Source organism: Talpa occidentalis, unplaced genomic scaffold, assembly GCF_014898055.3.
Source record: "Talpa occidentalis isolate TD23 unplaced genomic scaffold, MPIMG_talOcc4v2.1 talOcc4.8, whole genome shotgun sequence".
NCBI lineage: Eukaryota > Metazoa > Chordata > Mammalia > Eulipotyphla > Talpidae > Talpa > Talpa occidentalis.
The window spans coordinates 72,155,825-72,227,592 of record NW_023605194.1 but is presented as its reverse complement, the minus strand read 5'-3'; the positions used below and the strand labels follow the sequence as shown (position 1 = coordinate 72,227,592).

Here is a 71,768-nt window from a genome sequence, read left to right as displayed (position 1 = left end):
GGAGGAAAAGCACTTTTCCAGAGGTCTTGCCTTCTGGGACACTGTCCTCCTGGGGAGGCACCCAGGGTTAGCCAGTCAGGGGACACGGCTGGGCAACAGTCTCAATAAATCCACCAAAAATGCTGTGAAATTCTTACCCAACAGGCCTCAGTCAGGGTACCAGATAACCACAGTCTCTCCGTCATCCTGGCCACACCAGCCCAAAATGTAGAAGCACTCAACTTCCTGTCAGAAAGCAACTGGGCCTGTTTTTAAGTCGTTACTTTCAGGTGGATCTTTACAGAGAAAACGCTCAGGGATCCATCTAAACCCACGCTCTGTGTTTGCAACAAGGCACCTGGGTGAGGAAGTCTTAAATTCCATGACAAAACAATCAACGGAACTTCACAATCGCTCTTAGAACTCTTGAAAATACGAAGGGGTGTCAATTGAAGGGACTCACCTGTGTCCAGGGCAGCATCCCCACTGAAGAGCATACCCACATGCCCATCACACCCGCACCACCAAGCGCCTGGGTACCTGAGACGAGCAAAATCAGTGATAAGCTTGTTAGGGGGAAAAGGATGTCCTAAAGGTAATTCCATACAGGCTTTGTGGACTCCACCCCCACCCTGGATCAAAGCCAAAGACACTGGGAACTCCATATCCCATCACCACCAAAGGGAAAGTGGCTGGGACCTGAGGGTGGGGTTAAGCAGCCAGGTTGGTATAAAGCCAGACATGTGGGCTTTGGAGGGTCCCTCCATTTTGGCTCTCCACCAGCTTGCAGCGTCAGGCCAGCTCTGAGAGTGCTTTTTGGGTTTCCAGGTCGGCGGATCGGGTAGGACGCATTAAAGACTTTATTTCCCTATTTTCTCCCTGAGTTGTACATTTTCCTTATTTCCTTTTCCCTTGTAAATAAACCTTTTATTAACCTTTTGTGTGTGCCTGTAGTGGCCTATCAGTAAGTCCCTTTTAAGCGCGCGGGTGAGGACCCACAGCCAGGCAACCCGTTCAATATCGGGGCTGCCCTATAACAGCTTGGCGCCCAAGGTGATTTCCAAGATTCACCCGTGGTTGACCAGCCCAAAGTAATTTTTCTTGCGTTGGTCACCATAAAGCGCATTAGTCTGCAGGACTCGCAGTTATCGGGGCTGTCCTATAACAAGCTGACAACAGTCAACAACTCCAGCAGACCCCCTCCGGCAGAAGAGACCCTCTCACGCACACCCAAAATTGCAGCAATCGCCTGACCCTATAAAGACCCGCGCGCGCTCCCATTTTGACGTGCGACTCTCAGCCTGCAGAGCTGTCACCTCACGGACTCTCAATAAAGCCCGTTTCAGTCAGATACTCTTGGCCTCCTCTTCTACCATTCTGTGCCGAAACCCGGGAGTGGTCTCCTCTCTAGTCCAACACCCACTCACTCCCGGGCCTCACCCACCTGCCCCACTCCCACTCCCAGTTCAGGCGCCACGTGGCTCCCTCCTCCCACTACCGCCCTCAGGGCCTTGCCCGACTCTCCTCTCTACTGTATCCGCAACGCCCGGGATCCCCCTTCATCCCACATTCGTACGCAGATCCTCAGGTGCTCAGCTTCACCCCAGCCCCAAGCTTCAGAGACAACGACCATTCACAAGCTGCCCGCCGCAGGAGCCAACATAGAGGTTCCGGGACTTCCGTGGACAGGAGGGCCACGGCTGCGCCTGTGCAGACGCCGGAAGCCCCTGCCCAGAGCGGTGGCGGGAACCACGTGTCCTCGGAGACTACATTCCCCACGATCCTGTGTGCGCCCGTCGGGAGCTTTCGGAGGGGGTCTTTCCGGGGTGGGAGAGGGAGGGGCCAGGTAGGGAGGGGCCAGGTAGGAGAGGGAGGGGGCAGGTAGGAGAGGGAGGGGGCAGGTGGGCGGGGCTTTGGAGAACGCGTTGGGGCGGCGAAGTAAAGGGGGGACCTTACTTCGCCCCCAGAGAAGAGAGTTCCTCCCTGTTCCTCTCCGGTCTGCCCCGAGCCAGCTCAGCTGACGCCTAGGGGGCTGGTGTCCGAGGCTACAGGTCATGGTATCAAGTCCAGAGACCTGGTCCCGCCCTGGCAGGATAGCTGAGCCTTCAGGCCCTGAAGCGAAGACTCTTGATTTTGTAGTTCAGCCTGTTTGGGGGACAGGCGATCATTGTGGGGTGACCTGGGCCTCCACCACAGGAACAGGATACTCCTTCTATAACTGAGTTAGCACCTGGCCAGGGACACTCTGAGCGAGGCCCCTGGAGAGAGGAAGCTGTGCTGGGAACCCCTTCGACAGCTGGAGGATGGGGGCGCTGGGACCAGACCTGATGTACTGCACGGAGGCTACCTTGTCGAGGAAGGCACTGTGGTCTGAGTCTCTGCCATCATACGACACCAAAAGTACCCCCCCCCACACACACACGTGAGGAATAAGTGCAATTACTGTCCAGGGAGGCAGATGGAGACAGGGAATGGTGGGAGCAAGGAGTCTGGACAAGCAGACCTCTCCCGTCTCTCCGGCTGCTCCTCTCAGCAGTGGATTTCAGTGGATCTGCCTGTTCTGCTCCCCACTCTGTCTCTGGTGAATCCTCTCGCCCCTGCACATCTGGCCTATACCCCAGTTCTTGTATGCATAAATAAACTTAAAAAAAAATTCTGCATCACATTAACATTTGCTCCTTACAAGATGATTCATCTGTACTCAGTACTTTCTCATTATGCAAAACACTGCATTTTACAGCAACACCAGGTTTTTGCACCTGCTATCATTGATGCAGTGATTGCCTTGCAATTTTTTTTAGTGGTCCTCATGCTACATTTATTTGCAATGTGGGCAAGCACACCTGCAGCCCTCAGCCTATGGTATATACGAAGCAATTAAACATGGTCTTACACTGTCATGGCATTTCCATGTCTTGAGAGCACGTCCAGTATGAGTGGCACTTTGTGCAGATCTCATGGTGCTAGCCAAGGCTTGCAGTGCTGCATGAAACAAAAATACACAAGAATCCTATCACTTTTTATGCAGTTTACGGGAGATGCACTGTTCACCTGATGATCACATTCACTCAGCATTTTAAGCTGATGCTTGGAAACTCAGTACTTGTGCTCACTGTAACAGCAACAAGAAAGAGTCAAGAACTTATCACAGCAATTAAGATTTTACCTGCATGTTTATATTTCTCTCAGCTGTGAATGGTGCAAGGTACATTGTGTGTGCATAATTTTAATATAACAGTAAATGGACTATCTTCTACATGATTTATGCTTACTTTTTTTGTTAATGTTTTTGATATTTCTAGACTACAAGGTTCATTTCATTTTAAAATTCACAATTCTTCAAAAAAATTTTCAATATATTTATTGGAAAGAATCTGTGTATAAGTGGACTTTTGCAGTTCAAACCCATGTTCAATGGTCCAAAGTGTTTAGTTAGAAAATCAGACACCATCTTGCAGAAAAGAGAGGATGGCGGAGCACAGTAGCTTAGAATCATTTGCAGAACCACCTCAGCCCACTCAAGGAACTGATGATGTGCCATGCGAGATTTCGGAGCTCTTAAGATCAGCAATGGCGAAGCGCCTCCAGCTGCCCTTCTCACTGGACTATGTGTTGGAATCCTGAGACTGTGCCGCTCTTAACCTGAAAATTCAGCCCATTGAAATGTAAACCAGGTTTATTTGGGATCAGAGACTGAAATCAGAGTATAGAGATTCAGGTAGAAACCTAAAATGTGCTTCAAGGAAGGATCAATTTGAGAGTTTTTTTATGAGAAGAAAATATGGAGATAATATAAGTGATTGAAGAGTTGATGATTCAACAAGCTTCAACTACTTTTGGTGCAGATAATTGGTTACTGATTTCCTAGAAATGTTGAAAGGGAAACTGACAGTTTCTAGCATTAAGCTAAAATTTGATAATTTTCACTTTTAGTGATTCTGGAGTCTTCTCAAATAATTGTTTGCTTGATAAGTTCCCATAACAATTGCATTTGATACAGTACAAAGGTCTTTGTTTCAGCTCAGTGGTCTTCAGCCCCGTTCAAATGAGACAGAAAATGAATTTTTTCTATATGGCTCCACAAACCCATTTAAAGAACAGTTCACAACTGTGACTTTTCACACCAAAATCACACATTAAGTGTATACAAATCAAGAAACTGGTCACTCCAGGTAAAATATCTTCAGATTAAGAGCGACCACACACAATGAGCTATGCTCAAAGCACTGTAAGTATCTAGAGTGAGTACAGATGACAAGACCCTAAATTTTGAGACCCCAGCTTTGAGAATATTTGGGAGGCCTGATTCAGCTGCATGTGGAAGTTACATGGAGTTTATGGTCAAGAAGTGGACAGTGCCATTCTGTATTTCCAGTAACAGCCACATTAATATGACCCATCCTATATTCCCGTGATGTGCCCATGACTAGGCAGAGTCTATTTCCCCACCCCTTGTAATCTTCATACAGACGCTACAACTGCAGTAAACAAAAAAGCAGAAACAATACAAAGAACAAAAACTATACTGGGCCTCCCCTGGTGGTGCAGCGGTTAAGCGCTGGGCCGCGAGGCTGCCTGCAGCCTCTGCAGCGCTGGTTTGATCCCTGGCTGCAGGCTGAGGGTCCCACATGGCACGCAGACCTCTCCTGCTGTGCCAGCTGCTCTCCTCGCAGTGTATTTCGTCAGTCTGCCTGTTCTGCTCCCCGCTCTGGCTCTGGTGAATTCTCTCACCCTCCTGCGCTTCTGACTGTACCCAGTGCTTGTAAATAAATAAATAAATCTTAAAAAAAATTATACTGTGCTAGGAGTATTGATGCAAAATGTTGACTTGCAGGTTAAGTCAAACCCTTTAGAGAACCACTGATCTGTGCTATTTTTTAAAACATTTAAGCACAATATTTAACATTTCTATCTGAAAATTTTCATCCAAATTACCTAAATTTCATTATAAATTCTGATACAGGGAGCCTCCCTGGTGGTGAAAGGGGTTAAGTCTCAGCATTATGAAGCTATCTGCAGCCACTGCAGCACAAGTTCAATCCCCACCAGGGAGCTGATCCACAAGGCGCAGCAGATCTCTCCTGTCTCCCCGCTGCTCCCCTCAGCAGTGGATTTCAGTGGATCTGTCTATTCTGTTCCTTACTCTGTCTCTGGTGAATCCTCTCATCCCCACACATCTGGCCTACACCCCAGTTTTGTATACATAAATAAATCTTTAAAAAAATAGAAATTCTGGTACACATAAGCTTGGAAATTTGGTTGAAAATACATTAAAAATACTTGTAAACTTTTCATTTAGTCTTACTGCTCAATGATTTGTCTCTGCATGAGGAAGACATTCAATACTTGTTGCATTTTTCTTTCTTCCTATGATTTGATTTTCTCATCCATTAACTTGAAAGATGACAACACAGATTCTTTCCTTTGTCAATTTCCTACACAAAGACTGGTAATTTTTTCCAGAGAGCTGGACTAAATTGAAAAGAAAAACTGGCTACAATGCACTGGTAGTGTTGCAGATAGCTCTCATACCCAAGTGCTCAACAAAGTAAGCATTTCTCAGACAAAGTTCAAATGGAGATTGTTAAGATAGTTCGGAAAACTGCTCACCCCAACCCCTTGTCTTAAATCATGGTGCCATCTTTGCCCTTTGGTTCCCAAGGCAAAGTGGCAGGTCATTTACCCTTCTGGAACACAGGGCCTGAAAACCTGGTAAACTACTTTGTGGCCCAGCATGAAGTAATAGTCATTGCTGGTGTTCATATTCTCCTGTCCAGACTTCAGTTACAGGGTCTCAACCATAGTAAAGGGAGGCTGTTCTCTCAACATAAAAATACTGTTTTGCTAACCACAAGGTCAGTCTCGGCCAAATAAGAGGACACACATGTGAGTTCTCCGGTGTTAAGGCTGCTTTCCAGTAGAAAGTTCTCCTACACTCTTGACATTCACAGGGTCTCTCTCATGTGAGTTTGATGAACACTAAGGTCTGACTTCTGGCAGAAACTTTTACTAGATTTTTTACATTCATAAGGTTTCTCTCCTGTGTGAGTTCTTTGATGTCTAGTAAGAGCTGACTTCCAGTGGAAAGTTTTGCTACAGTCTTGACATTCATAAGGTTTCACTCCCATGCGAATCCTTTGATGTACAGTGAGGGCTGACTTCCAGTAGAAAGCTTTCCTACATACTTTACATTCAAAGGGTTTCTCTCCTGTGTGAGTTCTCTGATGTTTAGTGAGGTCTGATTTACAATAGAAACTTTTCCTACATACTTTACACTCGTAGGGTTTCTCTCCTGTGTGAGTTCTCTGATATATTGTGAGACTTGACTTCCAATAGAATATTTTTCTACACTCTTGACATTGATAGGGTTTTTCTCCTGTGTGAGTTCTCTGGTGCACTGTGAGGGCTGGCTTCTGAGAGGAAGTTTTCCTACATTCCTGACATTGATAGGGTTTCTCTCCTGTGAGTTCTCTGATGGCATGGTGAGAGCTGACTTACAGTAGAAAGTTTTCCTCCATTCTTCAGATTTATAGTGTTTCTTACCTGTGAATTTTCTGATGTCCATTAAGAGCTGATTTCTGATTTCTGGAAGAAAGTTTTCCAGCATTCTTTACATTAATCCTATGAGAATTCGCTGATGTCTGAGTGTTGACTTCTCACAAGATTTCAAACATTCATGAGATTTCTCACTTGTTTGTCTATTCTTATTGTTACTGAGAATAGAACTTCTACAGACAGTTTTATCACATGTGTTATATTCATTTTTTCCCTCCTAATTGAGATCTGTGAAGCTGAGTAAGGTATAATTTCTTGCTGAAATAACTCCTACTTTGATTACATTTGTGTTTATCCTCAAAATCTCTCTATTGATTTCACCAAAAAGATTTCCCTCCATTCATTACATTTGTAGTGCGTCTTCCCCCATGTGACTTCTCTCTTGGGCAACAACAGCTAACTTATCCCAGTCTGTCCCATTATATTTACAGGCAGTCTCTCCTATCAGAGGTCTCCTATGTGCAAAGAATATTGTTTCTTTGTTGAAGGCTCTCACTTGTTCACTAAATTCAAAAGGCTGTTTCAAAGTTTTAATCATCTAATGGACAACAGGATGCTCAGGATAGCTGAGAGATTTCCTGGCTGTTTTAGGGCCCTCAGATTTCTCTCTAGCATGAATCTCATCATACTTTTCAGTGGAAAACATTTTCTTACACACATGAAACTCCTCAGGTATCATTTCTGAACATGTTTCATTATTTATAATTAGGTTTGAAATATGGATTGAGACCAAGTAAAACATTTTCTGTACGTAAGTTCTCTCCTTAATTGATGTTTTGCTGTTGGTAATTAGAGCTTGCCACAATGCCTGCCTTGATTCTCCTGATTGGCCTGGATCAGGTCATCCATGGTCTGGACATCTAAAATGAGATTAAAATAACCACATCTTATGAACAACATCTAACAGTTCTTAGGAATGCTAATGTAAAGATAAAGAAGTTTCTACTAACATAGTAGTATTGTAGAAATAAAGTCTAGCCTTTTAACCAGGCAGAGGAAGAACAAGCAATACTTCAGGAATGGTGAGGTCAGGAGAAGATTTATGACTCATGCATGAGGTCCCAGACCTGGGTAGCCCCATAAGGTCTGAACACTGGTTTGAAGACCAAGTGTTCCTCTTATACACAACTGTCTCCATATCTGTTACATTGATAGCATTGTTTTTCAGCAGGCACAACCATTTGTGGCAAAGTCCCCCAGACAAGGGGGGAAAGACAAGGGGGGAAAGATGCAGGCATTTGGGGATGGCCTTGGAGAGAGAGACCAGCCAGTTGGCTGCCCAACTTTGTAGATAAGAGTGCTGAGGCCCTGGCCATGAATCTTGAACAGGAAGGAGCTGTAAGAAAACAAACTTGTTGATTATGCCTGCATTGGAATGTTCATTGCACCTGGGCTAGAAGTTCTGCTGGAATCTTTATGATATTCCTTTGTTCAATAATATATTTTCTCATCAGTAGCACAAGTTTTTTTTAAATCAGTAATGAATTTTGATTTTAGGATCTTCTCCCTAATAAATTAGGTAGTAATTTGCATTAATAATTAATAATTTCCCTAGTAAATTGCATTAATAATTTTCTAATGTCAATTCATATTGACAAACCCAAAAATACTTCTAAGTTTGTCCTTTTTTAAATGTCTAAGGTAATACTTTCCCTACTCTGTAATGTTAAATTTCAGCTGAGAGTTTTCACCTACATTTGTTTACACCCTGTTCTTTTTCTCAACATTTTTCTTAAAATATTTGTGGCCATTATGTGCGGGCCTTTTGGTGATCACCCTGGTTAAAATTTTTCTGGATCAGCTATTTATTGAATTAAGAGGCAGGCCTATGTGTTTGTCATGGAGGCAGGAAAAATGCAAAGGGACAGGATTTTGCTCCTGCATTTGTTTCCTGGGGAATGACGACAGGCATCTGGGATTTTTTTCAAAGGCAGAAAGGCATCATGTTTTTTCCATGCAAGGTGAGCATTCTGTGAATTCCTGATTAAACACTGTATCATTAGCTCCTAAGAACTGAACAGAAACTCTGGCTCATGTCTTTGTGCGATGCTCCCCTACTGATCAAAAGACTCACATTTTGCAACCTGGGCTGTGCCCATCATATTTATTTATTTATTTATTTATTTATTTATTTATTTTATATATTTTTACATCATTTTTTCATGTTTTCACAATGTATGCATTTTCATCTTGGTTATATTCCCCATACAATTCCCACCCTCTTATTTTTAACCCAATCTCTCCTCCCCCCCCACCCGCCTGTAGTGTGTCTCTGGTTTATAGTTGCTTGTTGATTTGAATTTTTACTTTATTATAATTAGTCTTTTTTCTGGTCCGTTATTTAGGTTTTCTAAATTCCTGCTATGAGTGAGACCATCCGGTATTTTTCTTTTTCTTTCTGACTTATTTCGCTGAACATGATCCCTTACAGTTCCATCCATGTTGCTGCAAAATGGCATGAATTTATCTTTTATGATTGCTGAGTAATATTCCATGGTGTTTATGTACCACATCTTCTTGATCCAGTCATCTATTTTGGGCATTTGGGTTGTTTCCATAGCTTAGCTATTGTCAATAGTGCTGCTATAAACATAAGGGTGCAGGCGCCCTTTGGAATTGATGTTTCTGTGTCATTTGGTTAAATACCTAGGAGTGGATCATATGGAAGCTCCATCTTTAGCAGGTTGAGGAATCTCCACACAACTTTCCATAGTGGTTGGAGCAGTTTGCACTCCCACCAGCAGTGCAGGAGAGCTCCTTTTCTCCACATCCTCGCCAACATTTGTTGTAGCTAGTTTTTTTAATATGTGCCATTCTCACTGGTGTAAGATGGTATCTCATTGTAGTTTTTGATTTGTATTTCCCTGATTACAAGTGATGCTGAACATTTTTTTCATATGCCTGTTGGCCATTTGCATTTCCTCTTTGGAGAATTTCCTTTTTAGCTCTTCTGCCCATTTTTTGACTGGATTGTTTTCTTTGCTTTTGTTGAGTCTCTTAGCTCTTTGTAGATTTTTGTGATCAGTCCTTTATCATTAGTGTTGTGTGCAAAAATTTTCTCCCATTCAGTGGGGTGTCTCTTTGTTTTGGTTACTGCTTCTTTTGCTGTGCAGAAGCTCTTTAATTTGATGTAGTTCCAGCTGTTTATCTTTGCCTTCATTATCACTGCTTTGGGTGATGAGACTTTAAAGATGTTGCTGAGGTGTATGTCATGTAGTGTTTTGCCTATATTTTCTTCTATATATTTTATGATTTCAGGTCTTAGTCTAGTTCTTTAATCCATTTTAAATTGGTTTTTGTGCATGGTATGAGGTAGTAGTCAAGCTTCATTCCTTTGCAAGTAGCAACCAGTTTTTCTAGCACCACTTATTGAACAAACACTCTTTGCTCCATTGCATATTCTTTGCTCCTCTGTCAAAGATTAGTTGACTGTAAATCTGTGGGTTTCTTTCTGGATTTTCTATTTGGTTCCATTGGTCCATGGTATTGTTCCAATACCATTCAGTTTTGATTATTATGGCTTTGTAGTACAATTTGAAATCTTGGAGTGTGCGGCCTCCATTCCCTAAAATTTTTTTTTCAGGAGAGCTTTGGCTATTCAGGGTTTTTGGTGGCTCCATATGAATTTCATCAATATTTTTTCTATTTCTTTGAAGAATGTCATTGAAATGTTTATTGGAATAGCATTGAATCTGTATATTGCTTTTGGTAGGATGGACATTTTGATAATGTTAATTCTTCCAATCCATGAGCAGGGGACGTCTTTCCATTTCTTTGCATCTTCTTCTATTTCTTTTAACAGTGTTTTACAGTTTTCTTTGTATAGGTCCTTTACCTCTTTTGTTAGATTTATTCCCAAGGATTTGAATTGTTTTTTTGTTTCAATAGTAAAAGGAATGGTTTTCTTGGTTTCTTCTTCTTCAGATTTATTGTTTGTGTATAGGAAGGCTACTGATTTTTGCATGTAAATTTTGTATCCTGCCACTTTACTAAACTGATTGATTAGTTGAATTAGTTTTTCTGTAGAGTTTTTGGGGTTCTTTATGTTTATTATCATATCATCCACAAATAGTGATAGTTTGATCCAATACCATGCAGTTTTGATGATTATGGCTTTGTAGTATAGTTTGAAGTCTGGGAGTTTGATGCCTCCATTCCCTTCTTTTTTTTTCAGGAGAGCTTTGGCTATCCGGGGTTTTTGGTGGCTCCATATGAATTTCATGAATAATTGTTCTATTTCTTTGAAGAATGACATTGAAATTTTGATTGGAATAGCATTGAATCTGTAGATTGCTTTTGGTAGGATGGCCATTTTAATAATGTTTATTCTTCCAATCCATGAGCAGGGGATGTCTTTCCATTTTTTTGTGACTTCTTCTATTTCTTTTAACAGTGTTTTACAGTTTTCTTTGTATAGGTCCTTTACCTCTTTTGTTAGATTTATGCACAAATATTTGATTTTTTTTGTTTCGATAATAAAAGGGATTTTTTTTATTTCTTCTTCTTCAGATTTATTGTTTGTGTATAGGAAGGCTACTGACTTTTGCGTGTTGATTTTGTATCCTGCCACTTTACTGAACTGATTGATGAGTTGAATTAGTTTTTCTGTGGAGTTTTTGGGGTTCTCTATGTATATTATCATATCATCTGCAAATAGTGATAGTTTGACTTCTTCTTTTCCTATTTGGATTCATTGGATGTCTTTCTCTTGTCTTATTGCTCTGGCTAGGACTTCCAGTATTATATTGAAAAGCAATGGTGAGAGTGGACATCCTTGTCTTGTTCCAGATCTTAATGGAATTGCTTTCAGCTTTTCACCATTGAGAATGATACTGGCTGTTGGCTTGTCATAGATGGCCTTTATGATGTTGAGGTATGTTCCTTGTATCCCAAGAATTTCAAGGGCTTTTATCATGAATGGGTGTTGCACTTTGTTGAAAGCTTTCTCAGCATCTATTGATATTATCATATGGTTTTTATATTTCTTTTTGTTGACGTGTTGGATAACGTTGTTTGATTTTCGGATGTTGAACCATCCTTGGTTCCCTGGCATGAATCCTACTTGGCCATGGTGAATTATCTTATGGATACATTGTTAGATTCTGATAGCTAAAATTTTATTGAGGATTTTTGCATCAGTGTTCATTAGGGAGATTGGCCTGTAGTTTTCCTTTTTTGTGTTGTCCTTGTTCGGTTTTGGTATTAGTGTAATATTGGCTTCATAGCACGTGTTTGTTTGGTATTGTCCCTTCCTTCTCAATTTTTTGGAAGAGTTTGTGAAGGATAGGCACTAATTCGTCTCTGAATGTGTGGTAGAATTCATTTGTAAATCCATCAGGTTCTGGGCTTTTGTTTTTGGGGAGGTTTTTGATTACCATTTCAATTTCGCTGCTTGTAATTGGTCTGTTTAGGTGTTCTATTTCTTCTTTATCTAGCTTTGGGTGATTGTAGAGTTGTAGGAATTTGTCCATCTCCTCTAGATTGTTGAACTTGTTTCCATATAACTGTTCATAGTAGTTACTGATTATTCTTTTGATTTCTGCTGTGTCTGTTGTGATTTCTCCTCTTTCATTTATGATCCTGTTTATTTGTGCTTTCTCCCTTTTTCCTTTGTGAGCCTGGCTAGGGGTTTGTCTATTTTATTTATTTTTTCGAAGAACCAGCTCTTGGTTACATTGATCTTTTGGATTGTTTTTTTTAGTTTCAATTTCATTTATTTCTGCTTTGTTTTTTAATATTTCTTTTCTTCTACTGGTTTTGGGGTTTTTTGGTGTTCTTTTTCTAGATCTCTGAGCTTCGAGATTAGGTCGTTTCTTTGAGTTCTTTCTTGTTTCTTGATGTGAGCCTCTATTGCTATATATTTTTCTCTTATTACTGCTTTTGCTGCATCCCATACATTTAGGAAATTGGTGTCCTCATTGTCATTCAATTCAAAGAATTTTTAATTTCTTCTTTGATCTCCTCATTAGTCCAGTGGTCTTCCAGTTGTGTGGTTTTCAATCTCCATGAGGTAGGAGAGTTCCTTGACTTCTTTTTATGGTTTATTTCTAGTTTGATGCTTTCATGGTCAGAAAAGATGGTTGGTATGATTTCGATCTTAGTGTATCTGTTGATGTTTGTCTTGTGTCCCAGTATGTGATCGATCCTGGAGAATGATCTGTGTGCATTTGAGAAAAATGTGTACTCTGGTTTTTTTTGGGTTTAGTGTTCTATAGATGTCTGTTAAGCCCAAGCGCTCTAGGTCCTTATTTAGAGCTTTAGTGTCTTTACTTATTTTTTGTCTCATTGATCTATCCATTATTGATAGTGGTGTGTTGAAGTATCCCACTACGTATGTGTTTTCTCTGATATCTGTTTTCAGAGATGACAATAGTTGTCTGATATATTTTGGTGCTCCTTCGTTTGGTGAATATATGTTGATGAGTGTTATTTCTTCTTGAAGTATTGTCCACTTGATCATAATGTAGTGACCGTTGGGGTCTCTTTTTATTTTTTTGAGTTTGAAGTCTGTTTTATCTGATATAAGTATAGCTGTTCCTGCTTTCTTTTTTGGTCCATTTGCTGGTAGGATTGTTTTCCATCCTTTAACTTTGAGTCTATTTTTATCTTTTGTAGTTAAGTGAGTTTCCTGGAGACAGCAAAAGGTTGGGTTTTGTTTCTTAATCCAGTCTGTGACTCTGTGTCTTTTTATTGAAGAGTTTAGTCCATTTACATTTAGAGTTAATATTGATATGTTAGCATCTGTATTTGCCATTGTGTTTGCCTTTCCTTTGATTTTATTTATTTATTCTTTTAATAACTTTTTTTGGCCTTCTTTTGTTGTTATTCGTCCCTCTGAGGTTCTGGCTTTAGGACTCCTTGTAGTATTTTTTGGAGTGGAGGTTTAGTCGTAATGAAATTCCAGAGTTTCTGTTTGTCTGGGAACGTCCTTATTCTTTCTTCATAGAGGAAGGAGAGCTTTGAGGGATAGAGTATTCTTGGTTGGCATCTGTTTTCTTGGAGTCTGTTGACTATGTCCCTCCACTCTCTCCTTGCCTGTTGTGTTTCTTCGGAGAAGTCTGATGTCAGTCTGATTGGTTTTCCTTTGAATGTTATCTGTTTTTTCCCTCTTGTCAGCTTCATTATTTTTTCCTTGTCCTGGATTCTTGGGAGATTTACTATTATGTGTCTTGCTGTATTTTTCCTTTCGTCGTAGAAGTTTGGTGTTCTTCTTGCTTCTTGTATATCAATTTTCAGCTCCTTCTTCATGTTTGGGAAGTTCTCTTCAATTATCTCCTTGAATATTTTCTCTGTTCCTACATCTCTCTCCTCTCCTTCTGGTATTCCTATAACTCTTATATTTCCTTTCCTCATGGAGTCAGATAGTTCCCGAAGTCTTTCTTCGGTCTTTTTCCTTCTTACTTCTCTTTCCTTTTCTGTTTTGGTTCTTTTTATTTCTGTGTCTTCAAGAGTGCTTATTTGTTCTTCCATTTCATCTATTCTGCTTTCATTGCTTTTCCCAGAGTTCTTTAGTGCCTCCATTAATTCTTTGATCTCCTGCATTTCTTTTACTTCCCTCTTTAGGGACTCAATTTCATTCTTCTGAGCGTTGATTATTTTTCCCTTATCATTGTTTTCCTTTATGACTTCTGTCATTTTTTTAATCACGGCAATTTTAAATTCTCTTTCTGGAAGGCTCAGAAGTTCTTCCAAGTCACTGTTGTTGCAATCTGGGGGGTGGTTTTCTTTTTGTGGTATGCTTTTTTCCTGAGGAGTTGCTAGGTTGCGTGTGGTTCTTCTACTCCCTACTGTCTGTTTTCTAATTTGCCATATGCATTGGGACACTGTGTTGCTGGGACTGGCCGGCATCTTGGGTGAACTTCTCTGCTCCCCTCTGGCTCCGCCAGGAGCCATCTGTCAATTTCAAGCAGTCTCTACTGAAGAAAGGTCCCTGTACTAAAATGCCATTGTGGGGACACACTCCCCTGCGCACCTGGTCTGCCCCAGCAGTGGGTTCCCGCTCCCTCTCTGGGCTTGGACTGCAGGCCAGAAGGGGCCTGACATGGGCGAACTTCCCAGCTCACCTCTGGCTCCTCCGGGAGCCTTCTGTTGGTTTCTGGCAATCTATACTAAAGAAATGTCCCTGTTCTAAAATGGTGATGCGGGATGCACTCCCTGCGTGCCCGGTCTGAGCCGGCGGTAGGTTCCCACTCCCCCTCTGGGCTCGGACTGCAGGCCAGAAGGGGCCTGGTGTGGGCGAACTTCCCAGGTAACCCCTGGCTCCTCTGGGAGCCTTCTGCTGGTTTCAGGCAGTCTTTACTGGAGAAATGTCCCTGTTCTGAAATGGTGATGCAGGACGCACTCCCAGCATGCCTGGTCTGCCCCGGCAGTGGGTTCCCGCTCCCCCACTGGGCTGGGACTGTAGGCCAGAAGGGGTCTGGCGTGGGCAAACTTCCCAGCTCACCTCTGGCTCCTCAGGGAGCCTTCTGCTGGTTTCAGGCAGTCTTTACTGAAGAAATGTCCCTGTTCTAAAATGGCAATGCGGGATGCACTCCCTACGCACCCGGTCTGCCCCAGCGGTGGGTTGCCGCTCCCCCTCTGAGCTGGGAATGCAGGCCAGAAGGGGCCTGGCGTGGGCGAACTTCCCAGCTCACCTCTGGCTCCTCAGGGAGCCTTCTGCTGGTTTCAGGCCGTCTTTACTGAAGAAATGTCCCTGTTCTAAAATGGCAATGCGGGACACACTCCCTGCATGCCCGGTCTCAGGCACACACTCTTTTGCGTGCCCGGTCTGCCCCGGCTGTGAGTGCCCGCTCCCCCTCTGTGCTTGAACTGCTGGTCAGAAGGAGTCTGGCATGGGTAAACTTCCCAGCTCACCACTGGCTCCTCCGGGAGCCTTCTGCTGGTTTCAAGCAGTCTTTTCTGAAGAAAGGTCCCTGTTCTATGGGGTGTTGGTGATTTTTTTTCTGGTCGCTAGGTGGCACCTGAGATCTCTCCTAGTGTCCTTGGGGAGCTGTTTTTTTCAACCTGTGGGACGGGGAACAGAGTGGGAGTGGTGGGGAAAGCCGCAACAGCTTTGTGGTGCTGTGTCTGCCTTGTGCCCCACCGTCGTGGGGAACCCACGCCCTGAATTTCGTGCCCCGGGTCTCAGTTCCAAAGCCCTCAGGTCCAGGATGCAGGCTGTAGCCCAGTTCAGTGTCCGCAGAAATGGCGCCTTTTGCAACACGCTCCCGTGTCCGGGTGCCTGGTTTCTGAATACTCAGTGAGGGACATTCACCTCAGTGAGGGCCCCCGCGTGTCTCCCCGCAAGCCTAGGTCGCAGGCGTGGGGACCTGGGCAGCTGCGATCTGAGTTTGCTTTTCAAGCATGCCGCGTTTGCTTTTCAAGCATGCCGCTTTTCCGCACAAGCTTACCAGCTGGCCTGGGGCTGTTTGTAGGGTTCCGTGAGTCTTTGTTTTTCTCTAATGGTGCCTGGAGCCATTCGCTCACCTCCACGAATCCTGCAAGGTTCTCCACAGCTCCAGTTCACGGGGTGTGGTGGCTGAAATAGTTCCTTTCCACTCACAGTCCTGCTTGATGAGTAGTTTCTGGTTATTGTCTCTTTTGCTGCACAGAATCTCTTCAATTTGATGTAGTCCCACCAGTTTATCTTTGCCTTCGTTATCACTGCTTTGGGTGATGTGTCTGTTCAGCAATCTTTAGAAGATTGTGATGATGATGTTCCTTTACAAAAATCCAATAAGAGTGACCAAGGGGCTTAGCCTCTTGTTATGGCTCCTGTTAAGAATTTTGCCAAACCTTTCTCGAATATGTCACCAGAGGAGCGGTGTTCAATGTTGCAATCTCCTTTAAACAGGGTCGTAGACAGTGCTCAGGACTCAAACCTGCTGTAGAGAATTTATGAGAGTTTACTTTAGGGGGTTAAGCTTCCCATGGACTTCAAATTAGGCCTCCCGCCCCTCTTCATGAGGAGGAGGAAAAGAAAACAACAAGGTCTCATAAAATATACCCTAAGGATGTGTCTTTACCTGACACTGGGGAGGAGGAATCTGCATTATCAGAAAGTTCTGTTGTCCTTATGGAAGATAATATTGCATTAGATCTTAAGGGTGAAGGATGGGTTGTAAAAAAGGAACAGAAAGAAAAGGGAGCAACAATAACAATAACAAAGAAAGCGGTCAATCCTGTTACAGACAGCAATCCGAACGACACCCAAATTGTATATAAAAGAGTTGACCTATGGAAACAAAATCACTCTCCCATGGAAAAGGCGATGAAAGCTACTCATGAATTTTACATGTCTTTTCCAGTAGTAATGGGTGATGATAATGCACCTGTATATGAAGGATTACCAATGTCAATTATGAGAGACTTTAAAAAGAGTGTTCACTTGTATGGGCCAACATCTCCGTATTGTGTGGAAATGCTTTCTAGCTGGTCTGACCAAGAGTACTGGATTGCCCATGATTGGCATTTGGTTTGTAAAACTACTCTTTCCCCAGCTCAATATATGCAATGGAAAACATGGTTTGCTGAGGAGGCTCATGCCACTGCCCGAGAAAATGCTAGAGATCCGCTAATGGCTCATATTAATATTAATATTTTAGCTGGGACTGGGCCTGCTGCGTCCATTGATTATCAAATTAATACTGCTTCACAATTGTCTCTTAAACAAACTTGGGATGCTGCTCTTGCAGCCTGGGCTTGAATTAGCTCTGGCCCGGCTGCACCTAGTTATACTAAAATATTGCAAAAGAATGATGAGTCATATGCTGATTTTCTCTCGCGTCTAGAAGACGCTCTTCAAAAGCAAGTCCGTGATCCTGATATACAAAATAGACTTTTAACACAGGTAGCATATGATAATGCTAACAAAGATTGCCAGGATGCCATATGCCTCATGCGGGACACAAATAACACCTTGGAATATTTACGTGTGTGCCGAGATGTGGGCAGTATAAAATATCAGGCACTTGTGGCAGCAATGGCTGCAGCATCCCTTCAACACACAATTACTAAAAACATGTTTTAATTGTGGAAAGACTGGTCATTTTAAAAGGGAGTGTCGACAGCCATCCACCATAAATTTTCAAAAGGGCTCCTCTGCCCGACCGCATTTTCTTTGTCCCCTATGCCAAAAAGAGTTTCATTATGTGAAAGATTGTAGATCTAAATATCACAAAGATGGCACACCATTGGGAAACGGGTTGAGTGGCCAGTCCCAGGCCCCGACAAATGTGGGACAGCGATTCCTACAGCAGTCCCACCAGCAGAACAGGCACCAATACCCAATAATGCAACAAACAGCCAGTTCTCCGTCTTATCACTCAGTCCCGCCACCGGCGGCAGCGCAGCAGATTTAATTTCCACTGTTGATGTTACTTTGCTGCCCAACTATGGCCCTTACAGAATTCCCACTGGATGTTATGGTCCTTTACCACCAAGGACTGTGGGGCTTATTTTAGGTAAATCTAGTTTAAATATGAAAGTGTTAAATGTACTGCCTGGCGTTATAGTTTCTGACTGCCAGGGAGAATTGCAAGTGGTGGCTGAGACTAAAATTCCCTGGGAAATTAAAAAAGGAGATTTAATTGCACAATTTCTCTTGCTTCCTCATGTGCCTATTGGTCATTCTAAAGTTAAAAGAAAAAGCAGTTTTAGTAGCACAGAGACTGCTGGAATTTATTGGTCAGAATTGTTACAAAAAGCTGAACGTCCTATGATGCCTTTAATAATAGAAGGACAAACTTTTACAGGATTAGTTGATTCAGGTGCTGATGTTTCAGTAATTAGCAATAATGAATGGCCTGACAAGTGGCCGGTAAAGACTACTACTACTGATATGACTGGAATTGGCTGTGTCAGCTCATGCAATTCGTCAAAGTGCTAGGGTGTTACAATGTTAGGGGCCTGAGGGTCAGCTAGCTACTTTTCAACCTTATATTCTTTTGGTTCCTTTAAATTTATGGGGGAGAGATTTGCTGCAGCAATGGGGTGCTCAGCTACAAATTCCTATAAACAATTCTGTGGTTCAAAATATGATGTTTAAAATGGGATATATACCTGGCAAAGGTTTAGGCAAAAATTTACAAGGTAATGCTCAGCCCATTGCACTGGACTTACAGTCATCTTTTCCACAGGGGCTTTGGTTTCTCAATTATAATATGTTCCTAAAATAGTATGGAAAACACAAGAACCTATTTGGGTCAACCAATGGCCCCTGTCTAAGGAAAAGACCCAGGCTCTCCATACTTTAATTGCAGAGCAGCTTCAAAAGGGCCACATAGAAACTTCTCTCTCCCCTTGGAATTCGCCTGTGTTTGTAATTAAAAACAAATCAGGCAAATGGCGTCTTTTAACAGACTTAAGACAAATAAACGCTGCTATGCAGCCTATGGGGGCACTTCAGTCTGGCATTCCTGCTATTGCAGCAATTCCTCAAAATTGGCCTATGACTATTATAGATCTCCAAGATTGTTTCTTTACCATTCCTGTCCATCCTGAGGACGCTGTTCGATTCGCCTTTACAGTGCTCTCTTTAATTAATGAACAGCCTGCCCAGCGATATCAATGGAAGGTGCTGCCTCAGGGCATGGCAAATTCTCCTACTATGTGTCAATTTTATGTTGACAAGGCTCCAGTTAGTTCACAGCAGCGATTCCCAAATGCTCACATTTTACATTATATGGATGATATTTTAATAGCTGCGGACAGTAAATCTGTCCTTTCTCAAATTGTACAGTTTTTATTAATGGAACTTCCAAAGTTTGGTCTTTTAATAGCTCCCTAGAAAATTCAGACCTTATCACCTTTTGAATATCTCAGTAGCCTTGTTGACCTACACACTGTGCAGCCTCAGTGCATGAAACTACAACAAAAACAGTTAAACACTTTCATGATTTTCAAAAGTTACTTGGAGATATTAACTGGTTACGCCCTACGTTGGGCATCCTGGAATTGGATATATATTAAAAATTCAAATTCTCAAACTGTAACTCCATATATTGAACCCATTGCTCAAATTATTGTTAGAGGAAGGCTCCGTGTTAAATCCATATGGGACTTTGACCCCTCTGTTATTATTTTGCCATTTTCTTCCTCTTGGTTTCAACGGATTCTTCCCTTGTCAGATACACTGCAGCTTGCATTGGCCGATTATCCTAATTATATTGGATGTCACTACCCTGCTGGAAAGTTATGGGATTTTCTCAAGTCCACAAAATGGATAATTTCTGACACTGTTGTTCTTGAACCTATACCTGGAGCTCCTATTTATTTTGTAGATGGGTTCTTCTTCCAGTATTGGAGCTGCTGTGGGGCCACAGATTCAATTTTTAGTATACACTTCTTATTCATCTGCTCAACAAGTTGAATTATTTGCTATACTTCATTTTTTTGCAGCAACTGCCTCCTGGCCCAGCTGACATTATTACTGCTCTTTATATGTTGCCCAATTGGTTCCTCATCTTGTTACAGGTACTTTACATTCTAAACACCCTGTTCTTGCCTCCTTATTACAGCAGCTTCAATCAGCACTGCGATCTCATAATTATCTTCTCCATATTGCACATATTCATGCACATTCCAGCCTCCCTGGACCTCTATCTCAAGGCAACGAAATAGCTGATGCATTGACTAAACAAATTTTTCCTGTTTTTTCTTCCCCAGAAGAGGAGCATGCTGTTCTGCACTCCAATGCTTTTCAGTTACATTCTGCCTATCATATTCCTTTACATCAAACTCGTTGTATTCTCCAGGGATGTTCTGCCTGTGCACCATATCTATGCCAGACCTCTCCAGCTGGAAGTAACCCATACAGTTTGTGCCCTAATCAGATCTGGCAGATGGATGTTACCCATTTCCCTGCTTTTCGCTCTTTATCATATTTACATGTTACTATTGATACCTTTTCAGGTTTTTTATGGGCCACAGCCCAGTCAGGGGAAGCCTTTGTTCATGTTCAAAATCATTTATTCTCTTCCTTTGCTGTTATGGGCCTTCCCATGGAACTCAAAACAGACAATAGTCCTTCTTACACTTCTCATCATTTCTTTGATTTTTGCAGGGAATGGCAGATTCTTCATCTTACAGGTATTCCTTACAATCCTTGCGGCCAAGCCATTGTTGAACATTCTCATTGTACTTTAAAGACATTGCTTTCTTTAATTATAAACAGAAAAGGGGGAGCACAGGGAGGACGACATCGCTGGATACAAGAAACCCTGCTATCAGCTCTTTTTACTTTAAATTTTCTGAATTTACCACAGGGGGATCCCGTAACACGCAGCAGTAAACATTTTGCTACTCAACCAACATGCAGTGTGCAAGAACCAGTATGGGTGAAAACCCCAGGAACAAATGTGTGAGAGGTGGGGGTGATGATTTTAAAGGGAAAAGGCTATGCTTCTGTCATTTTAGATGGATCCTCTGAAACAATATGGACACCTCATCGTCTTGTCCAACCCCGGATCCCGGCCCTCCAAGAGACCGCCTCAGACTCTGGACAACATCACCATGGGAGACCCTCCGGCATCTCCTCAGCCAGTACTGTGGGAGACACAGAAGCCATTGATCCAAGGCATGGCCCGTCTTTCATTGAAAAGAAAAAAGAAGGCCACCAATAGTCCTGTTGTGCCCATTACATGGGGCAGTGTCCAGGCACTCAGCAACCACAGTGAACGAGTTCTCCACAACCAGGGAGCTCCAATTAACCCGGAAAATATGTTCCTTGCTATGGTGGCAGTAATTACTTCTGCCTCTGTGGTAGGTGCCAACTACACATATGTATATTGGGCATACATTCCACATCCCCCATTGCTACAGGTGGTGGAATGGGGACACATTGGGGCTGTTGTTTTCACCAATGACACTCAACACATGCCTGGTCCATGGTCAAAAGAGGGACCTTCTCATCCTGATGAGGAAGGTGTAGCTTTAATTTTACCTTAGGATATGAATATCTTCCCTTGAGTGCTGGTATAACAACTTGTATACCCACTGCCCCTCAGACCTGGGTTAATATTGCTCCTCCTATTAAAATCAATGATCGATTTGGCTCACAGATTTGTACACTTATGGATATGTATGTTGCTCTTTCTTTTAACTTTACTGAAATAAATACAACATTCAAGGCACTCAGCAATAAACCGATTTGTCAGCAAATTTCATATAAGAATTATACATATTCCCCTACTTTTTGGAATCAGTGCCATGGGTTAAAAGGGAAATTGTTAAAATCAGGAAAGTATGTTTTTGTTGATTGGGGACCTCACGGGAAGTTTTTGACTAACTGTTCTGATGACTGTGGTCCTACAGTTTGTGATTATGTTACAAATGCAGTTTGGAATGTGCCAAAGAATGGGACTGTAAAAGATACGAAGCAATATGGACTCATGGCTTGGCATGATGGAGGCATGGCACCCCCTAAGACCTCGTTTGTCACTTGCTTCTGGATGATGGAGACCTGAACAATGGGACTTTTGGAAGCTAATAGTCGCCACCACCCCTATGCAATTTTGGAAAAGCAACTTCTCAGGAACATCAAGTTCTATGTCTCCTTATCACTTTGTACATAATACCAGTTTCTATATACAAGCTTGTGTTCAGATTCCCTTTTGTAATAGCTATTGGCACTGTTTCCTTTGAAGAAAAAGTAAAAACTGTAACATGTAATGATTGTTCTTTATATTCCTGTGTTAACTCATAGGCTAAGTTTAATATTAGCTGACATTCTCTCATTGTGTTACAAGCTAGAACACACTTGTGGCTGCCTGTAAACCTGACCCGACCCTGGGAGGAATCTCCAGTGACTGGGACATTACTTAAGGTGATTGGAAAACTCCTCCACTGCACTCGATGTTTTGTGGGATGGCTTGTGCTTGCCATACTTGGACTGATTGCGATCACAACCACAGCAGCGGTTGCAGGAGCAGCACTTCATACTGCAGTGCAAACCCATGACTTTGTTGCTAATTGGTCTCATGAATCTCCACTCCTCTGGCAACAAGAAGTCCGCATTGATGAGATTTACAAGAGCAGGTGGGGGAGTTACAACAGACTGTTCAATGGTTAGGTGATCAATTTGTAGCTGAGCAACAACAAATCATGTTACATTGTGATTGGAATGTTAGTACTTATTGTGTAACTACTGTACAGTTTAATACTGTTTCTACTTCTTGGTCTCAGATTAAACATCATCTTAATTGTGTTCATGGTAATTTGTCTTTGGATGTGAAGTCTTTACATAATCAAGTACTTCAAGACTTTTCTAAAGAACTGCCTACAAATTCTATTGATGGATTAGCTGAGGATATTGCCAATGCTCTACAAGGCATGGGCCCCCATTAATTTGTTCAAAGTCTGACTCATAGTGTTGGTAGTGGAATTATAGCTATACTAATATGTGCTTTGTTGTTTGGAATAGGGTACTACTGCCTCCGACGACGGACAAGCTTCCAGTTCGACGCCACTAGATTGATGCTTGAATTATTAAAGACAAAAGGGGGAGATGTTGAGAGAGACCCCGTGCAGTGAGCAGAAGGGCCTTGACCTGAATCCCTAAGGCATGTGAAAACACATGCATCTCAGAGGAAAACCTCTGAGTGACAGGACCTGGTGTTGAGTGCCCGGAAAGAGACCTGTGTGGAGTCAGGCCTCTACATCTCCACAGTCTGAGAATAACAAAAATAATGAGTGGATTTCCCAGGCTCTAGCTAGGGGGCGATAAGATTATGTGTGTGAGAACTAACCACCTGGTACCCTACTGTCTGAAGTAAATATATAATAGTAAGAAAGTAGACAAAAGCATTCATATCTGTTATCATTATATGGTATGTTTTGATGTTACACTTGCTGCAATTAAAATAGTATATAATGAGCACTAAGACAATAAAGATTTACTGCATGCTGGACATGACAGTCCCCCATGTCTGATTTCCCTTACCATCACATTCCAGGTCCAGGACTCACTAGAAGTCCACACAGGGAATATATACCTTCTTTCCCTCATTATTCTAAAGCTCCACCTGTCTCTATGTGATTGGTTAGTTCTCAGTGGTCTCACTTAATCCGCTACTGAGCAGGGGATCTTCACATTCCTTATCTCCTTACTGAATGTCCTGTTGATAAGAGTTAGCAAATTTGTCTTTCCCCATTTGTTGCAGCTTCCCCCTTGTTTGATAGATTTATCTTTATGACCCAGTCTCCCAGATGAGCATCACTGCATTTTAAGGAAAAGAAAGTCAAACATCAGCTATTGAAGAAAAACAGGCTGGCGCCCAGCAGTCTCAGTGCTGACCCCTTCCCATCTCACCCTAGAATAAATATCCCTGCACTATGTCAAAGGGCAGGAGGGTGGTCTTCCAGACGATTTTGCTGCCCTCCTCATTTGTCAACAAATTAAACCACTCTCCTTTTCCCCAAACTCCGCCTCCCATTATTGGCTGAGGGAAAGTGAGGCCAACATTTGGTAACAATATTGACCTTAGTCCTGAGCCGTTTATTATTATTATTATTATTCCCACCAGCACTGTCCTTGAAGCTGCCTAACTCTCCCTAACTTGCCCTAGGATTCAGTATGTTGTGGTATTCAACAGTATCTCCAAGGTGTGCCTGTACCACCTTTTATTTGGTGCAGGTAAGTACACCTATTAAAACAAAGAAATGTATTTTGCTAAGGCTGCTGTTTGGAGCTGGCCCTACGCCCACTATGGCAAACCTAATAAAGATAGGAGGTGATCACAATTGGGGCTGGGATAGAAAACCACTTGTTACAATATGTTTAAGAACATGTATCACAATGAAATAAACCTATTTTTTATCTCCAGAGATTTTTTTTGTATTTTGTTTATATCCAAAGGACAATTGAAAAGTGAAGGTAAGTAAAGGACAGTGCACAGACACCAGCGGGCAGAAAGAGCTGCAAACGTAAAAGGTTTGGGAGAAGAAACACCTGCACAGTCACAGGCAGGCAGGAGAGCTGCCTCTAGTTCCAGGGTTCATTGTAATCACAAAAATAATCAAGATCATTTCAGAAAATGGATATGTGCTCTTCAATACTGAAAGAGAATTACTAAGTGATATGCAAGAATCAAAACTTTAGAACTATGTAAATAACCTTTTTTAATCTAATCACAAAATGACACAAGTTCACTTGAGAAATTTGTCAACAGAAAAAACATGAATAACAAAACAATCACCTCAGCCTGCTTAGCTCATATAAAAATTCTTGATACAAAAACTATAATCATTGAATTGTAAAGATTCTTGTTCTTTTCCAGTACTTAAGGAAAACAGGCACCTGTCACTGCAAATGTCACAATCTTTCTGTCTACAATAATGATGAATAAGCACCCTACCAGTTGTTCTATAAAATTAATTACCTGCAGACCCAAGTGAAAGGCGACTTTTAGTGTTGTTACATGTATGACCTTATTTTCCACAATGTGGAAACCATGAAAACTCAATACCAAATATTGGGAACAAACAGTAGAGGAGGTTCACTCTAAACCCACCAGAACAAAGTGGCCACTGAGGATGTCCAAGCAATAGCACATACATTATCCTGGACTCAGAGAGAAAATAATGGAACAGTAACCCACACAGATCAGCTCTCCAAATATTCCAGATGATTTTGAATATTATCTACTATAATATTCTAAATTATTTAATGTAAAATAAATGATCACTATATCTTCCATTATATCAAAGATGCCAATTTTTCAATTGGCCTCAAATAGTAAAGTCTGCATCTAAGAACATGACCAAATAATTACGCTTATACAACATCAAAACAAACTTTGAGGGTCTCCCTGGCATACTAGAGGCTAAGTCTCAGCGCTATCACCACAATGGCCAACAAGACGGCCTGAGTTCGATCTTCAGCCAGGGAGCTGATCCACATAGGACACAGCAGGCCTCTCCTGTCTTGCCCACTGTTCCCCTGAGCAGTGTATTTCAGTAGATCCATCTGTTCTGCTCCCCACTCTGTCTCTGGTGAATCCTCTCATCCCCCACACCTCTGGCCTGCACCCCAGCTCTTCTACACAAAAAATAAATAAAATCTTTAAACAAAAGGAAAAACAAACTTGAATTAGAAGTTGGTAGAGTTCTTGTATGAATAAATAAATACAAATGCATAAATGAATGAAAATAAATCCAAAAAAAAAAAAAAACAATGCCTCAAAGCTACAAAGCACAGCAATGGCACCATGATCCCAAATGTCTATCATGTCTGGTTTGGAGAGCAAAAGGATCAGTGTGTGATGGCTGGAAGTACTGGCTTCCTCTCTGTGGACACTTGGATTTACAGTCTGGGGAAGAACTGAGCCAGAAGCCAAGTCATACATGTTTCCCATTCTGCTTGCTCTGCAGCTCTTCAATAATATCATAAACAATAAAGTCCATATTTTCTACTTACACTGACATTCAACCAATGGTAGCTGTAAGTTTTTTACATTTTTTAAAAAAGCACAATAAATTTTAAAAAGGCTGTGTGTATAGCCCAGTCTCTGGCAGACTGCAGGCACTTACCAAACCCTTGCTCTCTCTACCTTGAGTGTTCATAGTCTTATTATGGAAAAGAATACACACTCTCCAATGCTGATATAACTGCTGAAAAAGAGTTATGCACAGACATCATCATTAAATTGGAGTCCACTTATGGAGATATGCATACTTTATTAAAACCCAACGGATCATTCTCAGAAGTGCCTATAAAGGCACGCCCTGTCCTGCTTCCTTCACTTTATTACACCTCTCAGATACTGCTTCTCACAAATTGAAGGTGTGTGGCAACTTGTACTGGGATAAGTCCAGCAACACTATTTTTGAAAAAGTATATGCTCACTTCATGTCTCGGTCATATCTAATTAGGGAAGTTGTCGTTAGACAAAATAATATTGCACACTTAATAGACTACACTATAGGAGGGACTGCAGGGATGGGGTTGCAGCGCAGGTGGGAAGAAGTGCAGGTGAGGGGCGAGGAGGGGCTGCAGGTGCGCGGGGGAGGGGGGGGCTGCAGGGATGAGGGAAAGTGAGGAAAACCCCGAACATGGTCATGGGGGCCGTGCCTGCCCGTCCAGCTGAAGTTGAAGTTTAGAAAATTAAACTGAAACAGAGGCGAATATCCCACATCTCTGAAACTACTATTACCCTAAAATTTTCGCAGCCATTGAAACAGCAAGTCGTGTCCATGTGCATTAAAAACACGCTCAGGGGCCTCCCTGGTGGTGCAGGAGGTTGAGTGCTGCGCTGTGAAGCTGTCCACAGCCTCTGCAGCGCCGGTTGGATCATGGCCGGCCAGTGAGGGTCCCACATGGCGCGCAGACCCTACTGCCGCCCGCTGCTCCCCTCAGCAGTGTATCTTGTCAGTCTGCCTGTTCTGTTCCCCGCTCTGTCTGATTAATCCTCTCACCCTCCCGCGCATCTGGCCTGTACCCTGGTTCTTTTATAAATAAATCTTTAAAAAGAAACACACACTCAGGAATACTTACCGGCGACCACAGAGGGCCCCCGAAACCCGCTGTTCCCCCACAGTGAGAGAAGGGGCGTCCCGCTCCACCCACCCCGGCTTTAAGGACCCGGCGCCTCCTTATTATTCCCCGCGTGCCCGCATTTCTCCGCCTCACCACCAGGCGGCGCGCGCCCCTCCGCTCCTGTGCTTCTCCTTCCTGGGCCCCCTGGCCCCGCTCGGCTGGGCATGCGCTCCCGGCCTCCGCGTCTCCGCCACTTCCGCTCCCGCGTCAGCGCGCAGTGACGTGACATAAACACGGAAGGAGGCGGGGAAAGACCTAGGAAGGAGAGGCTCACGGGGCAAACCAGGAACGGACCAGTGGCCCGCGCCGCCTCGTGGCTCGGAGGGGCGGTGCGGCCGAAGCAGGGATAATGACGGGCGGAGGCGCCAGGGCCAGGTTGGGAGGCGCAGGGAGAGGACCGAGCCAAGAGGCCAAGAGGCGGGTCCGCCGGGCTAGGGGTAGACGCTGCCGCGGTGAGTCGGGGGGCGGGGTGGGGAGGGAGGCCCGCGCAGAGGGGGAGCAGGAAGCGGGGTGTTTGTGATGTCACAGCCTTGAAGATGGGAAGATAGAATAACATGGAGGCAAGTACCAGCTGAAATAGGGATTCTCATTCATTCAGAGAAGAGAACAAATTGGTCTCACCCTTCTGCAGGGAACTTTGAATTTAGCTATTAGAATTTGGAATATTATATATGTGCGTATGTATTAAAGGAAATAGTAATGCAATTTTTGAAAAATGACCTAAGGAAATGCTTGGAACAAAATTAAAAATCTTAATTTGTAAAAATGCTAACCAGTACTTTCTTATACTAACAAATGCTGGAAACAATCTAAATCAAAACTCCAGGAGACAGTCAATATATGACAATAAATGTAGCAATTAGATACAATAACTCTGAAAAGTTTTCAATGACTTGAAAAATACTTATGTTTTAATGTAAAATGAAAGAAGAAAGATATAAAATTGTAGGCATAGTGTTATTCCAGCATGGATAGAAAATATTAACGAAATAATATACTGTGCATGTAGAATAGAAGAGAAGTAACTTTGCATTGAGTGGAATACTATACAACAGTGAAAATACTGAGAATCTAGCTAAATCCAGTATGTGGATCATCTTACCTACATGTTGAGTGAAAGAGTTGAGATATAAAATGAACACAATATGATTGATTTAAATTTTAAATACCAGACAAAATTAAAATCATGTGTTAAGTATACAGTTAGTGAGACACACTTAGGTGATGAATTATCATGAAGGGCAAGGGAAATACTTATAATGACAGCCACATATTTGTACTTACTCAGAGAGGAAGATTATGATACCGTGTGGTCTTGTGTTTCTTCACCCAGTTAATGGAGTTCATATGGTAATTCTAAAATTTCACGTTTATACTGTCCGCCCTTGCACACAGGGGTTTCAACAGTGAGTCTTCCCTGAACCTAGTCTTCCCTTAACCCAGCTCATCTCTTATAATTACTCCCGTTACCTCAACTTTCCGAGTGACTCTCAGTGGTCAGTGCCATCCTGTTTAATGTGCTGTTTACCCAGTTGCACGCAACAGATACAGCACCCAGAGGAAACATGGAAACTGTGTCCCCTTCTTCACTGACATCCAACCAGCTGCCCCTGTCCCATGGGAATCTTGTGATCATGACATGGGAATAGAGGATATTACCACGTATGTATGACACAGACACCCATGAAATTGATGGATGGTCTGTTACTACCTTACTACAGGTTATTATCTTACTGAAATCAGGTTATGTTCAAGTCTGTGATGGTTATAGATCTTTTCTGGTGATTTCTTTTTTCTAAACACACTCTAAAGGTATGATTTAAGAAAGAAGAGAGCTGTATTTTGGAGTTGATTTTTTTTTTTGAAAAATTTTGTTTTATTTATCCTTTGTGCTGAGCTATAATTTATAATATTTTTTAAAAGATACACTTTATTTACTTGTGCTACAAGAACTAGGATGGGGCCTCCCCTGGTGGCGCAGCAGTTGAGTGCTGGGCTGCGAAGCTGCCCGCAGCCTCTGCAGCACCAGTTTGATCCCCAGCCACCGGCAAGGGTCCCGCATGGTGCGCAGACCTCTCCTGCCATGCCCGCTGCTCCTCTCAGCAGTGTATTTCGTCGGTCTGCCTGTTCTGTTCCCTGCTCTGCCTCTGGTGAATTCTCTTACCCTCCCGCGCTTCTGACTGTACCCAGTGCTTGTATAAATAAATAAATAAATCTTTAAAAAAAAAACTAGTTTGTAGGCCAGAGTGACTGGGGGTGAGAGGATTCACCAGAGACAGAGTGGAGAGCAGGACAGGCAGATACACTGAAACACTGAGGGGAGCAGTGCGGAGACAGGAGCAGTCTGCTGTGCCATGTGGGTCAGCTCCCTGGCCAGGGATTGAACTCATGGTGCAGTGCTGAGACTTAACCCCTGCACCACCGGGGAGGACCCCATAATTTATAATCTTAAGAAATTTGAACATGTATTAATGATTTTCTTTTCTTTTTCTGAAATTACAGAAAGGAATAAACAAAGTATATGTGTGGGGAATAAATGTAAATACAAGATACACAGGAACAAGTGTTGATTGATTACAATTTCTACTTGCAAAGTCACTGTCTCACTCAAAAGGGGAAGAGTCCACATTTTTTTAATTAAAGGGGAGACTAAAAAGTAAGTTTAACCTGATGGTTTTGCCACACCTCCCAGTGTATTAATCCTAAGCCCTGATCAGTGGTAAGTTAGGAACTCCTGATGTTGTCAGGGAGCCCCCATGGAGTGCATGGGAACCAGGGACTAGCTTCACTTGGGCTGTATGGGGACAAAGGGTGAGCAGGGCCTGATTGATGGAGGACACACACCCCTGCTGGGGTGTCTGCCAGTTAATGGTACATTATAGTACCAATCTACTTGGGAGAAGACGTGGTTTATTTACATTGAAGGCATCTGTTTTCCCAAGTTCTGTGATCGAATCTCTGATTCTTCAATTAGAGTTTACTTAGCAGTATCCCAGTTGCTTTTCCTAATTACTTTTAACTTTGAGTCTCTTGGCGCTCCTGCCTGCTGTCCAATGTGTACAGCTGTCTCTGCACAGAGCAGAGGCTCCCCCAAAGGGAATCTAAAAGCTACTCTCACCCACCCCAACAGGAATCTGGGAGCCCAATACCCCCGTGGTGTGTCACAAGGAGTGTGTCATTAATTCTGACCTGCTCAGGACACAGACTCTCAATCAGAGACAGGGGGGACGGCTGTATTTGTATAAGTGCATATAGAGGTTAGCACGTAGATGTGTATTTGCTATTTTTTAAAAAGGTACAACAGTGTATGAAATTGTTAATTGGACACTGGAAGATACACTGTTCATTCATAGAGCACTTGAATCAGACAGGATCCCATGACTGGTGCAATGACAGGTCTCTCCTGGTACCCCACCCCCCAATGAAGATCCTGATCTCTTGCGCTTGACAAGTCCGTCTTGTGTATTCTAAGGCAAAGAAAGAATATTCCTAAGAATATAACATGGAAATGAATGACTAGGGTTTAACAAAGCAGAGCAGGTGGTGTCCACCCTTGCCAATCTCCCCAGATCTCCAGACTCTGCATCAAAGTGTTACAGGGCAGGGAGAGGGGCAACCCAGACCCAGCAAACCTGCATGCTCTAAATAGGTTCTGCCATCCGCTGCATCAACACAAAACAAATGAGACTTTAGTGGGAAAGAACTTTAATACAATTAGTAAACAATACAGGAAAGGCAAAGAACATAGTTTCTAAATCAAGCACCCAAAGTTACCCGCCCCCTCATGGGTAAAAGTCCACCAAAATGGGATTGGCCCAGAGCACCACCTGAAAGCTGCTACAAATCTAAGGAATCTTTCAGTGGGGATCCACAGAAAAGGATCATAAACAACCAGACAAGTCTGGGAGGAAAAGAGCAAAATCAAAATAAGGTGAAAGCTGCCATTTTTATCCTCCCCACGGGTCTCTCACCCACATCTGTGTCAACCCGTTCACAACCAAAAGGCAAGCACGTGTCTCTTGGCTCCATGTGCCTCCTCCAGGTCTCCTTCTGGCTCCCCATCCTGCTTCCTTCCTTCCCAGTCTCTTCAGCTTCTCTTCTCCCTGCTCAGCTCCACCCTCTTTTGGGTAGAGCAGAAATGCTGTAACCTCCCCATTTCCTGAGGACCACCCTGTTACAAAAGGACTTGCTGACTATCCTAGCATCCCCTTGCAGAATCTTTCCCATCTCCCCCTTTTTTACTCCTTTGTACACAAGCCCCTGCCCTCTACCCAAGAGCAGAACAGGGTGTCGCAGACATGAGTCGCTGCCCTCTGCAGTGTGTGGACAATTAAACCATTTCCTTCGCCAACTCTGTCTCCTTTTATCGCCTGAAGGAAACCGAGGCTAGATCACACCAAAGGTGACTTGGGATATAACTGCCTCCTGTGATGGAAACAAAAGGAAAACTAAATAACAAAGATCAATACAATATTTAAAAAAACCTTTTGTACCTCAAAAGAAACCATCACAAAACAAAAAAAAAACCCGAATTGTAAAGGTATTTGCACACCCGGATGTCTTGACACAGACTTCAACTTCAACATCCACACAGACTCACATCCAAGAGCAAAGAAACAAATGACCCCAACAAGCAGTGGGCCAAGGAGCCCTTGGTAACTTCTCCAGGAAGACACCCCATCTCTGCAGCCACAGGCAGACACATGAACATCCCCGATACAAGGAAATGCAAATGACCCAACCCAGACACCCTCACCCTGCGAGAGCCACGGGGCACCAACCCTCCCTGATCAGGAAACGCCGCACCTCATGGAGAACAACTGAGAAGCACCAGGTACAGTCACTGAGCTGAGGCCCAGAAGCACCCCTGCACCCTGCCCCACTGTGAAGACATGAACAGGAAGAAAAAAAAATGCTGACCCCAGAAGCATCGGGAGGAGACACCAAATTTCCCCAGGATGAACCCCTGTTGCTGGGGGCCCCCAGTGGAGCTGCCAGCCTGCTCAGGGGTACTCCCACTCCAGGGGCCCAGGGCAAGGGGTTCATGGAGGAAACTGCCATGGGGGCCGCCCGCCTGCCCAGGGACGCCCCCGAGGCTCAGGGCAAAGGGTTCACGGGGGTGGGGGGGAACCCTGGCCGCGGGGGCCCACCTGCTTGCCCAGGGGGGCCCGCGTCAGTGGGGCTCAGGGTGAGGGGTTCACAGGGAACCCCGGGCACATGGCCAACCACCTTCCCAGGGGCACCCCAGCCCCAGGGCCTAGGGTGAGAGGTTTAAGAGGGGGGAACCCTGACCAGGGGACATCCCGAGCAGAACTGCACACCTGCCTGGGGTGTCCCAGCCCCACGAACCCAGGACAAGGGGTTCACTGAGGGAGCCAGATGGCTGGCCCCAGCCCCAGCCTGGAGGCTTCCTGGGTGGACCAGAAGGCTGACTCCAGCTACAGCCTGGTGACTACCACAGTCAACAAGAAAGTCAGCCCCAACCCCAACCTGGAGGCTGTCTGGTCGAGCAGAAGACCAACCCCAGCCCCAACCTAGCCTGGAGGCTTCCTGGGTGGACCAGAATGCTGGCCCAAACCCCAGGCTGGAGGATGCCAGAGAAGTCCCGCCCAAGGCCCAGCCCCAGCCTGGAGACTGCTGGCATCAACCAGTATGCCAGCCCCATCCCCAGCCTGAGGCTGCCGGAGTTGACAAGAAGGCCAGCCCCAGCCCCAGCCTGGAGGCTACCAGGTTCAACTGAAAGGCTGGCCCAAGGCCCAGCCTCAGCCTGGAGGCCACCGGGGTCAAATAGAAGGCTGGCCCCAGCCCTAGCCTGAGGCTGCTGAGGTCGACCAGAAGTGGGGTCCAAGGCCCAACTACAGCCTTGAGGCTACTGGGGTTAATCAAAAAGCCTGTACCCCCAGTTCTTGTATACATACATAAATCTTTTTAAAAAACAAAGTTTACAAATCATGTTGCAGAAGGGGGCTCCCCAGGGAAAGGGAAGGTTCCAGGTTCCCCACCCAGAGTAGGGTGGGCCTGAGCAGGGAGGAAAAAACCTGAAGAGGAGACTGAGGAGAAAGAAGAGGATGGAGGGTGAGAGGGAGACCTGGAGGAGGCACATGGAGAGAGAGACATTGAAGAAGTTGCACTCGTTTCTTTTTTTTTTATTTTTTAAGAGGTGTGTTTGTTTATGCATACAAGAGCTGGGGTATAGGCCAGAGGGGTGAGGGTGAGAAGATTTAGCAGAGACAGAGTGGAGAGCACAACAGGCAGACCCACTGAGAGCCACTGCTGAGGGGAACAGCAGGGAGACAGGAGAGGTCTGCTGTGCCCTGTGGGTCAGCTCCCTGGCTGGGATGGACTCAGGCCCCAGTGGTGACAGCCTGATAGTGCTGAGACTAACCCCTGCACCCCCCAGGAGGCCTGCACTTGCTTTTTAGTCCTGCATTGGTTGAAATAGAAGTGGGTGAGAGACCCGTGGGGAGGTGGCAGTGGCAACTTTTATCTTGATTTTGATTTTCCTATTTTCTTCCCAGACTTGTCTGGCTTTTTCTGACACTTTCCCATGGGTCCCCACCAGGAGGTGCCTTAGACTGGGGCAGGCTCTCAGGTCTCAGCGGCCCTGCTCTGGGCCAATCCTGTTTGGCTGGGCCTTTACCCACCAGGGGACAGGTGACTTTGGGTGCTTGATTTGGAGACTTTCTTCTTCCCCTTTTCGTTGTTGCACACTGATTGCATTAAAGTTCCTTCTCATGAAAGGTCTTACACACTAGAGGATGTCTTGTCTTGATGCAGTGGGTGGCAGAACCTATTTAGGGCACGTCTGGGGATTCTGGAGTGCCCCTCTTCTCACTCCTGTTACAATATGCATCAAATCTTTGAGTCTTCACAACAGATTAGAGTTAATTCTAGAAATATAAATACTGTTACTATTAAGAATCCACTGATAGAAAATGACACTAGACAAATGAAAAGCATTTCCTCACCTCTACATACATAAAAATATTCTAAGATTTTTAAACTCACTGTGATCAAAACTTTTAGAAAAGCAAGATTAGAAGAATGCTTCCTGAATATTATGAAGATTATATTTCTTGACTCAAAAGTAACAAGAGTTAAATATTAAACCCTGAAGGCATTCAATTTAAAGGGTGGGGGGGATAGTGGATGGAGGACTGTGGGTGTACTATCTCAGTGAGATGTGGAAGTTTCCGAAGATTTAATTAGAATTAAGCCCCTCCCTGGGGGCACAGGGGTTAGTCTCAGCACTGTTAGCAGCCACTGTGACCTTAGTGCCATCCCTGGCCGGGGAGCTGACCCACAGGGCACAGCAGACTTCTCCTGTCTCCTTGCTGCTCCCGTCAGCAGTGAATCTCAGTGGATCCACCTGTTCCGTTCCTCACTCCGTCTCTGGGGAGTCCTCTCACCCCACCCCCGCACCTGTGGACTGCATCCCAGCTCTTGTATGCATAAATAAGTAAAAATAGATCTTTAAAAATAAAAATGGTGGGGCCTCCCTGGTGGCACAAGGGGTTAAGAGGCAACCTATGAAGCTGTCCGCAAGCCACTGCAGCACAAGTTTGATCCCCTGCCAGGTAGCTACCCACACGGCGCAGCAGACCTCCCGTCTCACTCGCTGCTCCCCTTAGCAGTGCATTTCAGTGGATCTGCCTGTTCTGCTCCCCACTCTGTCTCTGGGACGTCCTCTCACCACCCCCCACCCTGCACCTCTTGCCTACACCCCAGCTCTTCTATGCATATATAAATAATATTTTTTAAATAATATTATTTTATATATTATTTAAAAGAAGCCAATATTTAACATAAACATTCCTTTAGAAGTCTCCACAATTGCACTTGGCTGAGAGTTTTCAAACACATGATATCTCAGTGAACCGGGCGGCATGGAAATGTCCAGTGGTTCTCATCCTCAGATTGATTTAAAAGCCCACCATTTCCAGCCTGGCTGGGGGCACGACACTCTAGAGCATCACCCTCTCATCTTCCCGTGGTGATTAATTATGGATATTGAAATCATCGGCGGCTTTTTCGGACCATTATGCTATGAGAATAACATCAACCACAAAAGGAAACCTGGAAAAGCCTCAAACACGTGGGGATTAAAAACATGCTTCTCACTAACCACTGGTGGACAAGAGAGTAAAGCAAGCACTTTAAAATGCCCAGAGATAAATGAAAATAAGGATAAAAGTTATCAGAATTCATGGGCAGCAACAAAAGGTATATCGAGAGGAAATTTAATTAAAATGTAGGTCTACATGAAGAAAGAAGAAAATCTCAAATGACCAACTTACCCTTACTCCTAAAGGAACTTGGAAAAGAAGAACAAAGCCAAAAATTAGCAGGAGAAAGGAAATTTAAAAGTTAAAGCAGAAATAAATAAAATAGACACTAAAAAGACAATACAAAAGAACAGTGAAACCAAGGGTTGGTTCTTCGAGAAGAGACAGTTGACAAACCTTTAGTCAGGCTCGTAAAGAAGAGAAAACCTGGGCCTCCCTGGTGGCACAAGGGGTTAAGAAGCAACCTATGAAGCTAGCTGCAGCCACTGCAGCACGAGTTCAATCCCCAGGCCAGGGAGAAACCCACATGGCGCAGCAGACCTCTCCTGACTCGCCTGCTGCTCCCCTCAGCAGTGTATTTCAGTGGATCTGCCTGTTCTGCTCCCCACTCTGTCTCTGGTGAAACCTCTCACCCCCCCACCTCTGGCCTGTACCCCAGTTCTTGTGTGCATGGAGAAATAAAAGATGCATGGAGAAATGAGGGGGGGGGCAATGCAGGGGCTCACAACTGGGAACAGTTACACGGCCATAAATTGGATAATGTGGAAGGAATGGATACATTTTAAGAACAACAATGTCTACCCAGAATGAAGCAGGACGAAATGGAAAGCTTCGACAGACGACAACTACCGAAATAGAAAATGTAATAAACCCCCCACTCTCCCCCCAACACAGGCCGAACTACGTGGGTTTGCGGGGGAATTCTACCGAACCTGAAGGCGTGTGTGTGTCCCTGTTCCACTCTCACTCTCGCCCAGAGCGGAGGAAGCGAGGCTGCGTCCTCAGCTCCCAGCTGCCCACATCACGCTCGCGCCAGACCAGACAAGGGCACTGCACGGAGAGACGAGGCCGCGCCATCATCTCTAGTAAATGCAGGCGAGAGATTCCTTAAGTGACCGGCAAACCAGTCCCCGCGCACAGCGACGGGACCCGGCGTCACCCGGCGGTTCGCCCCGCAGACGCGAGGCCGACGTGACGCGCCCGGCCCTCGGCCGAGACGGGCGACACCAGGGGCGGTCACGCTGCGGCCCCTGCGCGGACCTCCCCGCCCTCCCCTCTGGGCGGCAGCCCCGCGGCCCCTGCCGACGCGAGGCTGGAGGGACAGGCCGGAGCCCGCACGTCGGCCCCGCGCATCTGCGGAGGGACCGCGGCCTGCGGCGGCCTCGGGGGACGAGCCCAGGACTGAGCTTCCTCGCGCGGGCCGGGCGGGGCGGATGGGGCCGCAGCCCTAGGGTCGCCGCAGACTGTCTGGTCTCCGGACCCGCAGCCCGACGCCAGGCCCGAGGGGACGGCAGCAGGAAGCTGCAGACACCGCAAACATCTCCAACAAAATGGCTGGTAGGGGCGCCCCTCGAGATGGGCACCCCACGCCCCTCGAGCCCACCTGGAGACCTGGAAGCGGGAGCGCGGGTGGAGAGGCAGCCCCGCCCCCGGGATGGGACCCGCCCCCAGGATAGGCGCAGTCCCGCCTACGCCCCGCCCACTCCCCCGCCCGGCCCCCGGGACGGCCCCGCCCATGCCACCTCCCACCACCAGAATGGGACCCGCCCCCAGTTTGGGCCACGCCCATGGGCCACGCCTCCTGGCTGGGCCCTGATCCCCCCAGTGCTAGGCCCTGCCCCGCCCCGCCCCGCCCCTAGTTGGGCCCCGCGATGCCTCTCCCCAGCCCCGGCTAGGCCCCGCCCCCAGACCGATCCCGACAGCCCATTGGCGGGCAGCGCCGTCGGGCTCTGGCGGCGCTGACTGGCTGAGGCGCCGCGGCGGCGGCAGCGCCTGAGGTGGGCGTAGCCGGGAGGGAGCAGCCGCGTGGTGGGCGGCAGCCCTGCAGAGCCGGAGGCACCAGCCGGGTCCCAAGGGTGCTGCAACCTCGCTCGCTAAGCCGCAGGAATCCCGAAGTTCCTCAGTGAGGCCCCGCAGCCCCCGGCCCAGACCCCAAGGCCTGTAACGGGCCCCTTCAGCCTGAGGCACCGCTGGACACCCCACCTGAGGAGCCCCAAACACATCAGCCCCTGAGAGACCAAGTTCCCGCCTCAGACCCCGAAACCCTCAGGCTCGCACTGACCCGTCGCCCCGCCCTGCCGGCCTCGTGTCACCCCAGGAGACTCCGAAACCCTTGAACTGAGATCCCGCAGCGTGAGATCCTGGGACCTCATTTCCCTCAGCCTGAGGGAACCCTAAACCCTCTCAGCCTGGGACCCCACTGTCGTCAGGGGGTCTCAGCCCCTCTTAGAGGCCGAGCCCGCTCTGACGCGCAGACTTTCCGGCAGCCCCTGCAGAGCCCCAGCCCAGGCGGCGTCCGCGCCCCCTTGGCCAGCCGCGCCGCCCAGCTCCAGGGCCGGGGCGCCCGGGTCCGGCGCCGCTGGGGTCTCCCGCAGACAGGCCGCGCGGCACGGCAGGCCCTCGGGCTGGCGTCCGGGCGCCCCAGGCCTCTGCCCGCCTCAGGCCTCTGCCCCCGTGCACTGGGCCCCTCGGGGCCCCTCGGCGCCCCGTGCGTCCCGCCTTCCTGTCCCCGGCGCCCTCCCGAAAGGACGACTGACCTGGCTTCGCCCTTCTCGGCCCTCCTGCAGGTTTCCTGCCGCGGGCTTGGGGCGCCCAGGGACTCTCGCCAGCCATGAGCCCCTCCTGGCCCCGGGAGGAGAGCCCCAAGGGAGACACAGGCGGACGCCGAGGGGCGCCGGTGAGCAGTGGGGCCGCTGCGGGCAGCGCCGGCAGGGGCGGGCAGGGGGCTGGTGACAGAAGCACCTGGAAGCCCAGTGGCGGGAGCTGGCGGGGACCCCCGAGTGATCGCAGAATGGGAGCGGGCGGGCCTGGGACCCCAGCGCCGCGCCCTGTGCCAGGGACAGAAAATGGGCAGCGCTGGCACAGAGCCCGGGGAGGAAGATCTTTCCAGAGCACAGCGCACAGCCAGCACACGGAAGTCAGGCCACACTGACCCGCACAGCGCGCGCTGAGATGTGCTCCCCTCAGGCCAAGGACTCGTTCAGAGACATCGCCAGGTACTTCTCCAAGGAGGAGTGGACCGCCATGGGGGACTGGGAGAAACGGCGCTATCGCAACGTGAAGAGGAACTACCAGACGCTGATCAGTATAGGTAACGCGAAGTGCAGCGCTCAGAGGAGCTGGGGGCGTGAGGCGGTGGAATAGCTGGTCGCATATTAATTGGCACCCTCCCAAGGGGCTCCACCTGTCCACGCGTGGCCACAAATCTGGAGGCAACTGTGGTGCATGCTCTCAGAGCCCGCTGGCTGGCAGAGCAGCCCGCACACCTCGCTTGCTCCACTCTCCCAGCCCACCTGCCTCTGTCCCTCTTCCAGCTCTTCCCTTTTCCAGCAAAGATTTGCTTCTTCGCAGGTCTCAGAGCCCCTCGGCCAGCTTTCATGTGCCACCGCAGGCTGGCCATCAAACCCAAGGGAGAGGACAGCGAGGATTCCGACGAAGAGTGGACACCACGGCGGCAAGGTGAGAAGGCACCTGGAGAATGTAGCGCATCCCCCTGAACCCAACCTGGGTCCGGGTGCAGCTGCATCTCAGGAGGTAACCAAGGAAACAGTGATTCCTCAAGAACAGAAATGTTCAGTTCTTTCGCTGTGTGAAATAAAATGCGAAACACAGCAAGAGGCTTCTCATGTAAAGGTTTAAAGGGCTTAAAATTCTTTTTAGATACATTGTTAAGCAGTAAACCCTGAACCTATAAAGTATAAAACCCAAAGCTGGTAAATACCAAATTAAGAATAGTAATCAGAAAGAGAAAGAGAAAGGGCTGGCAAGTGGCTTTGCTGTCTCTTGGCTTGTTTTTTTTTTTGACTTTTTTTCTAATTGGAAATAAAAATTAAAATATCTGAAGCCATTGTGGAAGAATGTTGAGATCAGATTAAATGGTACTGAAAGTATAGGTTTCCCAGGATAATTTTCCATACTTTCCTATTAGTTTAACAAGTTAAAGATTATTTTTGCTAAACGTTGTTAATTAATAAAAGGACAATTAAAGAAACCCTACACTTAAATTGCTGAAGAGCTTTCTGACACTAATTTCATCATATTTTAACTACTGAATTAAATATCTTAGAAAAGGAAATGATTAACACAGTCTGTAATGATAATTTATGTGTGTATATTTAAATCACAACACATTTTCATACCCCAAAATGAACCTGATTCTTTGATTTGATTTTGGGAACACATTTGAGAGAGCTACTAAGTCTCCCTGATCTCTCCTATATCCGTGGCCAGAAACACCGTTGAGTAAATGAAACACAATCATTTTAAAATAATTTAAGTTAGGGGCTAACTTGCTCTTGTGCTGTTTAGACAGGAGACTTTAAAGGAATCAACCTGCATAAACTGGAGAAAGCAACTTAGATTAGGATTTCCACATCTATGGATTTTTGATACCTCAGGCTCTTAAAAGTAGTGTAAATCTGAAAACTCAACAGGTGACTATCCCCAAAGGTTTTGATATGAAAAGAGTCCATAGAGAATGTATACCCCATGGTTTCCAGACACCTACACATCTTCATCTGGGCTCATTTAAAACCTCCACCACTGAGGCCTGAGTTCCATTCCCGGCCAAGGAGCTGACCCACAGGGTGCAGCAGACCTCTCCTGTCTCTCTGCTACTCCCCTCAGCAGTGGATTTCAGTGGATTTTCTTGTTCTGCTCCCCACTCTGTCTCTGGTGAGTCCTCTTACCCCCTTGCACCTCAGGTCTACATCCCAGTTCTTCTATGCATAAGTAAATAAATATAAAAGAAATAACTCCAACCCAGTAAATTTTTTGTGTAAAGAAAAAAAGCACCTAACAAATTTATCTTCTTAACAATTTTTAAGTGCACAGTGCATATTTTAACTATATGCACATTATTGTCTAATGGCTCTCTAGAACATTTTCTCATCTTGCATGAACACAACTCTAAGCCCATTGAACAGCAGCTCCAGTTCCTCCTCACCCTTTACGTGGCAACCACCATGCTATTTACTCTTTCCATGAACTTGATTAATTAGATAGCTCCTATGAATGGAATCAAGCAGCATTTGTCTTTTGTGAATGGTTGTCACTATGTCATATCAACAAGATCCATTGATGTTGTAGCATATGACAGGATTTTCTTCTTTTGTAAGACTTAATAATATTCCATTTTATGTATAGACCACATTTTCATTATCTAGCCATCCATTGATAGATATTTAGGTTGTTTCCACGGCTTGCATATTGTGAATAATGCAGCAATGACCATGGGTTTATAAATATTTACTTAAACTGCTATTTCAATAGTTCTGGACCTATATCCAGGAGTGGAATGCCAGATCACATGACAGTTCTGTTTTTAAATTTTTGAGGAAACTCCTGCTGTGTCCATAGCTGCTGCCCCATTTCACATTTCCACCCACAGTGCGTAGGGTTCCAACTTCTCCACATCTGTATTCATTACTCTCTGGTTCAGAATTGTGTGTCCCTAATGAGAATCTCCAGAGTTTGAAAACATTCACCAACCAAAATACTGATTTCTCATCACCTTCTAGTCAAACATCCGTGGGTGGCCTTCCAAGTAGAACAGAGTAAACGCCAGAAGGTGAGTATTTCCCAAATCCTGTTGACCAGTCTTCCACATGGATCTGAACACAGGTAAGTGCATGAGAATGCACAGAGAACCCTAGGAAATGCTCACCTCCTTGTCTGACACAAGAAACAATACCATCATTCAGCAGATGATCAGGACAGCAACAATAGCAGCTAACTCTTGTTTCACTTTCATGATGTTTCAGACTTTATTATAGGCATTTTACATGAATAACCTCATTTAACTTCACCACAATCCTACATGGTACATCCCATGACTGTCATTATTTGTAGATGAGGAAATTTAGGCACAGAATTGACTGTGTCTGCGATCACAGTTACATTGGTTATGTAATCTAATCCAAAGTTCTTTCTCTAGACTACTTACAAGTTCATTACAGCTTATAAAGTTTGCATTGCATTATTCATCTATCATAACATCATACATCTACTGATGATTTCAACTTCAGTTCTTTTTTTTTTAATTTTTAAATACAGTACTTTTTTCTTACGTCATTGTTAAATTTTGGACAGTATCTCCCCTCAGGTATAGGCACCATAGTTCTCCCTCCACCAAAGCACCCAAAGTCCATCACCATATTCTCCTGTGCTCTTCCTCTCCCCTCACCCCATTTTCACTACTCCCCACCACCTCCCCCATCCCCTTCTCCTTCTGGATGATTCATATCTATGGTCAACTTTCAAGGTCTGTCTTCACCTGACCCTTTGTAAACCTCAGATCTTTTCTGCTGTGCTAAAACCAAAGATCCCTCTGACTGATGAGAGTTGATTACTATATGAGCAACCTGTATGGTGGATGATGTGTACCGTGGACAAGTGAAGGAGATAGGGTACCCACCCTCTGAGCACCCCACTCTACTGCGAGGAAGCAGCTCCCAGTCCTGAGGAGCTACAGATTTGATGTTGAGAAACAATAAGCGAGAAAACAACTTAAGGACTTTGTAGAGGTTACACACTGTACAATAGGAACTTTCCAACAGAAGTGATTTAAAACATTCGTTTCTGTCAGAGACTGTAACAGCTGCTTTCTCAGCGATCTAATCAGGAAAGTCCAAGTTTTTGGAGTCTTTTGTTAACCTGCTTTCTCCCTGGGCAAGCTCTTGGAAAGCCTGGTCCATACATGATTCTTCTCAGAAGACGTAGGCCCAGCTGAGGGCACCCAGGGGAACCCCATGTTTTCTGCATGAGCAACTCCACATTCACAAGTCCAACTAGAAGTAAGTGGGGGGGTCAAAGAATGCTGACGATAGTATCTTCAGGGAAGATTTCAAACACAGGTGGTTTTGGGGGTGGTCTGAAAGCAGGACTGTAATCTCACAGTCATGCCTTGTTAATGGCTCACAAAACTCTTTGGGGAACACTGTTACATTTCTTGTCACTCTGATGTTAATAATTATCCCATATGGGACTGCCTGGTGGTACAAGGGATTAAGATGCAACCTATAAAGCTATTCACAGCCACTGCAGCACAAGTTCAATCCCCAGCCAGGGAGCTACCAACATGGCGCAGCAGACTTCTCCTGACTTGCCTGCTGCTCCCCTAAGCAGTGTATTTCAGTCAATCTGCCTGTTCTGTTCTGTTCCCCATTCTGGCTCCAGTGAATCCTCTTGCCCCCCCCACACCTCTGGCCTGTACTCCAGTTCTTGTATGTATAAATAAATAAATCTTAAAAAAAAAGAATTATCTCATATGCCAGTTTGCAGATCAGGAAACTAAAGAAAACTAAACAGTAGTATGGACTCACTCAAACAGGACTGACAGAAACCACCTCATCTAGGCACAAATATCCTTCCCCACATATGGCAACTTGCAGCTTTAGCATTATGTTCTTTATTGCCTGGATACATTTCCTGCCAATCATTTCTTTGTCCTCTTCCTAAGAGAGAAGGGTTTTATTTCTGTCACTACTCTGCTACCTCATTTTCCAGATATATCTGTTCCCATTTATCTACACTTTCTCTTTCACTAGGTTATAGACAACCCCCCTCTTTTTCTCTATGAGCCTTTTTTTTTTAACCATAACTTATCCCTTTGGCCCTCATGCCCTTCTTGCTCCCTCTTAACCTCAAAAACTTGCTTTGGGTTATCAATGTTCACAGCTTTTTAATTATTTCACTTCATCAGTATATCCACTTTGATCCTTATTTTACTCATATAAGTAACATTGTCCAATATTTGTCTTTATATTTCTGACTTGCTTTATTTTACCTAATCCTCTCAAGCTCCTTCCTATTTACCATAAAGGACACTCCTCTCTCTTTACACCTGCGTTGTGTTCTGTGTACTCCTTTCACAGACCTTGTTGATCGTCCAGGTAGTCTGCCCATGTACTCTCCTTTCCTCACTCACTTTTATGAAGAAATCTGAGAGAAAATGCCTTAATACATAGGGTTCAGCCCAGGATTCATTACCCACATAAGCTCTTTCTTTTACCTTTAGAATTCAGACTCCTTCATTATTTACAAGGGTTGTTGAGAACACAACAAAAGTCATCCATGTGAGAACACATCACAAGCCCTGACTGACTAAAGAAATGCACCTTGTCTTTTAATGTGACTCTCACATTATAGGGAATATCCAGATCTGCAGTAAGTAATGAATCTAGCTTGAAGGAAATGTTAGGAACATCAGCTTTGCTGAACACCAGTGGCTCAGAGCAGGCCCAGAGACCAGTGAAACTTCCTAAAGAAGCAATTACTTCTGGACAGCACTCTAGACGAAAACAGGGTAAGAGAAAAGAATTGGGGTTTCATCCCTCTGAGCCCTGTAGAAAGGTTAAGAATGAACTATGTGTGTGGAGTGGACTTTGGATGTGCCTGGGCTTAAGCTGAGCTAAGTTTAACTACCAAGTTTTTGGGGGGCCAAGGCAACCCTTGCAAATCCTCTGAGCTTCTAACTAATCTGTGGAGTGGAGGTAAGGACGCATAGCTCAAAAATTGTTTGAAAGTGTTAATTCAGATATAAGAGAATCGACACATGGGAGCTGCCAAGTAAATCCATGTGCAGTGCAAGGACTGTGCTTCCTGGTGTATGCCCAGGCCTTCGTGCAGTGCCCAGCCTGACATACCTTGATGATGCTCTCTCTCAATGAATAAATATGCAAGTGAGCCAATTTGGAAGTAGAAAGGTTGAAAGTTAACCCTGATAATGGGAAGAGTCAGATATTAAAATTGAATTTAGGTCCTCCCTGGTGGTGCAAGGGGTTAAGCACAGCACTATGAAGCAATCCGCAGCTTCTGCAGCACAAGTTTGATCCCCACTCAGCCAGGGAGCTACCCACAAGGTGCAGCAGACCTCTCCTGACTTGCCCACTGCTCCCCTCAGCAGTGTATTTCAGTTAGTCTGCCTGCTTTGTTCCCCACTCTGTGTCTGGTGAATCCTCTCACCCCCCACACCTCTGGCCTATACCCCAGTTCTTGTATGCATGAATAAATAAATCTTTAAAAAAATTGAATTTAGCACCTGAAGTCTGTGTGGGGTGATGCTTGCTCTGCACTAATGGTTAAAGGGGGGCAGAGTTTATGAACAGAAGATAACTTGGTCTAAGAAGATTTCACATGTCCTGACAAAGCAGAGACAAACACTCCAGACGCGCCAACCTCACTCATCTATTCTTTTCTACCTCAGAGCTGAGGAGAAAGAAGCCTGACGTGAAGATGTACTCACTACGAGAGAGAAAGAACCACACATACCAAGAGGTCAGCGAGCCCCAGGATGACGACTACCTCTGTAAGTCACCCCAGCCATTCATAGGGAAGGCTGCCATGTCTGTCCAATGACTCCATTTCATCAGTTGGCCCCAAACCACCCGCTTCCTCTAGAGACGCAGAGGGCAGGACAGAAGCCACAGTGAGGGTGCAGGGTTCTTCCTGGGGTGCTTCACAGCCGGTGCATACTCTAACTTGCAACCCTGTTGCTCTTGCCTCCAGTTTGTGAGAACTGTCAGAACTTCTTCATTGACAGCTGTGCTGCCCACGGGTTCCCTACATTCATCAAAGACAATGAGGTAGACAAGGGGCATCCTGACCGCTCAGCCCTCACCCTGCCCCCAGGGCTGAGGATTGGGCCTTCGAGCATCCCAGAGGCTGGGCTGGGAGTCTGGAACGAAGCCTCTGACCTGCCGCTAGGCCTGCACTTTGGCCCCTATGAGGGCCAAATAACAGAAGATGAAGAGGCGGCCAACAGCGGATACTCCTGGCTGGTGAGAGCCACATGCTTCCTGGGGTGACAGGTCTCACCTTCTCCAGGCTGGGCCAGGTGGGGAGGACAGGGGCTCTGAGTGCTACATGCACTTCGCCTGAACACAAGCTCTGTGTGTGATCGGGGGTGGGTGAGACCGTAGGGAAGACGGGGGTGATTGCTGGCTTCAGGGCCACTAAAAGATGAGAGGTGGAGAAGATGACCAAGGGGCTCACCCATGCCCACAGCAGAGGCCAAGTCCATGCAAGCGAAAGCAGTGATGGCAGAAGGAAATCATTTCTGAACAAAAGCACCTTAATTTCTCTTTCTAAAACGCAGATCACCAAAGGGAGAAACTGCTACGAGTACGTGAATGGAGAAGACAAGTCTTGGGCCAACTGGATGAGGTAAAGCTGCTGGGCCTCTGAGTCCCAGAAAGGAAGCATCTCCACAGCCTTTCCATTCTCTTCCATACCCCACTGTGGTCTCCTCCAAGCCTCTGCTCCTCCCTCTTTTCCATACAATGCTCTTTTTTTAAAAGATTTATTTATTCATGCATAACTGTGGTACAGGCCAGAGGTGTGGGGGTAATAGGATTCACCAGAGACAGAGTGGGGAACAGAACAGGCAGATTGACTGAAATACACTGCTGAGGGAAGCAGCAGGGTGACAGGAGAGGTCTGTCGTGCCATGTGGGTCACCTCCCTGGCTGGGGATCAAATTCGTGCTGCAGTGGCTGCAGACAGTTTCATAGGTTGCATTTCAACCCCTTGCACCACCAGGGAGGACCCACAATGCTCTTGTATTTTAAGACACATGGGGGAGAGGGATGAAAAAGATACTGTATGTCCTCAAAACATGAATCTCTATACTAGACAAAATGTGGGCACTTGACAAAAAAAATGAGGAGCTTAAATTGGGCAGAGAGGGCTTCCCCGGTGGCACAGCGGTTGAGCGCTGGGTTGCGAAGCTGCCCGCGGTCTCTGCAGTGCCGGTTGGATCCCTGGCTGCTCCCCGGCCACCGGAGGAGGGCCCCACATGGCGCACAGACCTCTCCTGCCGCCCGCTGCTCCCCTCAGCAGTGTACTTCGGTCCTTCTGCCTGCTCTGCTCCCAGCTCTGGCTCTGGTGAATTCTCTCACCCTCCCGCGCTTCTGACTGTACCCAGTGCTTGTATAAATAAATAAATAAAATAAATCTTAAAAAAATAAAAAATAAAAATAAATTGGGCAGAGACAGGGGATCCCACCCACTCAGCATGGGGTGCATCCTGCACTCCAATGGTCACACGCCCTGGTGTCTGGGGACCTCACTGCAGACAGACAGTAAACAGTCTAGGGATTATAAGTATAATTTCCCTGTATCTTGAGCTGTGCACACGCACCCAGCCTGGACTGGGACCTCTGTCTCTGGCCGTGAGCTGGCACTGGGCTCTGAGGCTGGGGTGGGCAGCAGTCTGGCCGTGGCCTCTGTATTTAGAGGCTCAGCCTCCCTCCATGCGGGGGCTCCCCTTTTATCAGGGGACATAGAAAGTGAATAAACTAGAGTTGCTCCATGTTATGATGCTAAGACAAAGAGCCCTCCAGATTTCTGGGAGAACCTGGGGTGAAGGGCCCTCAGATAAAGCATGGAGAGAATGGAAAAAGGTCCCTTGAAGACGGCGGCAGGGGTGCTGACTCTGAGAGGCCTGTTAACTGAAGCACGCAGCCAACCAGACCACGCTTTGGGCCATGAACCAGAATCCAGGGCAGGAAAGGGCTCAGCATCAAGGAGGCCAGCCTGGAGTGGGCTTTGCCAGTGGTCACCTGGCAGGGGACACAGCAGCCACGGGGCCATGGTGAGCAGCACTGAAGTGGGGGGGTGTCACGTCCCTTGTGAGGGGGACTTAGGCATGACCAGAAGTTACCCTGAGGGGGGCTCATCGCAACAGAGGCTTGATCAACAGGACAGAAGTGATGTGGGTCTTGTGCCTGGGGACTTACTTCCTGGCTTTCTTCGCCATTGCCCCCTCAACCCAGGTATGTGAACTGTGCCAGGGACGAGGAGGAGCAGAACCTGGTGGCCTTTCAGTACCACCGGCAGATATTCTACCGCACCTGCCAGGTGGTCAGGCCGGGCCACGAGCTGCTGGTCTGGTATGGCGACGAGTACGGCCAGGAGCTGGGCATCAAGTGGGGCAGCAAGTGGAAGAGAGCACATGCGACTGAGAGAGGTGGGTGCTGCTGTCCCCAAGCCCTCCAGGGAGGCTGGTGGGCTGGCTCCGAAATAAAATTCAGTCAGTAAGATTTCACATCAGATGCTTCAGAAATTAAGAATTGGGTTCCTATTGCCTCTTGGGAATAATTGTTACATTCTATTTTTTGTTCTGACTTTTTATACTCCATGCACAAGATACACAACAGCATAGATGCTGCGGGTCAGGCAGTCCCCCCAGCAAGCTCACCGAGGCCATCTGCCTGTGGCTGAGCCCTCACCCCAGCTCCCCCCTGCCAATGTGGGCTCCTGCCGTGCCAGACAGGGATGCAGGGACTGGAGCCCCAGACAGACAGGCTGTGGCAGCGCCATCCTGAGCGCTGATGGTGACACCCCCACCGCAGCTGCCAGTGTTGGGGCCAGCCTTGGGAATCCAGGCTGTGGCACTGCGGGAAGGCCGCTCAGCAATAGCTGGCAGAGGCTCCCAGAGGGAGAGCTAGTGGGGCAGTTGAGGAGGCAGGCTGGGTGTCTAGGGAGGCTTAGCCACCACTCAGGTAGGGGAGCACCAAGGAAGAGGGAGTTGGGAAAACACATGTAGCTTAGGGCTCCCAGCCACACTGGGGCTTTTCCAGAGCTAGCGGGAGCGACCGTGTCATTCTCAGCCGCACAGCGGTATGTTGTGCTCTAAGATGACAGTCGGTTTTGGAGAATGCACTGCAGGGCAATCCCCTAGGCCACTTCACCCCTCAGGGCCAGAGGACGGGGATGGCTGAGGCAGGCGGGCCAGGCCAGAGAAGTAAGGCTGTGCGTAGACTTTGGAACAGGACTTCCAGTGTTTTAAAACGGGTTAAGACAGAATGAAATAAATCAAATATGAATCTCAGGGGTAAGGCTGGAAGAAGGGAACATTTTCATTTGCTGGTTTGTAGGAAAGAGGAGCCTTCAATCAGCTGGGCCTGGGCCACACTGTCTGTGTTCATAGAGCTCTGGGCTGAGCCGCTGCTACACTCCCAGGTCCTCTCCCCTCATAAGGTGCCACAGCAGGCGCAGCTGGGTGCTCTGGTGTGCTGGTACTTCCCCGTGGAATAAAGCAGCTGCAGCTCCATGTCAGAGACATGGGAGCGCTGGTATGAGGGGATCCCCGCAGCCCCCTGTATGTAAGGATCAGAGCTATCTGATGCCACATGCAGGGCCCTGGCCTGGATGATATGTAAACAAGGCCTTCGATGGGGGCTTTCTGGACTTTGAAGATTTAGTGAGTAAACAAGGAATGGAAAAATAGACCATAAGGAAACACTTGGTAGGAGACAAAGCTTCAGAATAACCGGGGGCTCTTCAGGAGACCAGGCCTATGGCCCAGGTGACCCTGTCAACATGTATCTCAGCAAACACTTCCTCTTTCAGCAGAACCAAAGCCAGGGATCCATCCATGTCCCTCCTGCTCGCTGGCCTTTTCCACTGAGAAATTCCTCAACCAACATGTGCAACACCATGATCCTGCCCAGATCTTCCCAGCAACATCTGTGAGAAAACACTTCCCATCAGTGGATCCCTGCCCTGGTCGTCAGAATCAGCAGCAGCCACATTCTGATCCCCACAGCAGGAATGACAAACTTGAAAGTCAAGAGGTCAAAGAAAGACCCAAACCTTTGCTTAAAAGGATAGGGCAGAAGAACGTTTCAAAGGCCTTTTCCAACCTGCCAATAGAGCAAAAGTGGAGCTCTAGGGAGCGTGAGAGAGTGATGGAGGAAGAGCCAAGCACAGGCCAGAAAGAGAATCCAAAGGACACAGGCAAATTATTCACTGGGGTAGGACTGTCAATAACTACAACAGGCAAGTATGGAGGGAGTGAGCAAGGCATCCATGATCAGTCACACCTCAGCACACACCAGAGGACACACACAGGGGAGAAGCCCTATGTCTGCAGGGAGTGTGGGCGAGGCTTCAGTCAGAAGTCACTCCTCATCAGACACCAGAGGACACACACAGGGGAGAAGCCCTATGTCTGCAGGGAGTGTGGGCGAGGCTTCAGTCGTAAGTCACTCCTCATCACACACCAGAGGACACACACAGGGGAGAAGCCCTATGTCTGCAGGGAGTGTGGGCGAGGCTTCAGTCGTAAGTCACTCCTCATCAGACACCAGAGGACACACACAGGGGAGAAGCCCTATGTCTGCAGGGAGTGTGGGCGAGGCTTCAGTCAGAAGTCACACCTCATCACACACCAGAGGACACACACAGGGGAGAAGCCCTATGTCTGCAGGGAGTGTGGGCGAGGCTTCAGTCGTAAGTCACACCTCATCACACACCAGAGGACACACACAGGGGAGAAGCCCTATGTCTGCAGGGAGTGTGGGCGAGGCTTCAGTCGTAAGTCACTCCTCATCACACACCAGAGGACACACACAGGGGAGAAGCCCTATGTCTGCAGGGAGTGTGGGCGAGGCTTCAGTCGTAAGTCACTCCTCATCAGACACCAGAGGACACACACAGGGGAGAAGCCCTATGTCTGCAGGGAGTGTGGGCGAGGCTTCAGTCAGAAGTCACACCTCATCAGACACCAGAGGACACACACAGGGGAGAAGCCCTATGTCTGCAGGGAGTGTGGGCGAGGCTTCAGTCAGAAGTCACACCTCATCAGACACTAGAGGACACACAGAGGAGAAGCCCTGCGTCTGTAGCAGGGTGAGTTGGTCATACCCTTGAATCATATCTGAGCAGCCACAGAGGACAAATGCAGCCGCCACACATTCTGCACTTCCTCTGGGGTTGGGGGTGGGGGCTTCAGAGGAAGTCTACTGACCTGTCCACTCCCCAAGAGCTTAGTGGGGTCAGAAACCATCTAAACAACCCTCCACTCAAGACAAGAGATGAGGACAGACAGGTACTTGAGTGGCATAGCCGTCAATCCCCTCCATGGTTTTGTCTGTTTTGTTGCCTTTGCTCTATTAAATTTTGTCTCCATACAAATCTGACCCAGGTCACATACCTCATTGGTCCTTGAAAGCAGAGGTGTCAGGAGGGCCACGGAGAACTCACTCTTACCCAGGCCTCCACACAAACGCAACCTCTGGCAAGGTATATATCTGGAATCAGACCAAGTAGGTAACTGGAGAATCGATTCTTGGGCCCAGGGAGAGCAATCCAGGACTTGAGACTCATGGGGAAAGGAACGTCCCTGTCCACATGGAAGAGTGGCCTTTTCTCTTAAAAGAGCCCTTCTCTCTGCCAAAACCCTGCTCCCTCCTTCTGGCCTCAGGGCTCACAGCCAAGGGCCTCTGCCTCCAACTGTCCAGGCTTGAGGACCATAGCCAGCAGTGGACTGAGCTGACAAAAAGGTAGGGGGTCCCGAAAGGGGGTTCAGGCCACCCCGAGTCCTGGCCTGCAGGGCAGAGGTGAGGGGCCTGGGGCAAACAAGGATTTCTGGCTGTGAGGCTGGGCTGGGCTGACCACTGCCCGTGGCCCCTGGAGCCCATTTCATCAGGGCTGGGTGGGGCGGGCAGTGAAGGCCAGGCCTGGAGTCTTGTCTCTGAGTCTCAAGCAGAGGACCAAGCTTGGGACCATGTGCCAGGCGGCCCAGAGCACCCATTCTGCTCCTCGCCATTGCCCAACACACCTGCCAGCCTTGCAGCACCCCCACAGGCCTGGCCGCCCTGCCAGCCCCAAATTTACCCCCACAGGCCCAGCCACCCCTTCCAGCCCTGCAGTCACCCCCACAGGCCCAGCGGCCCCAGCCAGCCCCGCAGTCACCCCACAGGCCCCGCCACCCCAGCATCCCTGTCCCTCCTCTTGGAGGGGGCAGTTCCCTCTGCCTGTACAGGTGGGGCTGGAACCCAAGGCCCGCAGAATGTGGGGTTAGGGACCACCCCACCCATGGCCGCTGCCCTTAGCCCCGTGGACAGATGCATATAAAGGACTTGGTCCGTATGGGGTACGGCCACAGGCCCACTCCCTGGGGAGCCCCTAGAGCACACCAACAGAGCTGGCTGTGGACTGAGTGCAGCACGCGGGCCAGGAAACTGGCACTGAGGCCGCCAGACAGTGGACCCCAACACTCTGCTTTCAGAGTCTGCACAGGTGCTGGGCCACATCTGGGCAGCAGGGCAAGCACAGAGTCCTACTGCATGGGGCAGCTGGGCTGTGCTGCCCCTCCCGGCTGGGCCTTGATGGACCCTAGCAGGGACCAGCCACCATGGAGCCTCTTGCCCAGCACCTGTCCTCTTCCCCAGCTACACCCACCTGGACAGCCACTGCCCGGGGCTCCTGCCCCCAGGCCAGATGAAGGTGGGCACCTACAAGCTATTTTTCGACACTGAGGGCTACTGGAGGAGGTGGCGGCAAGCCAACTTCTACCCCTACATGGAGGTGAGCCTCCCCACCCCCCCAGGCTGGCCCTGGCAGCCGTAACTTTTAGCTTCCAGAACATAGGGGCCCAGCCCAGGCAGCAGGGACTTCACAGCCCAGGCCCTGGGTGCAGACAGGGCGAGGGGACTCACCCATATGGTCGGCGCCCAACCCACTGCCCTCTCCTTTGGCCCCTGCGGGTCAGGCCTTCAGGCCTGCTATCTGGGGGGCTCAGCTGACTCAGCCATTCTTGGTGGGTGCCCAGTGCCCTCTCCACTCCACAGGTGGTTTTCACGATCACAGGCAAAACCCACGAGTTCCAGGAGCCCCTGTTGCTTAGCCCACGGTCCTACACTACCTACTGGGGGAGCTAGTGACGCGCCCCATCCACCCACCATCCACCCTCTTCCAGGGGTCCCATGGCCGGGTCTGTGATTTGGTGCCAATAAAGATGGTGCTGGCCTGCCACTGTGGTCTCCAGCTGCTGCGGCCCAGCCCTTGGAGGCCGAGGAGGGTGGCCACAGGTTAGGGGTAGGGCTGGGCCTGGGGCTGCCCCCACAGGCAAGAGGACATGCAGCAGATGTGGAGAACCTTCATTTGCCAATGCCTGAAGTCTTGGAGGCCCTTGCATGCAAGGGCATCATTCGGGGGCTATGTCAGTGTGCCCACGAGCCCTGCGGGGCCCTGGCCCAGCGTCTGCCCCACCACAGTTGTCTCCAGGGGCTTGAAGCCCACATTGTCCAGGGGGATCCCGAAGGTCAGACCTCATAGGTCTGCAGCAGGTCGTTGTGGGCCTGTGGGCAGGGCGTGGACACCGGTCAGTGACCTGCCTAGTAACCATGTGGCTGGGACAGCAGGCAGCTCCTCCCTGGCACCCCTACCCACCCAGGCCATGGCCCTGGCCCTGTTTCCACTCTGGGAAGTGGGTCTCTCTGGAAGGGTGGGCTCCAGGGGGGGTCTGGAGAGTCATGCATATGTGTCGGGGGTGGGGAGGGGGTGGGCAAGGCCAAGGTGAAGCAGGGCCAGCTCCGGAGAATGGCCCTGGGCTGGCGCCTCACCCTTCCCCGTGGCCAGATGCAAGTCTAGCTCCACCGCCCAGGGCATCAGAGGCCCTGCTTCTGTGCACGCCAGTGGCGGGGTTGGGGGGCACCACAGCATGGGGGTGTCCAGGCAAGGCTGGGAGGGTGAGGGAAGGTCAGGTGGCCTGGATGCAGGGCACCCCCACCCACAGGCACGGCCTCCCCCAGCTCCCCTCTGGTAGGCCTGAGCCCCTTATCGGGCAGATCCTGGTGAGTGTGCCCAGGGCCCCTGGGGAAGCCAGGCAGGGTCAGCACTGACCCTCTGGCCTCCTCCAAGGAGGCACTGGCCTGTGTTTGGCCCCCAGGCAGGTGGGTGGCTGCTATCAGTCTTGGGAGGGCCTGGAGAAGACCACACCTGCCTTGCCTGCTGGAGGTGGTAGCATCAATCTCAGGGCAGAGGAGGCCCCTCCATGCCCCAGAGGCCAAGATGGCACCAGGATGGAGACACCTGGGACCCAGGGGCCAGAGAGGCCACTGAGGTTTCCAGACTGACGTGCACCCACCCAACCTGGCCGGCAGAGGGCTCCAGGACAGGCTGGGAATGGACAGGTCCCACCTGGGGCACAGGGAGAGATGGGGGGCGGGGTGGGTGCCCACTTTGCAGACACGGCCCAGTTCATACTGCAGGTCCTTGATGGTGCTGTTCTTGGACTTCAGGACGTCCTGCAGCGAAGGCTGAGGTGAGACTGAGCCCTGTGTGGGCGGAGGCCGGGTTGGGCTCTGGGGGCCCCATGGGGCAGCCGGCACAAAACTGTCTCCATGGCCATGTTCTCCAAGGTGAAGGCCACGGAGGGGCAGGCTGGCCTGGCTCTGCAGGCCCTGCCACCAGTGCAGCTCAGGAGGCACCGCTGTGGCCGCCCCCACCCGGCGCAGCAGCGGTGACCCCCGCAGACAGGACTGCTGTCCAGTCTGGCATGACTGAGCCAGGCCACCCGCCCAGGATGGGCGCCCTTTAGGTCCACCAGGCCGCGCCGAGTCCCAAAGCTTGTCCCCACTGAGCCCAGAGCCCCAGCCCCCACAGCCGCGCATCCTCAGCCAGATCAGCAGCTCATAGGAGACCCAGCCCCGCCCTCACCCACACGGATGGCATCTGCCCCCACCCGCCCTCCTACCACACAGTCCTCGCCCAGAGCCTTCCATGGCTGCCCCCAGGCCCAAACTCGGGGCTCATCTGGCCCTGCTCACTGCACCTCAGCCTGTATTTCCCCAAACTGGGTCGGGGGGCAGAGAGGCACCGGCCTACCCCTGCTGGGTCTCTCACCCTGATTTGCAGCTCCGAAGCCCACCTGAGACCCGATTGGCAGGGGCTTGGGAAGGATAGGCCGCGAGGGACTGAGGAGCTGCGAAGACCCCAGAGAGGCCACACAAGGCCCAAGAGCTGGGGCGAAGGGGGGCCGCCCAGGCCTGCTTGGGCCTGGAAGGAGGGTCCCAGGGCAGGGGCGCGGGTACCGCAGGACCCGCCTCCAGCTTCCGGGACACAAGGGTCAGGGCCGCGGGGTCTGGGTTGGGGGCCGCCAGCACCTTGCTGAGCTGCACCTCCTCTTCTCCACGCGGCGCTGAGCGCCTGCAGCTTGTGCCCCAGGACAGCCCGCCTTCCGCTGCACCTCCAGCACGGCCCGCGAACCTGCGGTGGAGCCGGTCCTGCTCCCGCCGCACCTGCGGGAGTCAGATGTCAGGCGGCTCTGCCTGCCATTCGCGCACAAAGTGGGGGGGCGGGCGGCCTGTGTCCGCCTCCGGCCAGCGTCGGGGCGCGGCAAGGACATGGGCTCTTCCCCAGAGGCCCCAAACCTGCGCGGAAGACCTCAGGAGTTGCGGCAGGAGCGTGGACAGCTGCCGGCAGAGCACCTGGCCGACTGCACACGGAGGGACCAGGAGTGAGCGGTGGGAGGTGGCACGTCCTGCGCTTTCGGAGCTGCCGGGCAGCGTCTGTGTGGGCGTCTTTTCCTTCACTTAGCTGCCCTTTCAAAGGGGCAGCTCCTGCCTATGCAGACGTCGCTCCTCATAAACTCGCGCGAGCCGCCTCATGGGAAGTTCTGCAGAGCCTCCCTCAGAGGACCCAAGCGCCCGCTCACTGAGCCCCGGCTCCGGGGACAGCGCCCCGGGGGCCCAGTCCTGTCCTGGCCGGCGCCTCCCGCCAGATGTGGCCTGACTCCCACGAGGCCAGAGGCAGAGCCAGCCACAGCCCCCAGCCCAGCCTTGGGCCAGGTCCCGTCAGCCCACAAAGGTCCTTTCTAAAGGTCTTATTATTTTTACTGACTTCTGTTTACCTGTCTGACTTTGGGGTCACGTCCCCTGCCTCCACCAAAGTAGCGCTGTGCCCCCCTCCCACGCCTCCTCCTCCCTGCCAGAAGAACCTTCTGACCCCTTCCTTTTAACTGTGACTAGAAATTAAGGAACTTCGCAAGGTGTGAAAAGTGAAAACAGATCATGTCCCTCATCCCCTTCCGGCGGCCGCCCTCAAGATATCTGCGGTGACCCTTCTGGGTGCTAGGTCAAAAACGCCACGTGCATCACCAGGCCAGGAAGAGCAGACGCAGGGCGGCCCAGCAGGTGCCTCGGATTCCAGCTGGGCCAGTCCTCAGGGCAGCGCGGCCCCGCCCCCTGCCCACAGGCTCCGCCCACTGGTGGGCCCCGCCCCTTGAGCTCCACCGCTGCTGACCAGTCGCCACTGCTGGTCCCTAAGGAGGTGCTGACTTTGGCAAAAGCACATTCCCACTGGGACATTCCCCCTGGTCTGGCGAGCAAGAGGGCAAAGCCCTGGTCACAGGCTCCACCCAGGGCGCAGGGTCTACGGCCTGATGGCGAGGTCAGCCCAGCTGGCCACCTGCACAGAGGCGGACACGGAGGCGCAGCAGAGGGCATCTTCAGGAAGGGAGCTCGCCCAGGCCTCCCTGCAGCCACGGCTGGGCGGCCCAGAGCTACAGTCTAGCGGGAGCAGCTGATGGCAAAGTGGGGGGCACCGGTCAGGAGGTCACAGGGGAGGGAGGGCTGGATGTGGAAAACTGCCAGGCTCTGGCAGGTTGTGTTTTGGGCATGGGGGGAGAGAGGCTAGTAGGGCTGCTCCAGCACTTACTCCCCAGAAGGTGCCAGGTCTGTGCTTCTGCCTACATTGAATAAGGAGAGAGGAGCTGACAGGCAAGAGCACACAGACTACCCCCTCTACCAAAATGGAAGGTTCTACCCTCAGGCCGGCCTCGGGGTGGGAGCATAGTTTTTTCCTCTAATACCTGAGCCTCAGTTTCCTTATCTGTACAAAGGAAAGTATCCCCTCAACTCGAGAGGTAGACATGACTCCTTCACCTGCTGTTGCCGAGGACCCACTGTCTGCTAGACAATGAGGACATGAGCTGAGCTGAGCCCACAGTTCAGGGCACCCTCAGGAGCAATCAGGAACACAGGGAACTTCAACAGACCCACAAGAATTGTGACAGGAATAGGCTTCTCCTGGTGGCGCAGGTGGTTGAGCGCAGTGCTGTGAAGCTGTCTGCAGCCTCTGAGGCGCTGGTTTGATCCCTGCCGCCGGCGAGAATCCCACATGGCGCAGCAAACCTCTTCTGTCACGCCCACTGCTCCCCTCAGCAGTGTGTTTCAGTCAGTCTGCCTGTTCTGTTCCCCACTCTGGCTCTGGTGAATTCTCTCACCTTCCCAAGCATCTGGCCTGTATCCCAGTTCTTGTATTCATGAATAAATAAATCTTAAAAAAAATTTGAAAAAAGGAATGTGACAGGAAGCTTGAGCCGCCACAGCCTTCCCTGGAAGGGACACCTGATGCACTCCTGGGCGAGGGGGCGTCAGGCAGGGCTCCTGCGGAATGGCCCTTGAAAAACAATCAGGTGAATGGGGGGAGAGGGGAGAAGTAGGTTGTCAGAGAGGGGCCACAGGCCTGAGACAGCAGGAGCAGATGGCAAGACTCTCGTAAGCCTGTCTGGAGGCTTGGACTTTAGCCTGCGTGCGGACAGTGGGAGCCACTGAAGAACTTTTTGAGGCTTTAAATAAATGATGTGACACAACAGGCTGTCTCTTGTCAGGGCAGCGAGGACTGAGGGAAGGACTGCAGACAGCCCTCGGGAAACATTTCGTTCTTCCCTTTCCTCTCCCCAGGGAGGCAAAGACAGGAGGACGTGAACCAGCCCGCCCAGGACAGCAGTGACGTGCCCTTGCTCACCAGATACAAATTCAGACCCCAGGCCCAGCTTCCGAAAGGACCGCCCACGGATGAGTAGTTCTGGCCCTGCTGGTCCAGCGGCTGGTGACCAGCCCAAGATCGAGGACTGTGGATTTTATGGACACACGTGACCAGAGACATGGCTCTACCTTTATTATCAATTTTATGTTTTCCAGTTTCACGTTTTAAATTTCCTGATTTAATTCCTCTCTTATTCCTTTATAAAGCATCCTGGCTCTATCCTGTAATTAAGTCACTTGAGTGCAACATTTTCTCTGGTGGCACCATGAAGCAGATGACAAAAGGACAATCTTACTGAGAGTTCCATCAGTGGAAAGGTGGAAGAATATCTTATTATTTTACTACCAATAACTTGTCATCTATTATATGATAAAATGCCTTTGCCTTTCACTCTGAAACATTCTTTCTTCATCTCTAGAAAACAGACCGACTTTGTCTGTTTTAGAACTTAAAGAAAACAACACCCACGTTTTTTATTAGCATTCTGTTTTATGAGTGTTCCATAATTGGAAAAAAGGTAACATACCTAGATGGAACTTCCTATTTGTAGGCAATTTACAGATTCAATGCTATTCCAATACAAATTATAATGGTATTTTTCAATGAAATGGAACCAATATGGTTCAAATTCATATGGGATCACAAAAGCCTCTAGTAGTGAAAGTTCATTTTTTTAAAGATTTATTTATTCATACAAGAACTGGGGTACAGGCCAGAAGTGCGAGGGCGGGGGGTGAAGATTCACAAGAGACAGAGTGGGGAGAAGAACAGGCAGATCTACTGAAATACAGCGGGCGAGTCAGAAGAGGTCTGTCGCACCATGTGGGTCACCTCCCTGGCCAGGGATCCAACTCATGCTGCAGTGGCTGCGGACAGCCTCATAGGTTGCATTTTAACCTCTTGTGCCACCAGGGAGGCCCTAGTAGTGAAAGTTCCTCTGACTAAAAGGGGGGGGGGATAAAGGAGGACTTACACTCCCAGACATCAAACAATGCTACAAAGCTATTATAATAAAAAACTGTGTTGGGACAAAAACAGACACAGAGACCAGTGGTGAACTAACCTATGACACAGGAGCAAAGAATATACATTGGAACAAGAATTGCCTCTTCCATAAATGGTTCTGAGAAACTGGATTGCAACATGCAAAAGAATGGAACAGGACCGCTATCTCACACCATACATAAACCAACTCAAGTGGATGAAAGACTTGCATGTGAAACCTGGCACCATAGAATATACAGAAGGGAACATAGGCAAACACTCCATGACACAATCCTCAGAAACATCTTTGAGGATTCTTCTCCAGAAGCAAGGCAAACCAGGAAGGATGTAGACAGCATAAGACAGTCATCAACACAGAGACACCTGTTGAATAGGGAAAATATAGGCACACTGTATGACAGCTAAGGGGCTGATATCAAAGATCTACAAAGAGCTTACATGACTCAACAGAAACAAACAACCCAGTCCAAAAAATGGGCAGAAGTAAAATGACACTTTTCCAAAGAAGAAATGCAAATGGCCAACAGGCATAGAAAAAACGTTCATCATCACTAATATCAGGGAAATGCAAATCAAGACCACAATGACCTACCACCTCACTCCAGTAAGAGTGCTCCACATTAAAAAAGAAAAACTGGCAACATCAAATGCTGGAGAAGTGGTGGTGGAAAAGGAGCCTCCTACACTGCTGGTGGGAAGGCAAACTGGTTCAGCCATTATGGGCAGCTGTGTGGAGTTTCCTCAGAACACTGAAAATGGGTCTACATATGATCCAGCAATTCCACTCCTAGGAATCAACCCAAAGGACAGAAAATCAGGAAACCTGAATTCCTATGTTTATTGCAGCACTATTTACAATAGCCATGACATGGAAACAACTCAAATGCCAGAAAATAGATGAATGGATCAAAATGTTGTGGTATATAGTTACACAATGGAATATTGCTCAGCAATCAAAAAAGACAAATTCATGCCACTTGTGGCAATATAGATGGAGCTGGAAGGGATGATGCTAGCCACAATAAGTCAGAAGAAAGAGAAATATCAGATGGTTTCACATCTGAAATATCAGATGTGAAATATAGAGAAACAGAGCAAAATGTAAAGAAAAAGACAACCCTAGCAGGCTGACCAAGAGCTGAGGCACCCAGCAGGGAGGGGGAGGGAGGGAGATCCACAGAGAGGAGGGAAGATCACAAGGTAATGGGTCACAGTTGCTATTTTGGTGGGAGAACTATGGGACAACCCCTGAGGGGAGAAACCAATAACCAGACAAAAATGAACAATGATGTGAGAAAAGAAGGGGGAAAAAAGAGATGAACTTAAAGGAAAGGGAAGACCCTAAGACAATATAAATAAATAAATGCTCCTAAAGGGGGTCTTATCCTGTGCAATACTGCAGGCACTGCCAAGGCATCCCCTCCTCACCAACTGTTCTAGATCTCCAGGAATTTTCCCTGGTAGGTGCAGCAATTAAGCCTGCTATGTGGGAATAATTACAAAAAAGGCTATTTTTAACTGCAATCTTTTACAAGTAGCACTCATATCTGGGATTAGAGCCATTCTAAAACTAATAAGTAGTTCATGTTCATGTTTGGATTAAAGCCATTCTAAAAGTATTAAGTAATTCACGTTCAATATTAATGGCAGCATCTTGACATGATGCAATGAAACTTGAAAGTCTTGTTCTGTCTTGTTTTAGCCTGAAACTCCATCCTTATGGAGGAGGACGCCCAGCACCCATGGACATGTTCTGAGAATGGACCGGGGCACCCACACTCCTTCCCTCCCCCTGACCTGGAAGAGGGTTACAATTTACCCTCATTTTAAAACCTCCAATTCAGTACAAAATACAAAGATTTGGGAGTCCAAATATATCTAGCCCTTGTGCTTAGTTTTTGATCTCAGAGAAGTTACCGATCTCTTTTGGACCTCAGGGTCAATGACTACAGGGCTAGGAATAATATCTCTATAGCGTCAATAATGGAGATTATGTAATTAAAGCAATGAACTTGTTGCATAGGGTCAAGTAATCTCCAGCAGATGTTCAATAAATTCCGATTGTTTTCTCCTTTCCAGAGAAATTCAACTTCTCTCCAAAGCAAGCATAACTGAGGAAATGGCAAGGAAGGAGGTAACATCAGTTTAACACATTAAAAGATAAAGTGTAGCCCACCCCCACCCCCTCACTGGCCTAGGGGTTAAATCCCAGTGCTGTCACCACAAAGGTCTAGTTCAATCGCAGCCAGGGAGCTACCCACCTGGTGCACCAGACCTCTCCTGTCTCACCGGATGCTCCCCTCAGCAGTGTATTTCAGTAGATCCACCTGTTCTACTCCCCCCTCTGTCTCTGGTGAATCATCTCAACCTCCCACACCTCTGGCCTGCACCCCAGTTCTTCTATGCAAAAATAAACAAAATCTTTAAAAAAAATAGATAAAGTGGATAATCTCCAAAATGTCCAGTTCCCACAGGAGTCACTGTGGTTTATGCAATCCCTGAAATAGGAACAATCCTCTTAGCACCATGTATAGAGAAAAGATCTCAAGAGCTTAGGAAAGAGCCCTTCAGTGTCTCACATACTCCACATTAAGAAACTTTCCATCCCAGGTAGTGATAGCACCCAGCTGTCACTGCTGCAGGGTTTCTCGGGTTGGTCCTTCAGTGATGAAGAGGGGGGTCACTGCTTTCAATACACTGAATCAGTGCTCCTGAAGGGGTGGACTCACTTTCTCTGCAAGCCTAAGAAATAAAGCTAGAGTAGCATTGTAGTCTCATCGAGAATTTTCACCACAAACCTTGTGCACTCACTACATCCTAGCACCCGGCTGAGTGCCTTTTTAGCATCATCACAGCAGCTGGAGGGTAACTGTGCTACCACACCCTTCTTCCAGGTGAGAAAACAGAGCCACAGACAAGCCCTCTTTCTGTGTCTTCCAAATACCCCAAAGTCACTGCACCTACCTCTTACCCTCTCCCTCAGTCCAGGAATGGCACTGGGCTCCCTGCACATACCTCCTCACAGCCATGCTGGGCTTCACAGAGCACACCCACCAGGGCATCTCAGCTGCATCCCTTCAGCAGTGCCTGCAACCTGTGTTTACCAGGCTTGCCTTAACACGCAGCCCACAAAGCCCCTGGCCATGTAGCCCCCTCTTGCTGCCCATTCTGCTGGTGAGTTCCCGACAGACACCTAGTACCCTCAAGCCCACCTTCTGCAAGTCCTGAACCAGCCTGCCCCCAAGGCCTGCCTCCTGGCAGCAGGGCTTGCTCTGCAGGGGACACCGACCCACCCAGTGATAGGCATTCAGCTGAGCTGGTTCCCGCTGGCAGCCTCCTGCCCCTGAAAGGACAAGGCTGTCAGGTTCAGGCTAGCTCAGCACTCTGTGTGGGGCCAGGGTCTGAGATGTCCCCAGTCACTGTCCCCACAGCTGCTAAGCCCTGAGAGGAGGCGGCAGCAGGACAGGGGGCAGGGAGAGGGGTCGGCTCTCACAGTCAGACCCCAGCAGGCCAGCCTGGGAATCCCCAGGGGGCAGGGGTGCAGATGGCAGGGCTTGGGGGGCTTCCAGGACTCAGCGCGGTTCAGGCGACTGGGGTGCTCAGAGGGGAGCGGATGTTTGGGGCGGCTCAGCTGGGATTGGGGGACTTGGTGGGGATTGGAGCGCTTGGGGGGGCTTGGCGGGGTTCAGGGTCTCCGTGGGGCTGTGCCGGGCTTCGCCGGGATTTGGGGGTTCAGTGAGCTCAGGGGCTCACTCTCTTCTCTCGGCAGGTCCGGGTCCGCGGACCGCGCGCGGCCGCAGAGATCCCGGGCGGCCGAGCGCGAAAGCACCGGGGCCCTCGGCGAAAGTCAGATCCCATTCTGGGTGGTGGGGGGTGCGGGACTCCACGCCCTCGGAGCCGAACGTTGACCAGTTCCCCCCCACCGCACCCCCCTCCCCGCCCGCGCTGCTCCCTGGCGCCCGCCAGCTCCCGCGTCACAGACCAACTCAGCGCGACCCCGCCCCTCCTGGCGCGCCATTGGCTGGCGGTCCGCGGTGGGCGGGGCCGCGCTCTTCCGGTGGCCAGCGCTCCCCGCGGTGGGGGGTGGGGGTGCGCCGGGGGCAAGTGGGTCTTGGTGGTTGGAGCTCCCGATTCCACCCATTGTTTTTTTCTTTTTTCCAAGCAGCCTCCCAAGTGCCCCAGTGTCCTTTACATGATGTCCTCCCGCTCTCCAAAAAGGGGTGACGCTATTGGCACAGGGAGCGGGCCCCAGGCTCGCCAGGCCCGCGCGCCTGAGGGGTTCGGGCAGGAACCGGTGCTCCCAGCTCTGTCCCCGGAGTCCGCGACCCCCCTGTGCGCAGAGGATTCCCGGGCTGCAGAGGGTTCCCTGCTCAGCAGGTGGCTGCAGCGCCAGAGCATCCTGCAGACCCCCGTGTTTCCTCTAGGGAGAGCGGGAGTCCTCAGAAGGAAGAAACAAGGAGGTGCTGTTTTTGGTTCTTTTTTGTTTGTTTGTTTGTTTGTTTGTTTCAATAGAAAATTTAGATGGACATTTACCATTTTGGCAGGGTTACAATTCCATGTAAGCTATGGTTGTTGTTGTTTTCTTTTAAGTCAATGTTGGAGGAAATTTCAGGGCTAGGAATAAAAATGTGCACTTGCAGCCACCTGTCCATTTCAGAGCTTATTAGTAGATTTATGTGTTTTTATGGAGTGAAGTAAAGTTTCTCTAACAGACATGTCATAGAGGCGGCAGGATTTGGCTCTTTAAAAATAGTTTGAGACGGGCCCTCCCTGGTGGCGCAGCAGTTGAGCGCTGGGTTGCGAAGCTGCTTGCAGCCTCTGTAGCATCGGTTCGATCCCCAGCTGCTCCCCACGGGAGGAGGGGTCCCACATGGCGCCCACATGGCAGGCAGACCTCTCCTGCCGCCCGCTGCTCCCCTCAGCAGTGTACTTTGGTCCTCTGCCTGCTCTGCTCCCCGCTCTGGCTCTGGTGAATTCTCTCACCCTCCTGCGCTTCTGACTGTACCCAGTGCTTGTATAAATAACTCTTTTAAAAAAAATAGTTTGAGACATTTGGTTATCCTGTTACTCATGGTGGTAAATATTTGAAGGAATTTAGCAGAATGTATTAAACTTGATAAGTGTTCAGTTAGGTATTTTAAGGTCAGTATCAGGTCTTCATAGTCACTCCTAAGAGATTCAGATACTTCCTCTGAAGACTGGCTTGTAACTATGTAAATGTCATAACCACTTAAAAGGTTTATCTTGGAGTTAGTAAAGATTGATCTTGATCTGCTTTTTGGTAGACACAAAGTTAACACAAAAGTTTGGTGGAGGTGAGGTTCCAGGGGCACACCTCAACTCTTTGTGAAAGGGCAGTATAGTACTTGGTGAATGTCTCACCTGCTTGCCAAGGACTTGCTTGTACCCCACCCCCCCAACTCTCAGTCTTGTAGACTGTCATAGTGTGATTCACCTTGGCATCCAACAAAGAGTTGTGAACCTAACTCTCCATTGACTCTAAAAACTAATCAATTGGCTAGGGTGAAAGCAAAGAGCACCTTCTGTATAGACACCATGAGTGGTCTTGGCACTGTGTAAACTTAATACACAAAACCACAATTTTAGTTCTGTACTAAAATTATTTGAGATATAACCAAGATCCATACAGATGAGTTTTGGGGCTTGGAGGATTTTTGTTGGTTGGTTGGTCGGTTGGGGTTGGGTTGTTGATTGGTTGTCAATTTTTTTTAAAGATTTATTTATTTATACATTCAAGAACTGGGGTATAGGCCAGAGATGCAGGGAGTGAGAGGACTCAACAGAGACAGAGCGGGGAACAGAACAGGTAGATTGACTGAAGTACACTGCTGAGAGGAGACTGGAGAGGTCTGCTGCACCATGTGGGCAGCTCCCTGGCTGAGGAGCGAACTCATGCTGCAGTGACTGCAGATAGCTTCATAGTGCTGCATCTTAACCCCTTGCACCACCAGTGAGGCCCCACAGACTGTTTTCTTTAGGTACTTGTTCAGGCTTTTTTTTTAATTCTTTCACTATGTTCATGGGAAGTTTGGCCAGTGATAAATTTTCTTTGAGAGGGGATAGCAACAATAATCACAGAAATGGCCTTTGCTTTCTGAAGTTATATTCTATAAGAAAGGAAAATATAATAAATACACATATGAAATAGAGAAGTAAAGCCACAGAGGACGCTTGACCAGCATGAGAGAGAAAAAGTGGAGGACGTTATTTTTATGTGTGCTCCAAAAGCATCATTATAGAGATTCTTTTCTTTTAGAGTTTACGTGAAATGAATGGTTTGCACTGACATGTCGTATATATAGTTCCCTATGCAGCCTGGGCTAGAGGTTGTGTGTTGCTATTGGGGATGTCACCTAGCAGGTGACTAATTCAAAATTGATAGAGATAAATAACTCTATTTAGAACACAAGTTGTGTTTTGGAGGCAAGCCTTGTGACCGCCCACATAATAAATTATGAGAGTGAGAAGGACCCAGAAATTGTTCAGCATGGGAAGGAATGTTCTGTGACATGGGAGGGGAAACCTGAGGTTGTGGTATCTAAAGCCATGGAGCCAAGAGTTTCAGGTTGGGGCTCATACCTTTGGGGAGGAGTTTGACCTGTACGATTCTACCTTCTCGTTGGAATCATTGGGAAGGAAGTAAAGGAATCAATGAAAGTGTGATGTAGCTAAGACTAAAATACTCTGTAAAAACTTGAGTTGCTATGAATGCAGTAGAAACACAGGTACCATCCAGTGCAGTGAGAATACCAGGGTGCTGATCTCAGAAGGATGTGGGAAAAGCCTTTAACAATGATGGCCACAGGCTGGATTGCAGAATTTTTGTCCTTTACATCAGCAGGGAAAGTTGGACCCAATGATGAGGCGGAGTTTGCTGCATGGATTTTGAGCAGCATGTGCTATAATATTCAAATAATAATTGACAGAAAGATCTCTTCCTGCCATGGAGGGACGTTCTTGTCTTTGAGAACTTCTGAAGGTGACTGTAGCCAGTGCTGAAGGAGAAATAAAAACTAAGGAAATGCACATGCAGAGAATCCTGTGTTTAAGCAGTGCTCTTTCTTAGAATGCCTGGAAAATGACCCTGTGTCACTTTCAATCAATAGCTTTTCCAGGAAAACCATGACATCTACAAGGCTTCATTATTTAGAAAGTACTAGCAAGAGTTGCACAGAGTCATTATAAGAGGGAAAGTATATAGACTCTATGTTAGGGTAAATGCTCCTGGTTGAAATCAACATCTATAATGAAGCGAATATTTTTACCAAATATTTATGATTTTATAAAAGCAATATGAAATAACTTTTACTGCTCCTTGTCATCCTTGTTTAGCATTAGAAAATCTGTTAATTGGGGCCTCCCTGGTGGCGCAAGTGGTTAAGCACCGCACTATGAAGCAATCTGCAGCCACTGAAGCACGAGTTCGATCCCCGGCCGACCAGGGAGCAACCCACATGGTGCAGCAGACCTCTCCTGGCTCGCCCGCCGTGCCCCTCAACAGTGTACTTGAGTACATTTGCCTGTTCTGCACCCCACTCTGTCTCTGGTGAGTCCTCTCACCCCCAGCATCTCTGGCCTGTACCCCAGCTCCTATATGCATAAATAAATCCTTAAAAAAAAAGAAAGAAAATCTGTTAATTGGGGCCTCCCTGGAGGCCTAGGGGTTAAGTCTCTGAGCTCTCACTGCTATGACTTGATTTTTTTTAAAGATTTATTTTATTTATTTATGAATACAAGAACTGGGTTACAGACCAGAGGTGTGGGGGGTGAGAGGATTCACCAGAGACAGAGTGGAGAACAGAACAGGTGGATTGACTGAAATACACTGCTGAGGGAAGCAGCGAGCCAGTCAACAGAGGTCTGCTCTGCCATGTGGGTTGCTCCCTGGCTGGGGATCGAACTCATGCTGCAGTGGCTGCAGATAGCTTCATAGGTTGCATCTTAACCCCTATGCCACCAGGGAGGCCCTGGCCTGATTTTTGATCCATGGTCAAGGAGCGCATCCATTTTGACACAGCAGACCTCTTCTGTCTCGTTCCCTGCTCCTGTCAGCAGTGTATTTCAGTCAATCTGCCTGTTCTGCTCCCCACTCTGTCTCCTCACTCCCCCACAACACCCCCCACTCCTGCATATCTGGCCTATACCCCAGCTCTTCTATGCCAAAATCAAAATAAAAAACAAAAAAATCTACTTTTCCCATAATTTTTTAGGGGCAAAAAGCATGAATCAGAAAATCAATACCTGTAAATTGTGTTGTAATGTAGCAGCTTTTGTGCCTCTTAGTAGCATTCAGTCAAAATGTAAGTTATTTATAGATATGGTTATTTTTTTTTAAACGAATTACTTCTTTTTTTTTTTTTAATAGAGGCATGCTTTATTTATTTGTTTGCTGGTTTGTTTGTTTGTTTTGTTCATACATGCACTGGGCACAGTCAGAAGTGCAGGAGGGTGAGAGAATTCACCAGAGCCAGAGCGGGGAGCAGAGCAGGCAGAAGGACAGAAGTACACTGCTGAGGGGAGCAGCGGGCGGCAGGAGAGGTCTGCGCGCCATGTGGGACCCTCCTCCAGTGGCCGGGGAGCAGCCGGGGATCGAACCGGCGCCGCAGAGGCCGCGGGCAGCCTCGCAACCCAGCGCTCAACCGCTGCGCCACCGGGGAGGCCCTAGATATGGTTATTTTTATCTACTTTTAGATGTCCATATGGTGGATTACCTGACTCAGGATAACCCTCCAAATCAGGGCAGACATTTGTGGCACGTTCCTGCCAACAGCAAAGTATCAAACAATGAGAGAACTGACTTAGGGAATAATAGGCAATTTGGACTCAATTCATCATTTGAACCACAGTATCAAAAATAGAAACATTTCAGCAATGATGCCCAAGAACCCTACTATATATAGGACCATGTTTACACCTGATGGGCCTCATGAAGAGCATGCTGGAGAGAACGAAGAGGTCTTTCATAGAATCAGGGAATCCATCAGGTATCCTGAGCACCTTAGTCATCAGATGATTCAAAAATTTCAACAGCCTTTTGAATTTTGTGAACAAGGAAAAGCCTTGAGCAAAGAAACAATATTTACCTAGGTAGGAGCCCTTACAGAAGGAACTGCCCATAAACATGGCGAGTGCAGGGACACGTGTGATAAGCCACCTTTTGTTGTCCAAGATAGAACCCAAGGAGGACAGACTCCCTGTAGTTGTAAGGAAAGGGGGAGAACTGGGCCTCACTAGTGGCGCAGGTGGTTGAGCGCAGTGCTGTGGAGCTATCCACAGCCTCTGCAGCATGGATTCAATCCCAGCTGGCTGGGGAGATGCCCACACTGCGCAGCAGACCACTCCTGTCTCGCCCACTGCTCCCCTCTGCAGTGTATTTCATCAGTCTGCCTGTTCTGATCCCCACTCTGTCTGGTGAATCCTCTCACCCTCCCACACATCTGGCCTGTACCCTGGTTCTTGTATAAATAAAATTTAAAAAATAATTTTAAAAAATATTCAAAAAGGGGGAGACCTGCAGAGGTGAAACCAGTACATTTGTCTCTTCTGGGATATGTTGAAGATGAGCAGCAGAAATGTTATGAAAGTGGGGCCAATCTCAGCAACAAATTTTCCACCCATTAGCATGAGAGTACTCAATTAGGACAGAATATTTTTAATATAATAGATATGGTGAAATCTCTGTTGTTTTACATCATCAGAAAACACAAAAACGTGATCAACCTTATGTATGTGGGGAAACCTCTGAGATTTCCTTACAGAGTAGGTACCAGAGAAATCTCACTGTAGAGAAATTGTTTGGCTCTAAAGATTATGTGAAACTTTCTCATGGAAGAGTGCCCTCACTTTACATCCACAATCTGAAATAGGACTAAAATGTTTTAAGTGTCAAATATGTAATACGTAAGAAAATATGTAAGAAAACTTTCAGGCAGAAGTCAGCTTTTAGTGTACATCAGAGAACTCACACAAGGGAGAAACCCTATGAATGTCAAGAGTGTAGGAAAACTTTCTCCCGTAAACCAGCCCTTAATAAACATCAGAGGACTCACACAGGAGAGAAACCATATGAATGTCGAGATTGTACAAAGACTTCCTACTCTAAGTGAGACTGTGATAAACATCAGAAGACTCACAAAGGAAAGAAGGACTATGAATTCAAAAAGTGTAGAAAAAGTTCCTCCAAAAAATCAGCCCTCACTTACCATCACTGTATACACACAGGAGAGAAACCTTACGAATATGAAGAGTGTAGAACAAGTTTTTCCTAGAAATCAGTCCTCTTGCTACATCAGGGAAATGACACTGGAGGGAAACCTTATAAATGTCAAGAATGTGGGAAAACTTTTTCCAGTAAATCCACCCTCATTGTACATAAGAGAAGTCACACTGGAGAGAAGCCCTATGAATATCAAGCATGTAGGAAAGTGTTCTCCCACAAGTCAGTTCTTGTTCTAGATCAGAGGACTCATACTGGAGAGAAACCTTATGAATGTCAAGAGTGTGGAAAAACTTTTTCCAGTAAGTCAGACCTCATTAGACATCAGAGTTCACACTGGAGAGAAGCCTTATGAGTGTCAAGAGTGTAGGAAGAATTTCCACTGGAAATCGCCCCTCAGTCAACATGAGAGAAGTCATCCTGTAGAGAAGCCTTATGAATGTCAAGAGTGTGGGAAGACTTTTCCCCATAAGCATACCCTCATTGCACATCAGAGATGTCACACTGGAGAGAAACCCTATGAATGTCAAGAGTGTGGGAGAACATTTTCCAGTAAGCATGCCCTAATTGTACATCAAGAAGCCACACTGGAGAGAAACCCTATGAATGTCAGGAGTTTAGGAAAGTTTTTTTCAGTAAGTATGTTCTCAGTTCACATCAGAGAATTCATGCTACTCATGCTGTCTGACAAGGTCCGGGCATGAGGAAAATTTCTGTAAAGTCAGAAAACTCCATAGCTGGCTCCTGCTACTTCCTTTCATTTGTCTGTGGCAGTTATTGAAACCATGGAAATTTTCTATAAGATTCAGAATAACACAATGAGTGTTGGCATTCATGCCAGTTTCGATAATGCACACTTCAGTAGTTTGAGAAAAGTACTTTATAACATGATTGATGATGAAATGGTTTCCAATATTTCTCCATGTCTTCCAATTTATAATTCAGTTACCATGAGTAACACTGAGTTCTTTAACAAGGCACGCTTGATAGAACTGATGAAACTGAGCCCAGTAAAATTCCCCACTAGAGAAGGCCCTGAGGCGCCCTGGGAGGTGAAATGGTCCGAGAAAAACACACCACATACTGTTCCCATGGTACCGGGATCTCTTGGCTCTATATAGAAGATAGGAAGCTGCTTTTGATCTTACAATGCCTGCTTAGCCTTGTTTTAGTTACCTAGCTTGACAGCATAAATCCCACTGTGTATAGCACCTGTTTCTATTTTCTGAATAACATACATCACCTAGGGAAATAATGTAACCAAGTTAATGTAACCAAACAACCAAGTTAATCATAGACTGGGAAAATTAAGAAAGGGCTGTGCACTGATTGATGATCAAAAATAAGTTCTGAAACAATGTAAAAGTGAAATCACATTATTGCATTATGTAATGATCAAATAAAAAATTTCTGATGTATAAATAAAGACCTGCTAAGACCCTCAGCAGGAGCTATCTGCACCCTGATCAAGTGTCTGTGTTTCCTCATTCCTTCAACCCCTCACCCCTCCATTCTGCTGATGCCACCTCATCCTTCAGGGACCCTGCCCCGGTTGGAGCTGGACTCTGGCAACTTTCCACTGGAAATCATCCCTCAGTCAACATCAGAGAAGTCACACTGGAGAGAAGCCTTATGAATTTCAAGAGTGTGGGAAAACTTTTTCCAGTAAGCCTGCCCTCAGTTTACATCAGAGAATTCACACTGGAGTAAAAGCCTATGAGTGTCAAGAATGTGGGAAGACTTTCCACTGGAAAGCATCCCTCAGTCAACATCAGAGAAGTCACACTGGAGAGAAGCCCTGTGAATGTCAAGGGTGTAGGAAGGCTTTCTCCAATAAGTCAGCCCTCAGTAACCATCGCAGAATGCACACTGGAGAGAAACCCTATAAATGACAAGACTGTAGTAAATGTAGATGTAGTAAATGTAGTAAATGTAGTAAATGTAGTAAATGTAGATGTTCCACTGCACAGACACTCTATGAATGTCAAGGAAATAGGAAAACTTTATCCTTGAAATTAGGCCTTTCTGTATATCAGAGAATTCTCACATGAGAGAAACCCCATGAATGTCAAGAGTATAAGAGAATTATTGGGTTGTCAGGAAAGTCATGTCCTACTTTCCCTATGTCTCTTGCAAACATGGGTCATGATTTTTCAACAACCTTGTAGCTCAGAAGTCAGTTATGAGTGTACATCAGAATTCATACAGGATAACTTCTTATTAATTTCTAGAGTGTAGGGAAACTTTCACCTGGAGCTTAGCCCTTAGTTCAACTCTGTAAATAACCAACAGGTGACCTGTGTATATATGAGTATCCAGAATGTAATAAAGCTTTTTGCTACAAATCAGATGCCACTGTGTAGTAGAGAACGCAAAGGAGAGAAACCCTGTGACTGTCAGTACTGTGGGGTGGCTTTCTGCCAGAAGGAAATCTCAATGCATGGGGGTATCATACAGGAGAGAAACCCTACGGAGGTAATGTGTGTAGGGAAATTATGGAAGTCAACCTTCAGCAATCCTAGAAATTTTACAGAGTGGTGCAACACTGTCTGGTAGAGACTATGCACATATCTACAAAGCATTGTTATTCTGCTGGGCAGACACCTTGCATTTCCCTGCCTTATTATCCTGTACCTGAACTCAGCCCAGGAGTATGTCAGCACAGATGAGGAACATTATTTCTCTTAGAATATTTTTTCTATTATGAGATGTTTAAAATATTCAAACTTATGAACACAAACCACATCATTCAGTTGAGAGCCATGTGCACAAACATTCAGTTTAAATCATAATTGCATGAAGTTTTCTGGTTCACTCTATTCTCCAAGTTCATGTTGTGATTATGTAGTTGTTCCTCTTGCTGTTGGTTCTAATGTCCTCTTGGTTACTGGATGATGCTGTTCATATCCAAGATAGCTGTCTGTCTACATAGTACATGGCATTTTGCATTGGTAAGTGATTTCTCTGGGTTTTGTAACTTTGTCATCATGCTCTGTCCAGTACTCTAAGCCTCTGTGGAGCCACCCTAATGCTGGAATTGCTCAACACCAGAATGTCATTCCATTAAAAGGAAAAGTGGAACTGTGTGATATCTACTATAGAGTGGGTTCTGCAGCTTTCCTTACCCACCTTTCAAGATGAAGTTCTTGGGGCCTCCCTAGTAGCCTGGGAGTCTCACCACTATCGCCACTATGGCCAGAGTTTGATGCCAACCCACATAGGTCCACAGCAGGCTTTTCCTGTCTCACCCACTACTCACGTTAGTGTGATCTGTCTATTCCTCTCCACACTCTGTATCTGGTGAATCCCCTCATCCCCTGCACCTCTGGCCTACACCCCAGTTCTACAAAAGAAAGAAATTTTTTTGAAGATTTATGTATACAAGAACTGGGGTGCAAGCCAGAGGTGGGGGGTGAGAGGATTCGCCAGAGACAGAGTGGAGAACAGAACAGGTAGATCTATTGAAATCTACTACTGAGGGGAGCAGCACGGAGACAGGAGATGTCCGCTGTGCCATGTGGGTCAGCTCCCTGGCCCGGGATCAAACTCATGCTGCAGTGGCAGAGAATAGCTTCATAGTTCTAAGACTTAACCACTATGTCACCTGGGAGGCCCCTGAATTTTTTTTATTACATTG

At 47.5% G+C, this 71,768-nt stretch overlaps 1 protein-coding gene across 1 annotated transcript; it reads left to right on the top strand.

Annotated features, from left to right (window-relative positions):
• Positions 1-37,160: 37,160 nt before the first annotated feature.
• Positions 37,161-50,250, top strand: LOC119234192 (histone-lysine N-methyltransferase PRDM9). Its single transcript, XM_037496987.2, has 11 exons — positions 37,161-37,234; positions 37,899-38,008; positions 38,299-38,422; positions 38,683-38,790; positions 40,851-40,900; positions 43,480-43,636; positions 44,537-44,638; positions 44,839-45,110; positions 45,428-45,495; positions 47,106-47,299; positions 48,685-50,250. The coding sequence occupies exons 2-11, from the start codon at positions 37,943-37,945 to the stop codon at positions 49,926-49,928; spliced, it is 2,385 nt and encodes a 794-aa protein (XP_037352884.1). The 5' UTR covers positions 37,161-37,234; positions 37,899-37,942; the 3' UTR covers positions 49,929-50,250.
• Positions 50,251-71,768: the final 21,518 nt, after the last annotated feature.

Excerpts from the sequence above, each read along its gene's own strand:
- LOC119234192 (XM_037496987.2), top strand. The coding sequence starts at position 37,943 with ATGAGCCCCTCCTGGCCCCGGGAGGAGAGCCCCAAGGGAGACACAGGC. Across the intron at positions 43,637-44,536 it reads GCACTCTAGACGAAAACAGG|AGCTGAGGAGAAAGAAGCCT; the intron begins GTAAGAGAAAAG and ends TTTCTACCTCAG. Across the intron at positions 44,639-44,838 it reads CCAGGATGACGACTACCTCT|TTTGTGAGAACTGTCAGAAC; the intron begins GTAAGTCACCCC and ends TCTTGCCTCCAG.